General features: G+C 39.3%; 1 protein-coding gene across 2 annotated transcripts; it reads left to right on the top strand.

Annotated features, from left to right (window-relative positions):
* The first annotated feature begins 22,513 nt into the window (after positions 1–22,513).
* Positions 22,514–67,831, top strand: LOC138854934 (nicotinate phosphoribosyltransferase-like). Of its 2 annotated transcripts, XR_011394119.1 has the most exons (4): positions 22,514–22,645; positions 27,734–27,862; positions 37,054–37,176; positions 67,023–67,831. XR_011394119.1 is itself a non-coding variant. In XM_070101065.1 (3 exons), exons 1-3 carry the CDS (start codon positions 22,529–22,531, stop codon positions 67,098–67,100), a joined length of 324 nt encoding a protein of 107 aa, XP_069957166.1. In that variant the 5' UTR covers positions 22,514–22,528; the 3' UTR covers positions 67,101–67,831. The 2 variants fall into 2 exon arrangements, 1 of the variants encoding a protein (XP_069957166.1); XM_070101065.1 differs by lacking the exon at positions 37,054–37,176.
* Positions 67,832–72,089: the final 4,258 nt, after the last annotated feature.

Below are 72,089 nucleotides of genomic sequence, written 5' to 3'. Positions count from 1 at the left end.
AAAATAAGGGTTGGATGTGAAAAAAGTGGGTCATAGTAAGTATGTATGCACCCGGAGAAGAGAGAAGTGAAGAGGAGAGAGAGAGATTTTGGGAGATGTTATGCAAGTGTGTAGGAACTTTTGAGCCAAGTGAGAGAGTAATTATTGTAGGGGACCTAAATACTGAAGTAGGAGAAGTGTATAGAGAGGGTGTGATAGGTAAGTTTGGGGTGCCAGGTGTAAATGATAGTGGGGAGCATTTGATTGAACTTTGTATAGAAAGGGGTTTGGTTATAGTTAACATATATTTTAAGAGAGTATAAATAATTATACAAGATATGATGTAGGGCAAAATAACAGTAGTTTGTTGGACTAGTTTGTTGGGTAGACTTCACGATATACATGTTTATAGAGGGGCCACAGTTCTATCAGATCACTTTTTAGTTGTAGCTACAGTGAGAGTAAAAGGTAGATGGGATACAAGGAGAATGGAAACATCAAGTAAGAGAGAAGTGAGATTTATAAACTAAAGGAGGAGGCAGTTAGGGTAAGATATAAACAACTGTTGGAGGAAAGATGGGCTAGTGAGAGTATAGGCAGTTGGGTAGAAGATGTATGGGGTAAGTTTAAGAATATAGTGTTAGTGTTCAGCAGAAGTTTGTAGTTATAGGAGAGTGGCTGTGGGAGAGGAGAAGAGCAGTTGGTGGAATGATGATGTAAAGAGAGTAGTAAGAGAGAAAAAGTTAACATACGAGAGGTTTTTACAAAAGCAGAAGTGATGTAAGGAGGGAGGAGTATACGGAGAGAAAAATAGAGGTTAAGAGAGTGGTGGAGCAATGTAAAAAGAAAGCAAATGAGAGGGTGAGTGAGATGTTATCAACAGATTTGGTTGAAAATAAGAAAAAGTTTTAGAGTGAGATTAATAAGTTGAGAAAGCCTAGGGAAAGAAGGGGTTTCTTAGGTAAAAATAGGAGAGGAGAGTTATTAAATGGAGAGTTTGAGGTATTGAGAAGATGGAGGGAATATTTTGAGGAATTGTTTAACGTTGATGAAGATAGAGAAGCTATGATTTCGTGTATAGGGCAAGGAAGAATAACATCTTATAGGAGTGAGGAAGAACCAGTTAAGTGAGGGGGAAGTGCATGGGGCAGTGAGTAGAATGAAAGGGGGTAAAGCAGCTGAGATTGATGGGATGAAGATAGAAATGTTAAAAGCAGATGGGGATATAGTTTTGGAGTGGTTAGTGTTATTATTTAATAAATGTATGGAAGAGGGTAAGGTACCTAGGGATTGGCAGAGAGCATGCATAGTTCCTTTGTATAAAGGCAGAGGGGACAGAAAAGAGTGTAAAAATTGTAAAAGAGTAAATCTGTTGAGTTCTAGGTAGTAGGTTGATAGACAGCAACCGCCCAGGGAGGTACTACCGTCCTGCCAAATGAGTGTAAAAAGAAAGCCTGTAATTGTTTAACATGATGGTAGGATTGCTGGTGTCCATTTTTCTATCTCATAAATATGCAAGGTTTCAGGTACGTCTTGCTGCTTCTACTTACACTTAGGTCACACTACACATACATGTACAATCATATATACAGTAAGGCTCCGCTTTACGGTGTTTCACCTTACGGCGTTCCGCTAATACGGCGATGTCAAATTATGATGACCAAAATTTGCTATATGGCAAGCGGTCTTTTAAATACAGCGCCCCCACCCGGTTTGTTTACATTTTCCGTGGCCACATCTATTATGTCAGGATTATTATTATTATTATAATCAAGGGGGAAGCGCTAAACCCGGAGGATTATACAGCGCCTGGGGGGGGATGTGGAAGGCATTCAGGCTTAATTCGGGGAACTGGAGTACAGATCCAATTCCCTAAATCAAGAGCCCCTCACCAACATCAAGGAACCTTCCTTGAGGGGTATTATGTCAGGAAACTTTCCAAAATTTCAAGTGTTTTAAAGTTACTGCACATTTTATATGTACTCTGATAATTATACTTATGTGTACCTGTACCTAAATATACTTACACACTGTGCTGGTGTACAGGTACATATTTATTTTATTTATTTAGAAATTTAGCATACATACAGAGGTACAAAAAAATACAGGTAAGAGCAGCATGCCAAAGCCACTTATATGCATAGCATTACGGGCTGGCTTACAATTAACTTAAGATTAACTAAGCAATGATGAAATCAGTGATAAGACATTATTGTAAACAGATAACTATAAAATACAATTGAGTATTACAAAGACAGGTCATATGGTTGCATGCATTGCTGTTCATTCAGTAGAATGGAGTATCCTGTTAGGTAGTGTATTTAAAAAAAAATAACAAAGTTAGGTTTAACATTTGTGTGATATAATTGCGAGTAACATTTAGGATATTTGGTTTTGAGTGAGTAAGTGAACTTTGAGAAGAGACTTGAATTTATAAACAGGTAGTGTTTCTTTTATATTTACAGGCAATGAATTCCAGATTTTAGGGCCTTTTATGTGCATTGAGTTTTTGCATAGCGTGAGATGGACACGAGGAACATCAAAGAGTGATCTGTGCCTTGTATTATGGTCATGTGTTCTGTTGAGGTTGCCAAGGAGATGTTTGAGGGGAGGGTTAATATCAGAGTTAAGTGTTCTATGTATGTAATAAGTGCAATAATAAGTATGGATGTTTTGTATGGTGAGTAGGTTGAGTGTTTTGAATATTGGTGGAGTGTGCTGCCTGTATTGAGAATTTGTTATCATTCTAACTGCAGCCTTTTGTTGGGTAATTAGTGGTCTGAGATGGTTAGTTGTTGTTGAGCCCCATGCACAAATTCCATAGGTAAGATAGGGGTAAATAAGAGAGTGATAGAGGGCCAGGAGGGCTGACTGTGGAACATAGTACCGTATCTTCGATAGTATGCCTACAGTCTTGGAAATTTTCTTAGAAATTTGTTGTATATTTTTTTTTTTTTTATTATCACACCGGCCGATTCCCACCAAGGCAGGGTGGCCCGAAAAGAAAAACTTTCACCATCATTCACTCCATCACTGTCTTGCCAGAAGGGTGCTTTACACTACAGTTTTTAAACTGCAACATTAACACCCCTCCTTCAGAGTGCAGGCACTGTACTTCCCATCTCCAGGACTCAAGTCCGGCCTGCCGGTTTCCCTGAATCCCTTCATAAATGTTACTTTGCTCACACTCCAACAGCACGTCAAGTATTAAAAACCATTTGTCTCCATTCACTCCTATCAAACACGCTCACGCATGCCTGCTGGAAGTCCAAGCCCCTCGCACACAAAACCTCCTTTACCCCCTCCCTCCAACCCTTCCTAGGCCGACCCCTACCCCGCCTTCCTTCCACTACAGACTGATACACTCTTGAAGTTATTCTGTTTCGCTCCATTCTCTCTACATGTCCGAACCACCTCAACAACCCTTCCTCAGCCCTCTGGACAACAGTTTTGGTAATCCCGCACCTCCTCCTAACTTCCAAACTACGAATTCTCTGCATTATATTCACACCACACATTGCCCTCAGACATGACATCTCCACTGCCTCCAGCCTTCGCCTCGCTGCAACATTCATCACCCATGCTTCACACCCATATAAGAGCGTTGGTAAAACTATACTCTCATACATTCCCCTCTTTGCCTCCAAGGACAAAGTTCTCTGTCTCCACAGACTCCTAAGTGCACCACTCACTCTTTTTCCCTCATCAATTCTATGATTCACCTCATCTTTCATAGACCCATCCGCTGACACGTCCACTCCCAAATATCTGAATACGTTCACCTCCTCCATACTCTCTCCCTCCAATCTGATATTCAATCTTTCATCACCTAATCTTTTTGTTATCCTCATAACCTTACTCTTTCCTGTATTCACCTTTAATTTTCTTCTTTTGCACACCCTACCAAATTCATCCACCAATCTCTGCAGCTTCTCTTCAGAATCTCCCAAGAGCACAGTGTCATCAGCAAAGAGCAGCTGTGACAACTCCCACCCTGTGTGTGATTCTTTATCTTTTAACTCCACGCCTCTTGCCAAGACCCTCGCATTTACTTCTCTTACAACCCCATCTATAAATATATTAAACAACCACGGTGACATCACACATCCTTGTCTAAGGCCTACTTTTACTGGGAAAAAATTTCCCTCTTTTCTACATACTCTAACTTGAGCCTCACTATCCTCGTAAAAACTCTTCACTGCTTTCAGTAACCTACCTCCTACACCATACACTTGCAACATCTGCCACATTGCCCCCCTATCCACCCTGTCATACGCCTTTTCCAAATCCATAAATGCCACAAAGACCTCTTTAGCCTTATCTAAATACTGTTCACTTATATGTTTCACTGTAAACACCTGGTCCACACACCCCCTACCTTTCCTAAAGCCTCCTTGTTCATCTGCTATCCTATTCTCCGTCTTACTCTTAATTCTTTCAATTATAACTCTACCATACACTTTACCAGGTACACTCAACAGACTTATCCCCCTATAATTTTTGCACTCTCTTTTATCCCCTTTGCCTTTATACAAAGGAACTATGCATGCTCTCTGCCAATCCCTAGGTACCTTACCCTCTTCCATACATTTATTAAATAATTGCACCAACCACTCCAAAACTATATCCCCACCTGCTTTTAACATTTCTATCTTTATCCCATCAATCCCGGCTGCCTTACCCCCTTTCATTTTACCTACTGCCTCACGAACTTCCCCCACACTCACAACTGGCTCTTCCTCACTCCTACAAGATGTTATTCCTCCTTGCCCTATACACAAAATCACAGCTTCCCTATCTTCATCAACATTTAACAATTCCTCAAAATATTCCCTCCATCTTCCCAATACCTCTAACTCTCCATTTAATAACTCTCCTCTCCTATTTTTAACTGACAAATCCATTTGTTCTCTAGGCTTCCTTAACTTGTTAATCTCACTCCAAAACTTTTTCTTATTTTCAACAAAATTTGTTGATAACAGCTCACCCACTCTCTCATTTGCTCTCTTTTTACATTGCTTCACCACTCTCTTAACCTCTCTCTTTTTCTCCATATACTCTTCCCTCCTTGCATCACTTCTACTTTGTAAAAACTTCTCATATGCTAACTTTTTCTCCCTTACTACTGTCTTTACATCATCATTCCACCAATCGCTCCTCTTCCCTCCTGCACCCACTTTCCTGTAACCACAAACTTCTGCTGAACACTCTAACACTACATTTTTAAACCTACCCCATTCCTCTTCGACCCCATTGCCTATGCTCTCATTAGCCCATCTATCCTCCAATAGCTGTTTATATCTTACCCTAACTGTGTATATGTGTATGAAATTTGAGTCTATTATCAAGGTGGATTCCTAAGAATTTTCCCTCTGTTAGCTTTGTGATAGGTGATCCGTTTATCATTATGTTAAGAGGTACATCTGTAGCTCTGCTACCAAACTGAATGAAGTAGGTTTTGTCAATGTTTAGTGTAAGTTTGTTAGTCCTCATCCAGGTAGATATTTTCTGTAATTCGGTGTTTACAGTATTGGCTAGCGTGACTGGGCTCGGGTGAGAGAAGACGTATGTGGTGTCATATGCAAAAAGTGTGGGTTTGAGTAATTGCGAAGCATTTGGTAGGTCATTTATGTATAGGAGAAAGAGAAGAGGGCCAAGGACACTTCCCTGTGGGACACCAACTGTAATTGGTTGTGCGGAAGAGCTTGCCCCATTTGCGTATACATATTGGCTTCTGTTGCTGAGGTAAGACTTGAGGTAGTTGAGGGAGTGCCCTCTAATACCATAGTGTGACAATTTTACGTGGAGCAAGTCATGGTCAACTGTATCAAAAGCTTTACGTAAGTCAATGAAGATCCCCAGAGGGACTTCTTTTTTCTCTATTGCAGCGTATATATGTTCTAGCATGTGTATAATAGCATCATTAGTATTTTTATTAGGCCTGAATCCAAATTGGCAGGGGTTGAGAATGTTATGGGAGATGAGGTAGGAGTAGATTCATTTATGAATTAATTTTTCGAAGATTTTTGAGAGAGGGTGTAAATTGGATATTGGCCTATAGTTATTCAACTCTGTTTGGTCACCTCCTTTATGGATCGGGGTGACCCTTGCTATTTTGAGAACTGTAGGGAAGGTGGAGGATTCAATGGATTTGTTAAAGAGTGTTGCAATGATTGGTGATAGTACTTGTGACGCTTTTTTTTATATAAAGGGTGGTAAGGTATTTAAATCTCCTGCCTTGTTTTTCAGTGCATTGATAATAAGGGAGACTTCGTATGGGTTAGTCGGAGCTAGGAACAGTGTGTTCGGGTAGTTGCCAGTGAGGTAGTCATTTGGTGGGGTATCTGAGCTTGAGATATTATTGGCAAGGTTTTGACCTATAGTGGAGAAGAAATCATTGAGTCTGTTTGCTGTTTCTGTTGGTGGGAGTTGGGGTTCATCTGATTTTGCTAATTTTATTTCGCTATGTCGTGATATCTTTTTTGTTCCCAGAATTTCTGATAGGGTCTTCCAGGTCTTTTTTATATCACCTCATAAGTTGGATAATCTGTTCTCATAATACAATTTTTTTGCCCTTCTTATCAGGCTGGTTAGGATTGACGAGTAACGTTTTGTTTGGTCTCTGGTTATGTGACCCATTCTGTACTGTTTTTCATATCGGTGTTTTGTATTTATGGATTTGAGAATGCTGGGTGTTAGCCAGGGACTGTTCAGTCTCTTAGCTGTCATCTGTTTAGTTTTTTTAGGGCAGTGCTTGTTATAAAGGTATTGGGTCTTTTTTAGAAAATCATTAAAACATTCGTCAATATCTGTATAGATTTCTAGCTCAGTGTGCCAGTGCCAACCTCGAGAACAAGATCCAAAACCTTGAAGAGAAGATTACATCGGGAAGTGTTGACACAGAAAATACTCTAAAATCAGCTATAGCCAGTCACACTGAGCAAATAACAACAATAAATATGAAGGTTGAAGAAGCAATCAAGGACTGGAATCAGAACATGCACACTCGACTAAATGAATACCTTGATTTCCAAGACGACAAAACTGAACAAGATAAGTTGTCTGATGCAGTTATAATAAACAGTCCACACATTCCTAGTGACATAACACAAGCACAGTGCAAAGAAACTGCAATCAGGATAATACAGAACCACGTACAAGTCATCGTGCAAAACAATGAAATCAAAGAAACACGTTTGCTAGGAAAACCAGGAAGTAAACACAGTATAATGATCCGACTTCATTCATACGATAAAAGAAAGGACCTAATTAAATCAGCAGTTACAATGAAAAATGGAGTGTACATAAATGAGTGTCTAACAAAAAAACGTCAAAACCTTCTGTTCAGGCTGAGAAAACTTAAACAGGAAAACAAAATACATCAGTGTTTCACGCGAGATGGGAAAATACTAGTAAGGAAAACATCAACAGGACAACAATATACCATCTCAAATGAACACGATTTCTCTACCTTCCTTAGAAAAGCTGACATTTCTGTAACAGATTAGATAAGTGCCCTTAATACATATATACGTGTGGTGCATATAGTGTACCTTATTATTATATTGTGCATTATTATTTTTATTATTTTTCATCACTAGCTAATCCCAACTACCTCCAATACTCTATACTTCTTTCTTACTGCTATTAATTGCTCATAATTTTAAATTACAAGTCAAATCTTACTCCAAATTAATAATAATCATTATTCTTACCTGTCCATTTAATTTTGTTTATCACTACTTGTTTTTTAGTTACTTTTTATTGTGTATGCAATTAGTGTATATTCCAATTACTTTTTTGCAAGTACCAAAACTATCTTTTGCTAGCTAGTACCAACTACCTCATTTTTTTTTACTTTTTATTGTGCAATAAACTGTTCAACTTGTTTAATATTACAAATCAGATCTTACTCCTAAACCAATATTATTTCATAGTGACCATCTGTCCATTTAACTTTGTTTACCATTACTTAATTTTAGTCCCTTATATATTTTTCCTTTATTTTAGCTTTATATAACTACCCTAGTTTATATATTCACAATTGTTAGAATAATCAAGGTGCTATTCTCAGGTGCTAAAGTAGAATAAGTTCACAATTTTGCCATTATATTCCAAAGCTCATTTATTTGATTACCACTTTATTGTTCACCACAACTTATATTAGTCCCTTTTATATTATAATTTTATACTATAATTCTAACTTTAAAGAATTACCTTTATAGTACTACCTACTATCATATTCCCAAGCTCCATTATTTGATCATCACTTTATTTGTATTAGTCCCTTTTATATTGTCTCCTTTATTTTAGCTAAAAAAAAAAAAAAGAAAAAAAAAAAAACTACCTTAGCTCATTATTTTACATTTGTTAAATAATTCAGGTGCTATTTTTTAGCTTAAGACTATTTACTTTGTTTTATACTTAATTCTAACTATAGATTCACTACAAATCTTATGATTACAAGCATTGATCCTGATACCAACCTCTTATTTAATGACTTAAATGAATCAAACAGTTACTGTAATTACTACACTGCAGAACAATCAAAGGCACTTCTCAGTGCCAACAACAACATAACTATCTTTAACTACAATATCAGATCTTTAAGCAAGCATTATGATGACCTCATAGCATTACTAAATTCCTTACATGCCAATATGTCCATCATTACACTAACTGAAACCTGGCTAAAGCCTGATAGTACAGATGTCTATGCCATTCCTGGTTACACAGCCATACACAACTGTAGGCCAGACCAACAAGGAGGTGGCACAGCCATATACTACTCAGACCAACTAGAATGTATCACTAATACTTGCACAAGGGATGAACATGGGGAATATATAATAGCCAAATTCAAATCTAAATACCTACAAAAACCTCTCACATTGATAAACATCTACAGAGTTCCACAGTCAAACATTAGCCAATTTAGTCAAAACCTAGGAAGTATGATAACTGATGCACGCATGAACAAAGATCACTTACTACTCTCAGGTGACTTCAATATAAATCTCCTGCAAGACCAGGACCCACACGTTACTGAATTCACAAACACAATGAGTAACTGTATGTTGCTACCAACAGTAACAAAACCTACAAGAGTTACAGAGACTAGTGCTTCCCTACTTGACCACATCTGGACCAACACCATATCCCCTTTAAAATCAGGCATAATTACAGATAATACCACAGACCACTACCCTACTTTCCTCATAACAACTCTTGGTAAACTACCCGAAGACACTACTAAAGTCACCTTCAGACTTCACAATGAGGCAGCCATTAATAACTTCACAACAGCAGTAGCAAACATTGACTGGCACACTGAGCTAGAAATCTATACAGATATTGACGAATGTATTAATAATTTTCTAAAAAAGACCCAATACCTCTATAACAAGCACTGCCCTAAAAAAACTAAACAGATGACAGCTAAGAGACTGAACAGTCCCTGGCTAACACCCAGCATTCTCAAATCCATAAATACAAAACACCAATATGAAAAACAGTACAGAATGGGTCACATAACCAGAGACCAAACAAAACGTTACTCGTCAATCCTAACCAGCCTGATAAGAAAGGCAAAAAAATTGTATTATGAGAACAGATTATCCAACTTACGAGGTGATATAAAAAAGACCTGGAAAACCCTATCAGAAATTCTGGGAACAAAAAAGATATCACGAAATAGCGCAATAAAATTAGCAAAATCAGATGAACCCCAACTCCCACCAACAGAAACAGCAAACAGACTCAATGATTTCTTCTCCACTATAGGACAAAACCTTGCCAATAAAATCCCAAGCTCAGATACCCCACCAAATGACTACCTCACCGGCAACTACCCGAACACACTGTTCCTAGCTCCGACTAACCCATACGAAGTCTCCCTTATTATCAACGCACTAAAAAACAAGGCAGGAGACTTAAATACCTTACCACCCTTTATATACAAAAAAGTGTCAAAAGTGCTATCACCAATCATTGCAACACTCTTTAACAAATCCATTGAATCCTCCACCTTCCCTACAGTACTCAAAATAGCAAGGGTCACCCCGATCCACAAAGGAGGAGACCAAACAGAGTTGAATAACTATAGGCCAATATCCAACTTACACCCTCTCTCAAAAATCTTCGAAAAATTAATTCATAAACGAATCTACTCCTACCTTATCTCCCAAAACATACTCAACCCCTGCCAATTTGGATTCAGGCCAAATAAAAATACTAATGATGCTATTATACACATGCTAGAACATATATACACTGCAATAGAGAAAAAAGAAGTCCCACTGGGGATCTTCATTGACTTACGTAAAGCTTTTGATACAGTTGACCATGACTTGCTCCACATAAAATTGTCGCACTATGGTATAAGAGGGCACTCCCTCAACTACCTCAAGTCATACCTCAGCAACAGAAGCCAATATGTGTACGCAAATGGGGCAAACTCTTCTGCACAACCAATTACAGTTGGTGTCCCACAGGGAAGTGTCCTTGGCCCTCTTCTCTTTCTCCTATACATAAATGACCTACCAAATGCTTCGCAATTGCTCAAACCCACACTATTTGCAGATGACACTACATACGTCTTCTCCCACCCGAGCCCAGTCACGCTAGCCAATACTGTAAATACCGAATTACAGGAAATATCTACCTGGATGAGGACTAACAAACTTACACTAAACATAGACAAAACCTACTTCATTCAGTTTGGTAACAGAACTACAGATGTCCCTCTTAACATAATGATAAACGGATCACCTATCACAAAGCTAACAGAGGGAAAATTTTTAGGAATCCACCTTGATAGTAGACTCAAATATCATACACATATACAACAAATTTCTAAGAAAATTTCCAAGACTGTAGGCATACTATCGAAGATACGGTACTATGCTCCACAGTCAGCCCTCCTGGCCCTATATCACTCTGTTATTTACCCCTATCTCACCTATAGAATTTGTGCATGGGGCTCAACAACAATTAACCATCTCAGACCACTAATTACCCAAAAAAAGGCTGCAGTTAGAAGGATAACAAATTCTCACTACAGGCAGCACACTCCACCAATATTCAATACACTAAACCTACTCACCATACAAAACATCCATACTTATTACTGCACTTATTACATACATAGAACACTTAACTCTGATATTAACCCTCCCCTCAAACATCTCCTTGCCAACCTCAACAGAACACATGACCATAACACAAGGTATAGATCACTCTTTGATGTTCCGCGTGTCCATCTCACACTATGCAAAAACTCAATGCACATAAAAGGCCCTAAAATCTGGAATTCATTACCTGTAAATATAAAAGAAACACTACCTGTTTATAAATTCAAGTCTCTTCTCAAAGATCACTTACTCACCCAAAACCAAATAAATACTGAATAACTGAACCTTATAAATTGTATATCTTAAATGTTTCTCACAATTATATCACATAAATGTTAAACCTAAAACCCAATCTAACTTTTTTATTTTTTAAATACACCACCTAACAGAATACTCCATACGACTGAATGTACAACAATGTAAAACACTTGTGCTTTATAGTAATCTGTTTACATTAATGTTTTATCACTGATTTCATCATTGCTTAGTTAATCTTAAGTTAATTTTAAGCCAGCCCGTAATGCTATGCATAGTATAAGTGGCTTTGGCATGCTGCTCTTATCTGTATTTTTTTGTACCTCTGTATGTGTGCTCAAATTGTAAATAAATAAATAAATAAATAAATGTTTGTTACTGCTGTTGTGAAGTTATTAATGGCTGCCTCATTGTGAAGTCTAAAGGTGACTTTAGTAGTGTCTTGGGGTATTTTACCAAGAGTTGTTATGAGGAAAGTAGGGTAGTGGTCTGTGGTATTATCTGTAATTATGCCTGATTTTAAAGGGGTTATGGTGTTGGTCCAGATGTGGTCAAGTAGGGAAACACTAGTCTCTGTAACTCTTGTAGGTTTTGTTACTGTTGGTAGCAACATGCAGTTACTCATTGTGTTTGTGAATTCAGTAACGTGTGGGTCCTGGTCTTGCAGGAGATTTATATTGAAGTCACCTGAGAGTAGTAAGTGATCTTTGTTCATGCGTGCATCAGTTATCATACTTCCTAGGTTTTGACTAAATTGGCTAATGTTTGATTGTGGAATTCTGCAGATGTTTATCACTGTGAGAGGTTTTTGTAGGTATTTGGATTTGAATTTAGCTATTATATATTCCCCATGTTCATCCCTTGTGCAAGTATTAGTGATACATTCTAGTTGGTCTGAGTAGTATATAGCTGTGCCACCCCCTTGTTGGTCTGGCCTACAGTTGTGTATGGCTGTGTAACCAGGAATGGCATAGACATCTGTAGTATCAGGCTTTAGCCAGGTTTCAGTTAGTGTAATGATGGACATATTGGCATGCAAGGAATTTAGTAATGCTAGGAGGTCATCATAATGCTTGCTTAAAGATCTGATATTGTAGTTAAAGATAGTTATGTTGTTGTTGGCTCTGAGAAGTGCCTTTGATTGTTCTGCTGTGTAGTAATTACAGTAACTGTTTGAATAATTTAAGTCATTAAATAAGAGGTTGGTATCAGGATCAATGCTTGTAATCATAAGATTTGTAGTGAATCTATAGTTAGAATTAAGTAAAAAATAAAGTAAATATTCTAAAGCTAAAAAAAAAAAAAATAGCACCTGAATTATTTAACAAATGTAAAAAATAATGAGCTAAGGTAGTTTTTAAAGCTAAAATAAAGGAGACAATATAAAAGGGACTAAAATAATTTGTGGTGAACAAATAAAGTGATGATCAAATAATGGAGCTTGGGAATATGATAGTAGGTAGTACTTTAAAGGTAATTCTTTAAAGTTAGAATTATAATATAAGATTATAATATAAAAGGGACTAATATAAGTTGTGGTGAACAATAAAGTGGTAATCAAATAAATGAGCTTTGGAGTATAATGGCAAAATAGTGAACTTATTAACTTTAGCACCTGAGAATAGCACCTTGATTAGTTTAACAATTGCAAATATATGATCAAAGGTAGTTACATAAAGCTAAAATAAAGGACAAAAAATATATAAGGGACTACAATTAAGTAATGGTAAACAAGTTAAATGGACAGATAGTCACTATGAAATAATATTGGTTTAGGAGTAAGATCTGATTTGTAATATTAACCCTTTCAGGGTCCGTCCCGTAGATCTACGGCTTTACGTTCAGGGTCCAAACCGTAGATCTACGCTATGAGCTCAGCTCACTCTGATAAACTGTGAGTGGTACATTTGGGCCTAGATATGAGAGAATACATCTATGTGGTATGTGTGCACCACATAAAACAGATCCTGCAGCACACTGTGTATAATGAGAGAAAAAAACCAAATCATGATTTTTCGATTAAAACAACGACTTTGCAGTGTTTTTTTGTATGTTTTTTATAGTTGTATTTGCGATTTCTTGGTCTCATTTGATAGAATGGAAGACATATTACAGAAATAGAGATGATTTTGATTGGTTTTAGCACTGGAAATGGCTTGAAACTGAGCTCAAAGTAGCGGAAATGTTAAATTTTTGCCGATATTCAAGAGTAAACAAACGACCTCACACATCTAATACACGCCAGCTGGTGGGTCTAATATACATTCACAAATATGGTGGTGATATTTATACAATTATTACAGTATTGCATAACAGTAAATCTTCTATTTTTTGATGTGAATAAAAATTCATTATGTGAATAAAAAATCAAAATGGAATTTATTTGTAAAGCCTCAAAATGTAACTAATGAACAGAGGAAATGTTAGTTTAGTTCCAGGAATACCTACATTGTTTATTCTGGAGCCTATTTTGAAATTGGAATATTTTGAACTTTGTGTTAAATTGGCCAAATTAACAATTTCCGATCACTTTATTTTGTAGTTGAAACAGTTGACTTGGCGATTTCTTGTGCTCAATCGATAGAATAGAAGTAATACTAGTGAAATAGCTAAGAATTTGGTTGATTGGAATAATGTAATTGGCCTAAAATGGGAGTCAAAGTCGGCAAAATCGCCGATTCGTAAATATCGCTGACACATCAAAATTCGCGAGAGCATAATTTCGTCAATTTTCCACCAAATTTCGTACTTTTTGTTTTATTACCTTCACAAAAAGATTCTCTATGATTTCATAAGAAAAAATAACAAATTTTTTTTTTTTGAAAATTCTTGGACACTGGGGCACCACTTCAGATTTGGGCCTTGGACCCTGAAAGGGTTAAATAAGTTGATCAGTTTATTGCACAATAAAAAGTAAAAAAAAATGAGGTAGTTGGTACTAGCTAGCAAAAGATAGTTTTGGTACTTGCAAAAAAGTAATTGGAATATACACTAATTGCACACACAATAAAAAGTGACTAAAAAAACAAGTAGTGGTAAACAAAATTAAATGGACAGGTAAGAACAATGAATAATGGTAATGTCTTGGTTATAATATGATTGTAAGATGGTAGACAGGTACAAAGGATAATATAAAGGTTGGAGTTGAATATACAAACTTGAAAATTTGGCAACAAAATGTTATGGGAAGTATAAAATAATGTTTAATGTACAAAAGTAAAATTGACTGGTAGTAAATATGGTGTTTAATAAAATTTTAGTAAGTAATAATGATTACAAAAAAAGTGAAAAAGTAATGTTTATTTCATTCAATATTGCACTGGTAGTTATACTAGAGGTTATATGGCAGTACAAGGTAATTAAGAGTACTCTAAGATAGTAAATGTGGTTTAAAACAGGTAAAGGTAATCGCTAAGTCTCTCTCTACTCATGATGCCAATACTACGTAATAATAATCACTCTTGGGCACACTAAATGTCTTATTTTACATCAATATAGGCATTTTCATTAATCCATCTATGATATTTTCCTCAATATTATATATGAAACCCATTACGTAGCATATAAACATGATACATCACTCAGAATAAAAATTGATGTAAATATGAGATTTGTTTACAAAGCAGCTGTGTAGGTAGTGTCAGAAGAATTACATTTTCTCTAGTAAAACACTGGGGGGTAACTGTTGAAAAATATTCTTTTCATATGCCTTTACTCTATGTATAGCAATTCACGACCCTTGTGGGTTTAGTGCTTTTTATAATAAATAATAATAATTATTATTATTAATAATAATAATATTATTAATAATATTATTATTATTATTATTATTATTATTATTATTATTATCTTCATTCTAGGTAGTAGGTTGGTAGACAGCAACCGCCTAGGGAGGTACTACCGTCCTGCCAGGTGAGTGTAAAACTGAAGCCTGTAATTGTTTTACACGATGGTAGGATTGCTGGTGTCTTTTTTTTTCTGTCTCATACACATGCAAGATTTCAGGTACGTCTTGCTACTTCTACTTACACTTAGGTCGCACTACACAAACATGTACAAGCATATATATACACACCCCTTTGGGTTTTCTTCTATTTTCTTTCTAGTTCTTGTTCTTGTTTATTTCCTCTTACCTCCATGGAGAAGTGGAACAGAATTCTTCCTCCATAAGCCATGCGTGTTGTAAGAGGCAACTAAAATGCTGGGAGCAAGGGGCTAGTAACCCCTTCTCCTGTATATATTACTAAATGTAAAAGGAGAAACTTTCATTTTTCCTTTTGGGCCACCCCGCCTCGGTGGGATACAGCCAGTGTGTTGAAAGAAGAAGGAAAGATCTTCATTCACTCTAAAAATGGTGTGTTGCTGTTTGTTTATTCTGAACTAACTTGTACAACTTGTACACAATGTAAGAGTATTTGTATTGTGAGGTAATTATTATTAAAATAAAAAAATATTGAGGTAAATGTTTTACAAACTCTTACAAATGGACGTGAATGAACTAAAAGTAGACACACATTAATACGCATTTATTTCGCCTGGCCAAGTGATCGTTCGTCCACTACCTGTTCAGTTTGTGTTCTTACATTGTCTCAACTCTGTATCTCGTTCTCTCTCTCGTTTACTCTTTTGTTAACTGGTTGGCTCTCATTGACGATGGCGTCTAAGGTTAGCTGTAATAAAAAGAGAAGTCATAAGCCTCTTGCTTTAAGTGCCAAGTTAGAGGATGATGGTGTGCCATTTTGATTTTGTTCAATGAACACCCTGCCACTCGCCTCTCACACATTAATATTAATATTTTAAGGTAAGTAATAAGTGTACTCTGTGTGTATCTTACCTTTTATTGTGTTTTTAATGCCTATTTCTATTGCTAACTTAATATAAGTTAGTGTAAACTTGTTGTCTGGCATTTATTGCATATTTTATATGCTCTGATAATAATACTTGTGGAGCCGGGTGGAGGGACAACATTACGTTTTCTCTGTTCAGCCATCAGAGAAAACGTGTATGAATCTGTGTTTGGCCCAGCCACTCCCCCACTCCGCTTTTGTTTACAATTTTTGGCATGAATTATTCATTACTTCTACCTTCGTTTATGATGGCATCTAAAGGTAGTTGTTAGAAATGATTAAATTCAGTGAACAAGGCATGTCGATGTTAATAATATGGCTCTGGGCCACAGTGTAGGTAGCCGGTAGGTGTAGCCCAGGCTACACCTACCAGCTACCTACACTGACTTTATACAAATAAATACTACTCACCTCTCTTCCTATATTAAGACTACACATATTTTAAGGTAAATAATGAGTGTACTGTATGTGTATTTTACCTCTCTGGGATGTTTTAAATATCGTATATTAAGTATGAGACGGGGAGCCAGTGCTACCTACACCTGGGCTACCTGCACCTGACTTCTTACAAAAGTACTACTCACCTCTCTCCCTACATTAAGATTACAAATACTTTAAGATAAGTAATGAATTTACTGTGACTGTATTTTACTTTGTGTGTTTTTAATGCCTGGTTCTATTACTAACTTAATATAATTTAGTGTAAACTTGTTGTTTGGCATTTATATGCATTTATAAATGGAAAAAAATGGAGTTCTGCCTTCCGGCGATGTCTGCATTCCGGTGACAGCCTGGAACCTAACCCGCCGTATAAGTGGGGCCCTACTGTATACTACACACCCCTCTGGGTTTTCTTCTATTTTCTTGCTACTTCTTGTTCTTGTTTATTTCCTCTTACCTCCATGGGGAAGTGGAAGAGAATTCTTCCTCCATAAGCCATGCGTGTTGTAAGAGGAGACTAAAATGCCAGGAGCAAGGGGCTAGTAACCCCTTCTCCTGTATATACATGTATATTGCTAAATGTAAAAGGAGAAACTTTCATTTTTTCTTTTGGGTCACCCAACCTCGGTGGGATACGGCTGGGATGTTGAAAGAAAGAAGAAATCTGTTGAGTATACCTGGTAAAGTGTTATTAGCCACCAGGCCCGGTGGCCTGGTGGCTAAAGCTCCCGCTTCACACACGGAGGGCCCGGGTTCGATTCCCGGCGGGTGGAAACATTTCGACACGTTTCCTTACACCTGTTGTCCTGTTCACCTAGCAGCAAATAGGTACCTGGGTGTTAGTCGACTGGCGTGGGTCGCATCCTGGGGGACAAGATTAAGGACCCCAATGGAAATAAGTTAGACAGTCCTCGATGATGCACTGTCTTTCTTGGGTTATCCTGGGTGGCTAACCCTCCGGGGTTAAAAATCCGAACGAAATCTTATCTTAGCAGGATAGCAGATGAACAAAGAGGCTTTAGAAAGGTAGGGGGTGTGTAGACCAAGTGTTTAGAGTGAAACATATAGGTGAAGAGTATTTAGATAAGGGTAAAGAGGTATTTGTGCCATTTATGGATTTGGAAAAGGCATATGATAGGGTGGATAAAGAGGCAATGTGGCAGATGTTGCAAATGTATGGAATAGGATGTAGGTTGTTGAAAGCGGTGAAAAGTTTTTATGATGATAGTGAGCCTCAGGTTAGAGTATGTAGGTGAGAGGGGGATTATTTCATAGTAAAAGTGGGCCTTAGACAGGGATATGTGATGTCACCGTGGTTGTTCATTATATTTATAGATGGAGTTGTAAGAGAAGTGAATGCTTGGGTGTTGGCAAGAGGTATGGGGTTAAAAGATAAAGAATCTAACACAAAGTGAGTTGTCACAGCTGCTCTTTGCTGATGACACTGTGCTTTTGGGAGATTCTGAAGAGAAGTTGCAGAGGTTGGTTGATGAGCTTGGTAGGGTATGTAAAAGAGAGAAATTAAAAATGAATATAGGAAAGAATAAGGTGATGAAGATAACAAAAAGATTAGGTGATGAAAGATTGGATATCAGATTGGAGGAAGAGAGTATGGAGAAGGTGAATGTGTTCAAATATTTGAGAGTGGACATGTCAGCAGATAGGTCTATGAAGGATTAGGTGACTCATAGAATTGACGAGGGCAAAAAGGTGAGTGGTACACTGAAGTCTGTAGAGACAAAGAATTTATCCATGAAAGCAAAGCAAAGAGGAGACTGTATGACAGTATAGCTATACCAACGCTCTTGTATGGGTGAGGCATGGGTTGTGAATGTTGCAACAAGAAGGCTGGAGGCCGTGGAGATGTCATGTCTGAGGGCAATGTGTGGTGTGAATATAATGCAGAGAATCCATAGTTTGGAGATTAGGAGGAGGTGTGGGATTTCCAAAACTATTATCCAGAGGGCTAAGGAGGGGTTATTGAGATGGTTTGGGCATGTACAGGGGATGGAACAAAATAGAATGACTTAAAGAATGTGTAAATCTGTAGTGGTGGGAAGGCAGGGTAGGGGTCGGCCTAAGGAAGGTTGGAGGGAGGAGGTAAAGGAGGCTTTGTGTGCAAGGGGCTTGGACTTCCAGCAAGCATGCGTGAGAGTGTTAGACAGGAGCGAATGTAGACCAATGGTTTTTAGGACTTGACATGCTGTTGGAGTGCAAGCAAGGTAACATTTATGAAGGGATTCAGGGAAACCAACAGGCCGGACTTGATTCCTGAAAATGGGAAGCACAGTGCCGGCACTCTGAAGGAAGAGTGTTAATGTTGCAGTTTTATAACTGTAGTGTAGGCATGCCTCTGACAAGACAGTGATGGAGTGAATGATGAAAGTTTTTCTTTTTCGGGCCACCCTGCCTTGGTGAGAAACAGCCGATGTGTTAATTAAATAAAAATAAATGTATAATTCTTAAGTAGAATTTAAGCATTAGGATTAGTTTATCAGAAATGCATTGTGTTTTAGTGAGTTTTGTGATTAAGAATGTTTTATTACATGTAAACTACATTGTTTACCTGGAGAGAGTTCCAGGGGTCAATGCCCCCGTGGCCCGGTCTGTGACCAGGCCTCCTGGTGGATCAGAACCTGATCAACCAGGCTGTTACTGCTGGCCTCACGTAATCCACCGTACGAGCCACAGCCCGGCTGGTCAGGTACCGACTTTAGGTGCTTGTCCAGTGCCTGCTTAAAGACAGCCAGGGGCCTATTGGTAATCCCCCTATGTATGCTGGGAGGCAGTTGAACAGTCTCGGGCCCCTGACACTTATTGACTTATTGTATTGTCTCTTAACGTGCTAGTGACACCCCTGCTTTTCATTGGGGGGATGTTGCATCGTCTGCCGAGTCTTTTGCTTTTGTTGTGAGTGATTTTTGTGTGCAAGTTCGATACTAGTCCCTCTAGGATTTTCCAGGTGTATATAATCATGTATCTCTCCCGCCTGCATTCCAGGGAGTACAGGTTCAGGAACTTCAAGCTCTCCCAGTAATTGAGGTGTTTTATCTCCGTTATGCGTGCCATGAAGGTTCTCTGTACATTTTCTAGGTCAGCAATTTCACCTGCCTTGAAAGGTGCTGTTAGTGTGCAGCAATATTCCAGCCTAGATAGAACAAACGACATGAAGAGTGTCATCATGGGCTTGGCATCCCTAGTTTTGAAGGTTCTCATCGTCCATCCTGTCATTTTTCTAGCAGATGAGATTGATACAATGTTATGGTTCTTGAAGGTGAGATCCTCCGACATGATCACTCCCAGGTCTTTGACGTTGGCTTTTCGCTCTTTGTGGCAGGAATTTGTTTCGTACTCTGATGAAGTTTTAATTTCCTCATGTTTACCATATCGGAGTAATTGAAATTTCTCATCGTTGAACTTCATATTGTTTTCTGCAGCCCATTGAAAGATTTGGTTGATGTCCGCCTGGAGCCTTGCAGTGTCTGCAATGGAAGACACTGTCATGCAGATTCGGGTGTCATCTGCAAAGGAAGACACGGTGCTGTGGCTGACATCCTTGTCTATGTCAGATATGAGGATGAGAAACAAGATGGGAGCGAGTACTGTGCCTTGTGGAACAGAGCTTTTCACCGTAGCCGCCTCAGACTTTACTCTGTTGACTACTACTCTTTGTGTTCTGTTTGTGAGGAAATTATAGATCCATCTACCAACTTTTTCTGTTATTCCTTTAGCACGCATTTTGTGCGCTATTATGCCATGGTCACACTTGTCGAAGGCTTTTGCAAAGTCTGTATATGTTACATCTGCATTCTTTTTGTATTCTAGTGCATCTAGGACCTTGTCATAGTGATCCAGTAGCTGAGACAGACAGGAGCGACCTGCTCTAAACCCATGTTGTCCTGGGTTGTGTAATTGATGGGTATCTAGATGGGTGGCGATCTTGCTTCTTAGGACCCTTTCAAAGATTTTTATGATGTGGGATGTTAGTGCTATCGGTCTGTAGTTCTTTGCTATTGCTTTACTGCCCCCTTTGTGGAGTGGGGCTATGTCTATTGTTTTTAGTAACTGTGGGACAACCCCCGTGTCCATGCTCCCTCTCCATAGGGTGGTAAAAGCTCGTGCAGTTCTTGATTAACATGGAGTTCCATGAGTTTGGCCCTGGGGCATAGTGCATGGGCACGTCATTTATCGCCTGTTTGAAGTCATTTGGTGTCAGGATAATGTCAGATAGGTTTGTGTTAACCAAATTCTGTGGCTTTCTCATAAAAAATTCATTTTGATCTTTGACTCTGTCTGGTTAGCGGCTTGCTAAAAACCGAGTCATATTGGGACTTGAGTAGCTCACTCATTTCCTTGCTGTCATCTGTGTAGGACCCATCTTGTTTAAATCATTGTACTGCAGAAAAAGAAATAAAAATTTGAATTCTTCCAGGCCCTGTTGTTGATGAATAAGACATATGCAAGGCACTTAGTTACCTTAATTGCCTAAATATTTGGCAATAAAGGTACTCATGTGTTATTCAACTTGTCGGTATTGTATATCACTGATGTATGATACTGGCCCCTGTCATGGGTGTCCTGTGGCTCAGTTGGTAATGCACTCAGCTCACATACTCAGGGTCCATGGTTCGATCTCTGGTATGGGTGGTAACGGGCACGTTTCCTTACACCTTCTGCCCCTGTTCACCTAACAGTAAGTAGTTATCTGGGTGTTAGTCGACTAATGTGCGTGGCATCCTGGAGGATGGTAGTATACCTTAGATAAGGCTGGACTTTGAAATGAACTGAGGTAGGATAACTTTCTTTTGTTTCGTTTTTTTCAGTGCACCAGCCATCTCCCAACGAGGCAGGTGACTACACCTTTTAGGCTGTAAAATTAACTGTGTAAAAAAAAAAAAAGTTTTTCCATGGAGCCTCTTTTACTTCCACACTGCTTATTACTTCATTGGTTGATTGCTCTAATTTGGTTTCCTTGCTTTACTTCTAACTTGCTCAGTTAGGCAATCCATGGTTGAACTTGTTGTAAACTTTCCCCTGCACTGCTAAAATATTGGAGTTACCCAATGTGTAGTGATGGGTCTCCTGACTGCCTCCTGTGGAAATGTGTGCCACCAGTGGAAACTATTTCCACTTCTGTGAGCCTTAACAGAATTGGGTACACTTTTTTTTTTTCAACAAACCGGCCATATCCCACCAAGGCAGGGTGGCCCAAAAATAAAAAAGAAAGTTTCTCTTTTTAAATTTAGTAATTTATACGGAAAAAGGGGTTACTAGCCCCTTGTTCCCGGCATTTTAGTCGCCTCTTACAACACGCATGGCTTACGGAGGAAGAATTCTGTTCCACTTCCCCATGGAGATAAGAGAAAATAAACAAGAACAAGAACTAGAAAGAAAATAGAAGAAAACACAGAGGGGTATGTATATATATGCTTGTACATGTATGTGTAGTGTGACCTAAGTGTAAGTAGAAGTAGCAAGACATACCTGAAATTTTGCATGTTTATGAGACAGAACAAAGGACACCAGCAATCCTACCATCATGTAAAACAATTACAGGCTTTTGTTTTACACTCACTTGGCAGGATGGTAGTACCTCCCTGGGCGGCTGCTGTCTACCAACCTACTACCTAGAATGGGTACACTTGTGTTGAAATAAAAAAAAATTAATCTAAATTGCGGCATATTGAAAAAGACAAGCTATGATTGCATGACTTAAGGTTTTCTACTTTGCTGTGTATACACATTCAGTTAATTCATGCTCCTTCCTTACAGCCTGACTTCCATATCTTCCAACATTTCTTAGAGGTGACTGGAAAACTACTTGAATAATTGAGTGTACATATGCAATTTTCAGGTCATGCTCTTATAGACTTGATGCATCGAACTTCAGAATCGGCTCCAAAATGTGGCAGCAGAGTCCTCTGTAGACATCCCTTCCAAGAAAGCAAACGAGCATATGTCAGCCCTGCTAAAGTGGAAGCTTTATTTAAAGTGAGTGCTTCTCTTGATTTCAATCAAAATACAATATATCTGAAGCTTTTGTCATAGATGGAGTCTTTAGTTAGGCTTAAGCTTGCCCAAAATGCTCTGCATGATCATGGGCTGTCTGCATGCATTCATGTGTCAACCCATGTATGTATCAACAATGTATCATGTGGAAATTTGAATGCATGGAATATTTTTTTAACAAATCAGTCATTTCCCAAAGAGGCAAGGTGACTTACTGAAGGAATCGTATTTACCTTCACTTAGTTTTGCCAGAGGTTCACAGAAATGTATTGTTGAAAACTAGACATTTTCACTGCTGGGTCTGGCCCTGGCTCTCTTTTGTGATAGCTTTTCCTCTTCCCTACCCAACAGCAGACCCACATTTTTTGGGACCCGAAGCTTGAACTGTTATGTGGGCCCCTTCACAACCCATTCTTATACAGTAGACCTAAAAGTTTTAAGTAATGTGGACTCAAGTCACTTCTGGGGCCCTTCTGGGGCCCTTCTGGGATTAAGGGCTCTGAAGCTGAAGCTTAATAAGTTTCATAGTAGATCTGTCCCTGCCCCTTCCTGTTCTTCACATATCCTCACTTCCCCTTGTTGGTTCTTATTTGTGAGTTGTTCTGCTTCTCTTAGAGTTTTTGAGGAGATTGATTCATGTATGTTTAACATTAGTTGAAAAGACAAGGAATGGTTTCTAGGTAGATGTGGGATTCTCCATTGTTGTTTAATATTTTTGCTTAGTTAATTGTATGTATGTCATCTAATAAAAGTAAAAATGGCAACACACTCCTCACTCACTGAGTGTCCATGGTTCGATCTCAGGCCGGGTGGAAACATTGGGCATGTTTCCTTACACCTGCTGTCCCTGTTCACCTAGCAGTTAAGTAGGTACCTGAGTGTTAGTTGATTGTTGTGGGTTGCATCTTGGGGGACAAGATTGAAGGACCCCAGTGGGTATAAGACAGATAGTCCTTGATGATACACTGTCCTCTTCAAAAAACTAGATTTTGGTGCAACATGCATCAGATGAGTTGACTAAAAAAATTAGATAAACTGGGAAAAGCTTAATATTACACAACATAAAACATGAAAAAAATCAGCTAATGTCTGAAATATTGGTACTACAGGCCTTAGAACTACCAGTAAGTTGGAACAAATTTGGGTACCACATGTCATGTTTAAGTTATTTTGGATATATTTTCATCACTATCTGGTCTCTGGCTATTAACTCTTACACAATAGAGGGAAAACTAGTGATGCTGGAGGTGCTAAGAAAAATTAACATGTGAAAGACTATATATTCTGTTTCATATTGCCTGTAGTCATTATCCAACCTTAAGTAATAATTAATTGCTTGTTTGTTCTCTTTGTAATTCCTAAATTTACTATTTACAAACCCTTCATATCCTTATATATCTTCTTTCAACAAACTGCCCATATTCCACCAAAGCAGGATGGCCCAAAAAGGAAAACAAAAGTTTAGTAATATATACAGGAGAAGGGGTTACTAGCCTTTTGCTCCCGGCATTTTAGTCGCCTCTTACGACACGCATGGCTTACGGAGGAAGAATTTTGTTCCACTTCCCCATGGAGCCTTATATATATATATATTTATAAGCAGTTAGTTATTGCCATTTTAATCTTAAGTTTGCCTGAAATGCTCTCCATAATTATGGACTTTCTGCATGCACAACTATGTCACCTTTCTCTATATAAACATTGTATCATGCTGAAATAAAATTATTATTTTCTTTTTTTCAACAAGCCGGCCATATCCCACTGAAGCTAGGTGACCCAGAAAAGAAAAATACTTTCACCGTCATTCACGTATAATCACTGTCTTTGTAGAGATGCTGAGATATGACAATTTAGCTGTAACTCCAAACAGCCAGTATCCCAAACTTCTCCAGGACTCAAGCTCAGCTAACTGGTTTCCCTGAATCCCTTCACAAAATATTACCCTGCTCACACTTCAACAGCTCGTCAGGTCCCAAAAACCGTTCATCTCCATTCACTCCTATCTAACATATTCTCACATGCCTGATACATGTCCAAGCCCCTCCACCCTTTCCTAGGATGACCCCTATCCCTTCTTCCCTCCACTACAGATTTACACACTGTCCAAGTCATCCTGTTTTGCTCCATCGTCTCTAAATGACCAAGCCACCTCAACAACCCCTCCTCAGCTTTCTGAATAATACTTTGTGACTCCAAATGTCCCCTTAATTTCCACACTACGAATTCTCTGCATAATATTCACATCACACATTGCCCTTAGACACAACATCTCCACTGCCTCCAGCCTCCTCCTTGCTGCAGCATTTACAACCCTTGCTTCACACCCATATAAGAGTGTTGCTACCACTGTACTCTTACATTCCTTTCTTTGCCTCCATGGATAACATTTTTTGTCTCCAAAGATACCTCAGTGCACCACTCATCATGTTTCCTTCATCAGTTCTGTGGTTTACCTTTTCCTTCATTAACCCATGTGCTGACACATCTACTCCCAAATACCTGAACACATTCACTTCTTCCATACTCCCTCCCTCCAATGTGATATCCAATTTTTCTTTACCTAACTTGTTTAATACCCTCATCACCTTATTCTTATCTTTGTTCCCTTTCAACTTTCTTTACACACTCTCCCAAACTCATCCTCTAACCTTTGCACCTTCTCTTTAGAACGTCCCAAAAGAACATTATCATGCTATAATTATTATTTTTCTTCAACGAACTGGCTATATCCCACCTAGGCAGGGCAACCTAAAAAGAAAACCGAAAGTTTCTCATTTTAAATTTAGTAATATATACAGAAGAAGGGGTTACTAGCCACTTGCTCCTGGCATTTTAGTCTCCTCTTATGACACGCATGACTTACGGAGGAAGAGTTCTGTTCCACTTCCCCATGGAGATAAGAGGAGATAAACAAGAACAAGAACTATTAAGAAAAAATAAGAAAACCCAGATAGGTGTGGAATGTTAGTTACCATTTTGTCCTAGGCACATATCGATTAGACACTAGGCCTGTGTGTGTATGTGTGTGTACGTGTACGTACATGCATGTGTAGTGTGACCTCAGTGTAAGTAGAAGTAGCAAGATATACCTGTTATCCTGTGTGTTTATGAGACAGAAAAAAGACACCAGCATTCCTTCCATCATGTGAAACAATTACAGGTTTCTGTTTCACACTCACTTGGCTGAACGGTAGTACCTCCCTGAGTAGTTGCTGTCTTCCACTCTACTATCTATAATTATTATTATTTTTATTATTATTATTATTTATTATTATAACTTTGACATCCCCTGTGTCTGACACACCCTATGAATTCATTACTTCCTGGGTGAAATATGGTGGCAGCACAGATAACACTGTGTAGCACACTTCTTTATGAAGTAATGTGGAGAGTTTCAGTGCAGTTGGTCATTAAGTTGAGGTTACCTGGGGATTTTTTTTTTTGTTGTTGTGTTGTCAGTGCATTGTTGTGACTTTTGTATAACAAATGAAATGTTTCAAATAAAGATCAGAGGGTGTGTAAAATTCTGTTTTAAGCTTAGTTAAATGAAAATGTTTATTTCCTTGCAAAGCTTACAATGTATGGTTTACATATTATAAAATATTAATTACAAAGAAGGCCACTACCATGTCTAGGCATTTTGGGCAGACTAATCCTAATTCTTACTCTGTATTGACACAGGTTATGGAGCAGTACATTTTAATACATCTTGTTGCATACCGATATAAAAGTTAGGAAAACCTCACAAAATGCTTCAGCAAGCATTTGGTGATAAAGCAATGGATCAGACAGTGTTTTGAGTGGTTTTCTCAATTCAAAGCAGGACAAACATCAGTTGAGGATGATGAATGCTCTGGTTGTCCATCAGTGTAAAAAAATGAATGCCAACATTGAAAAAGTGAGAAAGAATATTCAAAAAGGCTGTCAGAGTATCCAGAACATTGTAAGTGCGGTGGGAATTTCTTATAGGTCTTGTCAAAGCATTTTGACTGAAAATCTGAAAATAAGGTGAGTGGCTGACATATGTGCCCTGCTTGCTGACTCAAGATCAGAAAGATAATTGTTTTCTGGCCAGAAACAAAATGACAGTCATCGCCCACCCTCCCAGCTCTCCAGATCTAGCTTCCTGTGTCTTGTTTCTCTTCCCAAAAATAAAAATGGCACTCTAGGGGCAGTATTTTAATGATGTGGAGGAAATTCAAGGACAATCACAGGCCTCGCTAGATGTTAGGAAAAAAAAAGTTCCAGAAATGTTCCAAGCAGTGGCAAATGTACTAGGATCAGTGTATACCCTCTCAAGAAGAGTACTTTAAGGAAGATCATTTCAACTAGATGGTTAGGTAAGCCTATATATGTTTTTGCAGCAGCAGCTCAGGAACTTTTTGATAGCACCTTGTATACTCCACATCTTTTGTAATAACTAGTTATATTTGGAACGGTACATTTAATATTTGTATAAAGGTTTTTAAATACCACTTTTGTAAGCACAGATGTTTGGAACTTTGACATTTGTAGGTAGGGGTCTTTCTGTACATGTTCTTTCTTTCTTTCAAAACACCTGCCGTATCCCACCGAGGCTGGGTGGCCCAAAAGGAAAAACGAAAGTTTCTCCTTTTACATTTAGTAATATATACAGGAGAAGGGGTTACTAGCCCCTTGTTCCTGGCATTTTAGTTGCCTCTTACAACATGCATGGCTTACGGAGGAAGAATTCTGTTCCACTTCCCCATGGAGGTAAGAGGTAATAGACAAGAACAAGAACTAGAAGAAAATAGAAGTAAACCCAGAGGGGTGTGTGTATATATATGCTTTTACATGTATGTGTAGTGTGACCTAAGTGTAAGTAGAAGTAGCAAGACATAACTGTAATCTTGCATATTTATGAGACAGACAAAAGACACCAGCAATCCTACCATCATGTAAAATGATTACAGGCTTTCATTTTACACTCACTTGGCAGGACGGTAGTACCTCCCTGGGCAGTTGCTGTCTACCAACCTACTACCTACATGTTATTTATTTAAATACGTACTTATCAATATATGTAACCCACACGTTATTATATTTCAGCTGTATTGGAAAGATGGTAAAATCCAACAAGATTTGCCAAATCTAGAAGAAATCCGGGACAGAGTGACAGAGTCGCTGCAGACGCTGAGGCAGGACCACAAGCGCAACCTCAACCCTACACCTTATAAAGTATGATGTAGTGCTAGTTCACTAATTTGCTGCCTTTGATTTAGTTATATATTTAAAAAAAAAAAACTGGCTGTCTCCCACCATGGTAGGGTGACCCAAAAATGAAGATACACCTTTCATCAATCACTCTTGCCAGAGGTGCACCGATACTACAGTTCAAAACTGTAAATATCCCCACCCCACCTTCAGAGTGCAGGCACCATACTTCTTATCTCTAAGATTTTAGTCCAGCTAACTGGTTTCCCTGAATTCCTTCATAAATGTTACCTTGCTCACACTCCAACAGCACTTTAGTCATAAATCCCAGTTGCCTCCACTCTTATTTAACATGCTCACATACCCTTGTTGGATGTGCAAGTCCCTCGCACACAAAACTTCCTTTACTCCCTCCCTCCAGCCTTTCCTAGGATGACCTCTTCTTGCCACTACAGGTTTTTATGCCTTCCAAGTCATACTTTTTTTTTTCAAGCCTCTCTAAATGTTCAAACCACCTCAACAACCCTTCCTCAGCTCTGGATAATACTTTTAGTAATCCCACAAATCCTTCTAATTTCCAAGCTATGAATTTTCTGCATAATATTCACACTGCACACTGCCCCTAGACTTGACATCTCCACTGCCTTCAGCCTACTTGCTGCAACATTCACAACCCATGCTTCACACCCATTTAAGATCATTGGTACCACTGTACTCTCATATATTCCTCTTTTTTTGCCTCCATTGATAAAATTCTTTGTCTCCACAGATGCCTCAGTACACCACTCACCTTTTGTTCCTTGTCAATTCTATGGTTCACCTCATCTTTATTAGACCAATCTTGACATGTTCACTCCCAGATATCCGAACATATTCACTTCCTCTATATGCCCTCCCTCTAATCTGATATCCAGTCTCTCATTACCAGATTTTTTGATACCCTCATCACCTTGCTCTTTTCTGTTATTTATATATTTTTAACAAACTGGTTTTATCCCACCAAAGCAGGGTGACCCAAAAAGAAAAACCAAAGTCTTTATTATAACATTTAGTAATTTATACAGGAGAAGGGGTTACTAGCCCCTTGCTTTCAGCATTTTAGTTGCCTCAGAGAACTTTATCTATAGAGGTATAAAGGAGAATATATCAGAGTGTAGTGGTACCAACTGTTGTATGAGTGTGAAGCATGGGTTTTGAATGTTGGAGCAAGGAGGAGGCTTGAGGCTTGGGCAATGAATGGTGTAAATATTATGCTTGGTGATTAGGAGGAAGTGTGAGATTACCAAAATTATTATTCAGAGGGCTGAGGAAGGGTTGTTGAAGTAATTCAGGCATTTAGAGATGATGGATTAGAATGAGATGACTAGGAGGGCTTAAAAATCTGGGGTAGAGGGAAGGAGGGATAGCGGTCTTTCTAGGAAACATTGGAGGAAGGTGGTAAAGGTTTTGAATGCTAGGGGCTTAGACATCCAACAGACTTGTGTGAGTATGTTGGACAAGAGTGAGTGGCGACAAGCAGTTATGATTTAACATGCTGTTGGAGTGTTAGCAACATTGATGAAGAGATGCATGGAAACCGGTTAGCCGGACTTGAGTCCTGGAAGTGGGAAATACGGTGACTACACTGATGGAGGGGGTGGAAATGTTGCAGTTTGGAGCTTGTTCTGACCTGTAATGTCAGCACCCTTCTGAAAAGACGGTGATTGAATGAGTGGCAGTAAAAGTGTTTTCTTCTTTGTCAGATCACCCTACCTCAGTTGGAGATGGCTGGATTGTTAAAAAATATGTAAAATTGGGGCTACTCCTCCCTTCATCATTTCAATCCTAATTACCCTGCACCCTTTCAGGTCTTATGTAAATCTTTCTGGTTTAGTGTTTCCCCATAAATATAATTTAGGTCATGTTGCCTTAGTGGAAAACTTTGTGTTGACAAACTTGAATATATGACATAGAAGACATGAATACTTTGTACATTGCAGTGGTGTACTGTCATGGTGTTTAAGCTATAGGTTATGACAAATTTACATTACACTCACACTTGTGTAACAGATTTAAAATATTTGAGTAAGATTCATTAAGTTCTTTATTGTGCTTATGTATGTGTGTGTTTTTGTGTGTACAATCTGATATGTACACCTGTGTATAAAAGTATTCATGCACCTCATGTTTTGTGTAGATAGTGTACTGGTAATATATGCAATTCCTTTTCAGCAGATCCTTTCTCCTCCTCCTCCTCCTCCTCCTCCTTTCTCATTGTTTTACACATTATTGTTTCTCATTATAAGCAGATAGTGGTTGCTTTATCTATTTCATAAGAAAATCAGCATGTAGAATGATTCAGCATTGTTTGCAGAATATTTTCAATCATATTGCATGAGGTTCTACCTTCAGAAAGGTAGAATAAGACTTAGTAATCTATATGGACATCTGTACTACTGCTCCATGTGGAAGTGGAGAAGAATCCTTCCTCTGTAAGCTATGCGTGTCGTAAGAGGTGACTGAAATGCCGGAGCAAGGAGCTAGTAACCCCTTCTCCTGTATGGATTACTGAATGTAAAAAAGAAAAAAAACTTTTGTTTCTTCTTTTTTTGGGTCACCCTGCCTCGGTGGTAGACGGATGTTGTGTTAAGAAAAGTCTATAATACTGTGCATAGTTTGAAAGAATGAAAATTTCATTCTTCCATAAGGGCCCTGGGAAACCACTTGGAACACAACCTACACTTAGGCAATGACATATGCAAAACAGTTAAGACATTTGTTAGGAAGCATTTTTGGTCCCAGGATTGAAACTGAAGTGTTTTGCACATGTCATTACCCCAACTTGTCAGTATTATATACACTACCTAGTTTTTACAAGCTACTCTTTTAAGAAATACTGCAATCACATCTCTCTTAACCCCAGTCATTTGTCTCATACTTTTGCTCATGGTACAGCCTCCCTCCACCTGTGTACTTGTGCCACTCACTTGTAGTAGACTCTGCCTTCTACCAACCTTTATAGAGCTCTGATTACTAATTTGCAACCAAGGCTGGCAGTAGGGAAGTGGAGGAATTGGTATGCCCCCAGGGTCCTTGTGCAAAAATGGCATTTTCATCCTTTAAAACTACGTAATCTGCAGTGAGACCATGGTTACCTATTTGATACTGTATTATTGACATTCAGGACACAGGAGGCAGCTGTTAAATGGAGGCTGGAATTTAGAGGGGTAGGTCATTTAGACTGTAGTCCAGTCAATATGAAGCGTGATTCCAACCAGGCTGCTGAATTGTTCATATAATAATAATAATAATAATAATAATATTAATAATAATATATGCACCTGGGGAAGAGAGAAGTATAGAGAAGAGAGAGAGATTTTGGGAAATGTTGAGTGAATGCGTGGGGAGTTTTGAACCAAGTGTGAGACTACTTGTGGTTGGGGATTTTAATGCTAAAGTGGGTAAAAATGTTGTGGAGGGAGTAGTAGGTAAATTTGGGGTCCCAGCAGTAAATGAAAATGGGAAGCCTTTAATTGAGCTATGTGTAGAAAGAGGTTTGGTAATAAGTAATACATATTTTATGAAAAAAGAGGATAAATAAATATACGAGGTATGATATAGCATGTAATGAAAGTAGTTTGTTAGATTATGTATTGGTGGATAAAAGGTTGATGGGTAGGCTCCAGGATGTACATGTTTATAGAGGGGCAACTGATATATCGGATCATTATTTAGTTGTAGCTACAGTTAGAGTAAGAGGTAGATGGGATAAGAGGAAAATGGCAACAACAAGTAAGAGGGAGGTGTAAGTGTATAAACTAAGGGAGGAGGAAGTTCGGGTGAAATATAAGCAACTATTGGCAGAAAGGTGGGCTGGTGCAAGTATGAGTAGTGGGGAGTTTGAAGAGGGTTGGAATAGTTTTAAAAATGCAGTATTCGAATGTGGGGCAGAAGTTTGTGGTTATAGGAAGGTGGGTGCAGGAGGAAGGAGTGATTGGTGGAATGATGAAGTAAAGGGTGTGATAAAAGAGAAAAAGGTAGCTTATGAGAGGTATTTACAAAGCATAAGTGTTATAAGAAGAGTAGAGTTTATGGAGAGTAAAAGAAAGGTGAAGAGAGTGGTGAGAGAGTGTAAAAGGAAAGCAGATGATAGTGGGAGAGGCACTGTCAAGAAATTTTAATGAAAATAAGAAAAAATTTTGGAGTGAGTTAAACAAGAAAGCCTAGGGAACGAATGGATTTGTCAGTTAAAAACAGAGTAGGGGAGTTAGTAGATGGGGAGATGGAGGTATTGGGTAGATGGCGAGAATACTTTGAGGAATTTTTAAATGTTGACGAAGAAAGGGAGGCGGTAATTTCATGCACTGGCCAGGAAGGTATACCATCTTTTAGGAGTGAAGAAGAGCAGGATGTGAGTGTGGGGGGAACTGACGGGATCATGACGGAAATGTTAAAAGCAGGGGGGGACAGTGTTGGAGTGGTTGGTATTTTTGTTTAATAAATGTATGAAAGAGGGGAAGGTACCTAGGGATTGGCGGAGAGCGTGTATAGTCCCTTTATATAAAGGGAAGGGGGACAAAAGAGATTGTAAAAATTATAGAGGAATAAGTTTACTGAGTATACCAGGAGAAGTGTACGATAGGGTTATTATTGAAAGAATTAGAGGTAAGACAGAATGTAGAGTTGCGGATGAGCAAGGAGGCTTCAGAGTGGGTAGGGGATGTGTAGATCAAGTGTTTACATTGAATCATATATGTGAGCAGTATTTAGATAAAGGTAGGGAAGTTTTTATTGCATTTATGGATTTAGAAAAGGCATACGATAGAGTGGATAGGGAAGCAATGTGGCAGATGTTGCAAGTATATGGAATAGGTGGTAAGTTACTAAATGCTGTAAAGAGTTTTTAGGAGGATAGTGAGGCTCAGGTTAGGGTGTGTAGAAGAGAGGGAGACTACTTCCCAGTAAAAGTAGGTCTTAGACAGGGATATGTAATGTCACCATGGTTGTTTAATATATTTATAGATGGGGTTGTAAAAGAAGTAAATGCTAGGGTGTTCAGGAGAAGGGTGGGATTAAATTATGGGGAATTAAATACAAAATGGGAAGTGACAATTACTTTTTGCTGATGATACCGTGCTTATGGGAGATTCTAAAGAAAAATTTGGGAGTGTGTGTAAAGGTAGAAAGTTGAAAGTGAACATAGAAAAGAGTAAGGTGATGAGAGTATCAAATGATTTAGATAAAGAAAAATTGGATTTCAAATTGGGGAGGAGGAGTATGGAAGAAGTGAATGTTTTCAGATACGTATTTGCGAGGGTAGGCGGGGTAGGGGTCGGCCTAGGAAAGGTTGGAGGGAGGGGGTAAAGGAGGTTTTGTGTGCAAGGGGCTTGGACTTCCAGCAGGCATGCGTGAGCGTGTTTGATAGGAGTGAATGGAGACAAATGGTTTTTAATACTTGACGTGCTGTTGGAGTGTGAGCAAAGTAACATTTATGAAGGGATTCAGGGAAACCGGCAGGCCGGACTTGAGTCCTGGAGATGGGAAGTACAGTGCCTGCACTCTGAAGGAGGGGTGTTAATGTTGCAGTTTAAAAACTGTAGTGTAAAGCACCTTTCTGGCAAGACAGTGATGGAGTGAATGATGGTGAAAGTTTTTCTTTTTCGGGCCACCCTGCCTTGGTGGGAATCGGCCAGTGTGATGATAATAAAAAAAAAAATTGCGAGTTGACGTGTCAGTGGATGGATTTATGAAGGATGAGGTTAATCATGGAATTGATGAGCAAAAAAGGTGAGTGGTGCGTTGAGGTATATGTGGAGGCAAAAGATGTTATCTATGGAGCCAAAGAAGGGAATGTATGAAAGTATAGTAGTACCAACACTCTTATATGGGTGTGAAGCTTGGGTTGTAAATGCTGCAGTGAGGAGGCGGTTGGAGGCAGTGGAGATGTACTGTCTAAGGGCAATGTGTGGTGCAAATATTATGCAGAAAATTCAGAGTGTGGAAATTAGGAGAAGGTGTGGAGTTTATAAAAGTATTAGCCAGAGGGCTGAAGAGGGTTTGTTGATGTGGTTTGGTCATTTAGAGAGAATGACATGGAGAGCGTATAAATCTGTAGGGGAAGGAAGGCGGGGTAGGGGTCATCCTCGAAAGGGTTGGAGGGAGGGGGTAAAGGAGGTTTTGTGGGCGAGAGGCTTGGACTTCCAACAAGCGTGCGTGAGCATGTTAGAAAGGAGTGAATGGAGACGAATGGTATTTAGGACCTGACGAGCTGTTGGAGTGTGTGCAGTGTAATATTTAGTGAAGGGATTCAGGGAAACCGGTTATTTTATATAGCCCGACTTGAGTTCTGGAAATGGGAAGTACAATGCCTGCACTTTAAAGGAAGGGTTTGGGATATTGGCAGTTTGGAGGGATATGCTGTGTATCTTTATACGTATATACTTCTAAACTCTAGGTAGTAGGTTGGTAAACAGCAACCTCCCAGGAAGGTACTACCGTTCTGCCAAGTGAGTGTACAACGAAAACCTGTAATTGTTTTACATGATGGTAGGATTGCTGGTGTCTTTTGTCTGTCTCATAAACATGCAAGATTTCAGGTATGTCTTGTTACTTCTACTTGCACTTAGGTCACACTACACATACATGTACAAGCATATATATACACACCCCTCTGGGTATTCTTCTATTTTCTTTCTAGCTCTAGTTCTTGTTCTTGTTTATTTCCTCTTATCTCCATGGGGAAGTGGAACAGAATTCTTCCTCCGTAAGCCATGCGTGTTGTAAGAGGTGACTAAAATGCCAGGAGCAAGGGGCTAGTAACCCCTTCTCCCGTATAAATTACTAAATTTAAAAGAGAAACTTTAGTTTTTCTTTTTGGGCCACCCTGCCTTGGTGGGATACGGCCAGTGTGTTGAAAGAAGAAAGACTTCTAAACTCTAGATATTAGGTTGGTAAACAGCAACCGCCCAGGGAGGTACTACCGTCCTGTCAAGTGAGTGTAAAACGAAATCCTGTAATTGTTTTACATGATGGTAGGATTGCTGGTGCTCTTTTTTCTGTCTCATAAACATGCAAGATTTCAGGTACGTCTTGCTACTTCTACTTACACTTAGGTCACACTACACATACATGTACAAGCATATATATACACACACACACACCTCTCTGGGTTTTCTTCTATTTTCTTACTAGTTCTTGTTCTTGTTTATTTCCTCTTATCTCCATGGGGAAATGGAACAGAATTCTTCCTCCATAAGCCATGCATGTCCTAAGAGGCAACTAAAATGCCAGGAGCAAGGGGCTAGTAACCCCTTCTCCTGTATATATTACTAAATGTAAAAGGAGAAACTTTCGTTTTCCTTTTTGGCCACCTCGCCTCGGTGGGATGCGGCCGATGTGTTGAAAGAAAGAAGACTTCTAAACTGTTGTATTCTGAGCACCGCTGCAAAAACAGTGATTGTGTGAGTGAGGTGAAAGTGTTGAATGATGAAAGTATTTTCTTTTTTGGGGATTTTCTTTCTTTTTGGATCACCCTGCCTTGGTGGGAGAAGGCCGACTTGTTAAGAAAAAAAAATAAGAATGAATATTATTTCTTTTCTGCAGTATACATGTATAGGTAATGTAGTTTACATGTAATAAAATAATGTTAGGCACAAAAGAAAGCCACTAGCATGGGGTACATTTTGGGCAGGCTAATCTTCATGAGACTACTTAATAATAATACGTTTATTTACTACAAGTACATGTACATGGTATACAGCCCTAGCTGACATCAATGACATACTACTATATAGAAAGCTGCTTGTTATGCAGAGCATTTTGGGCAAATTAGGTCAGCTTTGTCTAGGATGTGACCCACATCAGTTGACTAACACCCAGGTACCCATTTTACTGATGGGTGAACATAGACGACCAGTGTAAAGAAACATTCCCAATGTTTCTACCCTCACTGGGAATTGAACCCAGACCCTCACTGTGTGAAGCAAGAGCTTTAGCCACCAGGCCGCAGGGTACCGGGTTAATATCCCAATAAAGGTCATCCTTGGATGACCTGTGATCAAATAAGGAACTATTCTTCACAAAGTACTCATGGGAAACCACCCTTGTGAGCTAGACAAACAGGGCCTGGCCAGGATTGATTGAGACAGGTTACATCATGATCATATAGATGGGCTTAATAGAGCAAACAACCAGCCTTGCCAGAATTCTAGCAGAGCACAAAATCCATCACATATCCAGACTAAGGGTGCAGTTTCCATGAGCTCAAGAAGTGAGATGCCAGGAGAAAAGATACCCAAAAGAGAAAGGTCAGCTAGGTGTTATTGATTCAGCTTGATGTTAACTAGTGATAAGAGTACTGCGAAGGTCATTGTATGGCTCTGACTGTGATGAAAGCTGCAGAGTGCAAAAGTGTAAGATAGATCTTACTGGATCTAAGAGAGGCAAGGGCAGGTTTTGGTGTGAAGGAATGTACATTTTGTTCTGTGGCCTGGTCACAGACCGGGCCATGGGGGCATTGACCCCCAAAACCCTCTGCAGGTATACTCCAAGTATACCTGCAGAAATGAAATTGAATTAGGGAATGTTTCTTGCAAAAAAAAATCATAAAACATGAAGAACATGTGTTTAAGTAGCTCTTATAATATTACGGAACAGTATTTTGAAATGCATGTGAAGAATTGTGATTTTATTTTTTCTTGTTTGACATGCTTTAAATTCATTAATTGTTTATAATTTACTGTGTGTTGTTATGTCGATAAAAGATAATATTGATACATGTCGTGGATATTAGATTTATGTCAGTAATATATATATTTAATGAATTGAATGCTATTTTGTGTTTAGACTGAAAACTTGCATGAAAGCCATGCATTTCTGACAAGTAATGATTTACATTTAAATATTATATTACATTAACCATGAAAAAAATTTATACTTTAAAACACTTGATTTCCTGCTCGCAGAATGGACTACTCTATAGACCATCGCAAAAATATGTAAAGAAAGTTTTGGTAAGAGAAATATCCAGCTTAGAAATAGAGGAGTCTGGAGCATGTCTCTCCATAGCTAATACTGCACCTTACAATACTGCCACTGTACTCTATGTAGCTTTGCTTTAGTTATTCTTATTTGGTCTTGATAGTCATGCTTTCATGGAAATTATTTGTATAAATGTCTAGGCAGCCTTTGTGTTGCTACAGTTAAAAGGAATTCTAAAGGTTTCTGTGATGCTTCAGAAATGCATGGACTGTCATGAGACTGGGACATATGACATGGCCAGAATGTGATAGTCTTAGACTGATGCTCCTCACAGCTGTGTGATGGTGAGCTTGGAGACCCTTAGTGTACTGCATATGGATGTAAGCTGCCAGTGCTTTTTTTATATAAAAATATTTTCATCCATTAAGCATTTTATAATGTGTGTGCGAGTGTAATTTATAGAATATGATGTTAAAAAGACTTACTCTGCTATCCTTCGAAACAGTATTAGAGCATTTCTTTTTTTTTAATTATTGAAATTTTTATTTAATCTGGTTATTCCATGCTTTCCTCACTTACAGTGTTTTGAAAAAAAAAAAAAGTCAAAATACCATGGCTAGAACAATTCACAAATAGATAAATAAGTCACTTGTGCAACATTTGGGTAGTTTTATATTTCAGAAGTTTCTTATTTATCAACTTGTCAGTTTTCTAAACCATTTATTAAAACACAACTAACCCACAATTTGGAGAAGAAACTTTTGTCAACATTTTGATCCCTCCAGGACCATCACTTGTGACTTTATGATGATCCAGGATGAACTGAAATGTTGTCTAAAGTTCCTCTTGAATTATGAAATAATTGTAAATTACAGACTTATGTTTACTTACAAAGTAATCCTTATCCTTTCCACACAGCATAGTATTTTTACCATCACTACTGTCGGGACATTTGTAATAGATGCAAAGACTCAATTTTTTCAAATTCAAATTGATTAATAACAGGGTAGGGTAACTGCTTCTGCTACTTGACTTTGAAGTGTGATATTTCATGAATCATGAATGGTATAAATGTTTATAATGAAAGGTTTTGTAAAAAAATCAAAATATTTTATGCCTCAATGCACGTTCAGTGGAGTACAGCATTGTTCATTTTTTGTTGCATCTTTCTGTCCATTTTATTTGTTGGTGGTAGTATCAAAGAATTAATGTATAGCATTGAAATTTTTTAAGGTTACAGTGCTGGATTACTTGGTATTGTTAATATTTTTTCCAGGCTGTCTTAAGAATTTTTATTAGGTATTGCTGGCAAGGGGATACCCTGTTAGGCAGGAGTGTTTTTTGGCAGCTTTGATAAGATTTGTTCAGATTTTTAACCTGGAGGGTTAGCCACTAAGGATAACCCAAGAAAGTCAATGCATCATTGGAGACTGTCTTATTTCCACTGGAGTCCTTCAATCTTGTCCCCCAGGATGCAATCCACACCAGTCGACTAACACCCAGGTACCTACTTACTGCTAGATGAACAGGAACAGCAGGTGTAAGGAAACATGCCCAGCATTTCTACCCATGCCAGGGATTAAACCACTGACACTGTGTATGAGTCAAGAGTGTTGCCATCTGAGGAGTGTTTTTGGTAGCTTTGTTTCCAGATTTTTTTTTTTCCCAAGACTTTGGTCGTCTCCCACTGAGTAAGGGTGACCCAAAAAAACAAAAACACTTTCACCATCATTCAACACTTCCACTACTTGTCCTCAGATGGTTTTATGAGAGATGAGGTGATTCATAGAATTGATGAAGGGAAAAGGATGAGTGGTGCATTGAGGCATCTGTGGAGACAGAAATTTATCCGTGGAGGCAAGAAAAGGGAATGTACCAGAGTATAGTGGTGCCAACACTGTTGTGTGGGTGTGAACCATAGATTTTGAATGTTGCATCATAGAGGAGGTTGGAGGCAGTGCAGGTGTCATGTTTGACTGCAATCAGTGGTGTGAATATTATGCTGGAATTCGGAGTTTGGAGATTAGGAGATGTGGAGTTACCAAAAGTATTTATTCAGGGGGTTGAGGAGGAGTTGTTGATGTGGTTTCAACATTTCGATAAGCTGGAGAAAAATAGGATGACTAAAAGGTATATAAATCTGGTGTGGATGGAAGAAGGGGTTGGAGTCTTCCTAGGGAAGGTTGGCAAGATGAGGGTAAAGGTCTTGAGTGTAAGGCACTTGGGCATCCAACAGGCTTGTGTGAGTGTATTAGATACGAGTGAGTAGAGGCAAGTGCTTTTTATGATTTGACATGCTGTTGGAGTGGTAGTAAGGTAACATTTATTCTGAAATTCAAGGAGGCTAGTTAGCTGGACTTGAGTCATAGAGGTGAAAAGTACAGCGCCTGCAATCTGGAGGAGGGGTGAGCATGTAGTGGTTTGGAGGATCATCTGAACTGTGATGCCAGTGCCCATCTGGCAAGACAGGGATTGATTGATTGACAGTGAAAGTTTTCTTCTTTGCCAAGTCACCCTGCCTTGGTGGGAAATGGCTGGAGTGTTAAAACAAAAAGTGTATTGCATGCATTTTTAAATGCAAACCTGCCATTTATTGATTGTTTTGCCCACATAGTGATCTTTATGAAGACTTTGTGGGCAAAGATTTTGTATTACTGCACGTGTGTCTCAGCTAAGGTTATTTTTTATAAAGCCCCAGCCGTCTCCTACCGAGGCAGGGTGACATAAAATTTTTTTTTTTTTTTTTTACATTAAGCTAAGAATTACTGTATAAAAAATCAAAACAGTATTTCATGCAGGAGGGTGTGGGTCAATATCTGGATGAAAGGATACAAATGCATACACTTAGGATATCATTATTGGATAATAGAACATTTTTATAAGATAAATTTCGATCCTGGGACCTTGGTCACATAACCAGTAAAGATGTCATAAGTTTATGCACCTGTGTTCGTTCATCCATACTGCCAAGATTATTATAATTTCTGCATCCAAGTCAGTATCTGATACACTCATCATGTATTTTTTTTTATCAAACCTGGTTACAGGAGGGCCCTGCTTATACAGCAGGTTAGATTCTGGGCTACTGCTCTGAAGGAAAAATCACTGTAAAGTGAATCATAGGCTTTTTTTCACTTTCAAATGCATATAAAAGCCTGATAACATGTGTACACTATAATATATTAAGTGAACAATAGAGCTAGATCTAAAAAATGCATATACAGTACACACATTAACATTACAGTGGAACCTCAAAAATTGAACGTATCACATATCGAACGTTTCGAAAATAGGACCATTTTTTTCAGACGAACTGTGTCCCTATTATCGAACATGCCCCTATTTTCAGACCGCCGGGTACAGGACCTGTCTGCAACACGCTCTGTCCGTGTCCCTGCGCAGGCGCCGTGAGCAGTCTAGCTTTGTTTATGCTTGAGTGAACACTAACCTGCGCTCTCATTCACGCATTTTACGATTATTTCGTTGTGTTTAGTGTTGTGGGACTGTGAAATAAGCTGCCATGGGCCCAAAGAAACTTGCTAGTGGTACCCCTGTGGTAAAGAAAGTGAGAAACACCATAGATGTGAAGAAGGAAATAATACAGAAGTATGAGAGTGGTGTGAGACCTGCTGAGCTTGCCAGGATGTGTGGGAAAAATAAGTCGACCATCGGTTCTATCCTACCGAAGAAAGAACAAATCAAGGAAGCTGATGTTGCAAAAGGTGTTAATATAGGGAGTGGATGAGGTGCCTTCTTCAAAGATTAAGGAGATTTGTGCCAAGTGGAATGATGTCCAAATGTTTGTGCAGAAGTACCACCCTGAGCAAGCTGAAACAAGCCATCTTTGCAACAAGTTCAGTGACAGAACCATGTCCCATTTTAGGAAAATGTTAAAGAGGCGCCAGAAACTGTGGACAGTTATTTTGTGAGACAGGGGTCCAGTGACTCTCAAGCTGGTCCTAGTGGCATTAAAAGACAGAGAAGGGAAATAACCCCAGAGAGGGCTTTACCTGAAGTCCTCATGGAGGGGTTTTCTCCTTCCAAACACTAACCCCAACTCCCTCTCTCCTCCTCCCTATCTTCCAGATGCCATCACCAATCTTCAATAAAGGTAAGTAAAAATGTTATTTTATATGTATTACTATACATAATTAAAAACTATAGTATTTGTTGTATGTAAAACTGTAATTAATCTCTATAAAATGTATTTTTTGTGTGAATATTTTTGGGTTTTTGGAACAGATTAATTGTATTTCCATTATTTCTTATGGGAAATATTGCTTCGAATTTTAGACTTTTCAAATTTAGAACTAGCTCCTGGAACAGATTAAGTTCGATTTTTGAGGTTCCACTGCACTTAAAATATTTTCATCCTTAGCTTATAGTGAGTAATATATTTATTGTAGGAAGTCCAAATAAATGAAGAAAGGGTATAAATGAAATGCCATAAAGTGAAGCATTGTAAAGTGGGGTGCACCTGTATACCCAAATTGTATTGCTAACCAGCTCTACATGACAGTTTACAGGGATAGATCAAAAACTGTTTACCTAATGCTCACTCAGGATGATTTTTCCTGTCATGTTCCATCACCCAGGATGGTTTTCCTGCCATACTCCATCACTCAGGATGGTTTTCCTATCATACTTCATCACCCAGGATGGCTTTCCTGTCATACTCCATCACCCAGGATGATTTTCCTGTCATATTCCATCACCCAGGATGGTTTTCCTGCCATACTGTGAACAGGTTTATTGGTAATGCTGCAAGCAGGGTGTCAATTATAAACGTCTTCCCGAGGCTTCTTACTTTATTTGTAAAGTCGTGGTGGGTACACAGGCTTGTGTGTTGTGCCCATGGCCCAGGAGGGCTATCGCATGAGAGAGAACTAATAGGCCTCCTGTCTTGCTGCTTGGCTGCTGTGTGAGTGAGAGAGTGTGGGCCCAGCATCCCACTGACCTGGAGCAGGCCCAGAGGGCAGCACCTGAGTGGCGTGAAATATGAACTAAGCTGCCAGACATCATAGGCTGTCTATGCAGACAGTACAGTCTGTCTACATACGCTCGGCCACCTACCTCGCGTCGTCCCAACGCAACAATACTGGTGGTAAAAAAACTCGGTCTCTCTCTCGTAGGAACAGGGCACAGAATACAAAATAAAAAAAACATGTATATACGTATGGACACGGAAAAAAAACTTCCTACAGGGAGGGAAGAAAAAAACATGTGGGGTGTGCTAAACATCGTGGTCTTAGGCAGTGAGTGTCGATGGGCATCACTGCACGCCTTCCTGCGTCTGGACAGATACTGCAACACAGGAGACACCGCTGTGGCTGAGCTGTGACGTAACAGGGTACGGTCTCCTCTGGAACGGTGAAGCAGTCATCGTAGGAGTCGCTGCAGGTTTCACTCAACCTGGGGCACGACATGCTGGTGCCGTTGAGTGAGGCATCGTCAAAACTCGGCAACTGGGCAGGACTTCTGGCAAGCGACTTAGGAGGACACTTCTCGACTGGGCGAAACCTCTGGGAGTCGTAACATCATACACCAGACTGCAGTGAGTGAGCTACCAGTCAAAGTGACATCATCTTCGTGCAGGCTGCTCACTGAAGCTTGTGACACGAGGCTGACAGCGCCTGCCGACAGGTCTAACTGCGGCTTGACGAGTGTCATTCTCTCGGCAGTTGGAGTTATAGCAGAGGTTAGTCTAAGCATCCCCAGACTTGTTTCTCTACATATAACTGCACTCTGAAGGTCTGGAGGTGAAGTGAAACAAATCTCGATGGGAATCGTAGCAGGTACGATTCTGCAGAACATCACGAGCGACGAGCATAAGAGCTTTCTGTACAAAGGGGCTCGGGCTCAGAGCTGACTGATATCAGCTGTCAAACGCGCTGGTCACACCGGGTGACTTAGCACAGTGGTGCTACTCAGGTCTGGCTCAGACCAAACTGGACACACGGAACACTTTACACACACCCGCGGTACATGTGGTACAATATGGCTTAACTAGCAAATGATGCTTTTCTGTGCACAAAACTGACACTAAGCTATGCAGTAACATTAACATGTGAGAACACTGACTGAGAGGAATTAACCCTTTGAGGGTCGACAGGCCCTCTCAGAAACTCGTTCTCAGGATTGGCCAAATTTAAAAAAAAAAAATTATTTTTTCTTATGAAAAGATAGAGAATCTTTTCCCGATCATAATGACACCAAAATTATGAGATTTGATGGAAAACTTACGGAATTATGCTCTCGCGAAGTTAGCGGTCTCGGCGATGTTTACGCATCGGCGATTTTGCCCAATTTGAGCCCCATTTTTGGCCAATTCCTCTGTACTAGTCGACAAACAACATGAATATTTCGCTAGAACTACATTTTTTCTATTGAATGAGTGCAAGAAACCACCCATTTACCATTTTCAACTATCCAATACAGTGGTCAGAATTTAGCAATTTTGCCAATTTCACACAAATTTCAAAAAATGCCAATTTCCGAATAGTGTCCAGAACAAACAAGAAATACATTCCTGGCACTAAAATGACATTTCTTCTGCTCATTAGTCACGTCTCAAGGCCCCTCTTACATTCTTTTGCTTTCCACTTTGAATTTTTATTCTCACGAAAAATAGAAGATTTACTGTTATGCAGACTATCTCACCAGTTGACGTGTATTGGACGCTTGGCATGATTTGTTTACTTTTGAACTTTGGTAAAAATCGAACATTTCTGCTACTTTGAGCTCAATTTCAAGGTACTTTTCATTGTAAAACCAGTAAAAATCATCTCAATTTCTGTGATATGCATTCCATTCTATAAAATGAGACCAAGAAAACTAGAATACAACAATAAATACCATACGAAAATACAGTGCAAAGACGCTGTTTTGTGCCAAAAAAAACGTGAGTTTTTTTTCTCATTATGCACTGTGTGCTGCAGGATTTTTTTTATCCTGTGCACACTGACCACATAGACCCATTCTTTCATATGGAGGCCTACCAGCCTCTTCCCGCGAGATTTGACGGCGCTAGAATTTATGCGTACTAGTACGTCAAAAAACCCTACGCGTAAGACGTACTAGTACGACCAAAACCCTCAAAGGGTTAATTAACACACGACATACATCTTCTCTCAATCTTCTCGACAATACTGAAATAATTACTAGAAACACTCGATGTGACATCATGTGATGTCAGGCGTGACGTCGCGAGGTGACATCAGCACTGTGACATCAGCAGACATCTCGAGGTGACATCAAGCAGACATCGTGACGTCATGAAGTCAGGCAGCATTGTCGGTGACGTCAATGTGATGCGGGCAGCAGACCACAGCATGTGGCCTGGGACATCTGGCTTGGTAACCCACGTGACATCGCCCACACCCCATGTGGCGTTGTATGTGGCATGCTGATCCACATGGCTTGCTGATCCACGTGGCTTGCTGATCCACGTGGCTTGCTGATCCACGTGGCTTGCTGATCCACATGGATTGCTGATCCACGTGGCTTGCTGATCCACATGGATTGCTGATCCACGTGGCTTGCTGATCCGCATAGCTTGCTGATCCATGTAGCTTGCTGATCCACATGGCTTGCTGATCCACGTGGCTTGCTAATCCACGTGGCATGCTGATCTACGTGGCTTGCTGATCTACGTGGCATGCTGATCCACATGGCTTGTTGATCCTTGTGGCTTGCTGATCCACATGGCTTGCTGATCCATGTGGTTTGCTGATCTATGTGGCATGCTGATCCACGTAGCTTCGAGTGGCCTCGGGCACTCGGATACACAGCTCTGGCGACCATTTCACATGGAAAACAGCAGAAAACACAGCAGAGGGAGTGAGTACATAGTGGTGGAGTGTGGTGGTAGGCTGGTGAGGTGTGAGTAGGGCGAGCGTGGGTGAGGCGAGGAAATGGCCACTTCCTCTCCCTCCTACAAACACGTGGAGAAACTCACACTGGACGCAGAAATCACCATAAAACTCACCTCTGGCTTGCTGAAACAGCTGTGCTGAGCTGAACAACAACAGCAACTTACAAGTGACACTGAACACGTAACTTGAGAAACAGCGTGGGACGCTGGGGTGTGGGGTCACTGGGACGCCACTTACAATTCTCGAAGAAATTCAGCAAATTTCGGCTGGATCCTGCTTGTACCTGTGTCTGGATGCTCAAACGTACAGACAAGACATCAGGATAACTCGTTGAGAGACGGATGCTTTTTGTATAGGGTGATAAAGTGAAGATGACTTCATACCTCTTCCTTCCTCTCTCCGGGCAAACACAGCTGCTGCAACCACCACTTCCCACCAATGTTTAACCCTTTGACTGTTTCAGGCCCCTTTCTGAAACTGTCATTCTATGTCGCTCAATTTTTAAAAAAAAAAAATTATATTTTCTTATGAAATGATAGAGAATCTTTTCCCGATGGTAATGACACCAAAAGTTCGAAATTTGGTCGAAAACTCATGGAATTATGCTCCCGCGAAGTTAGCGGTCTCGGCGACATAGGCGTATAAGCGATTTCGCTGACTTTGAGCCCTATTTTCAGCCAATTCCATTGTTCCAGTTGACCAAAATCATAGCTATTCCTTTAGAACTCCATTTTATCTATCAGCTGAGTACAAGAAACCTCCCATTTACTAATTTGGACTAGCCAATATGGTGGTCGGAAATTGGCAATTTGGCCAATTTCACGCAAACTAAAAAAGATGCCAATTTCAAAATAGGGTCCAGAATAAACAAGGTAGACATTCGTGGCACTAAAATAACATATGCTCTGTTCATTAGTCACATCTCTAGGCCCCTCTTATATTATTATTGCTTTCTATTTTGATTTTTTATTCGTACAAAAAAATACAAAATTTACTGTTATGCAGACTACTGCATTATTGTAAAAATGGTATAAATAATATCAGTGCACTAGTGAAAGAATATTAGACTCCCCAGTTGACGTGTATTGGACATGTGGTGTGATTTATTTACTCCTGAACATTGGTAAAAATCGAACATTTCCGCTACTTTGAGCTCAGTTTCAAGGTCGTTTTCATCGTCAAAGTAATGAAAATCATCTCTATTTCTGTAATATGCTTTCCATTTTATCACCTAAGACCATGAAAACGCGAATACAATGATAAATACTATACGAAAATACACCTCAAAGTCGGCGTTTTATTCCAAAAAAGCGATCAGAGTTTTTTCTCATTATGCAATGTGTGCTGCAGGATTTTTTTTATGTGGTGCACACTGACCACACAGACTCATTCTCTCACATGTGGGCCTACCAGCTTTCCCCCGCTTGATTTGAAGCCGCTAGAATTATTGAGTATATATACGTCAGAAACATTGGCTCGTAAGACGTATTTATACGTCGAAAACAGTCAAAGGGTTAATGAGATTATTGGTGTAGCTGGTAGCGGGGAGTAGTTGATATGTCTTCGGAGGCTCCTTTACTTTATTGTAATGTCGTGGTGGGTACATAGGCTTGTGTGTTGTGCCCATGGCCCAGGAGGGCCATCCCAATGAGAGGAGAGAGTTAGTAGGCCTTGTGTCTTCCTGCTAGGCTGCTGTGAGAGTGAGAGTGTGTGGGACCAGCTTCCCACTGACCTGGAGCAGGCCCAGAGGGCAGCACCTGAGTGGCGCAAAATATGAACTAAGCTAGCAGACAGCATAAGCTCTCTGTGCAGACAGTACAGGCTGTCTACAATACTCCATCACCCAGGATGGTTTTCCTGTCATACTCCATCACCCAGGATGATTTTCTTGTCATATTCCATCACCCAGGATGGTTTTCCTGTCATACTCCATCACCCAGGATGGTTTTCCTGCCATACTCCATCACCCAGGATGGGTTTCCTGTCATACTCCACTGAGGATAGTTTTCCTGTTATACTCCATCACCCAGGATGGTTTTCCTGTCATACTCCATCACCCAGGATGGTTTTCCTGCCATACTCCATCACCCAGGATGGTTTTCCTGCCATACTCCATCACCCAGGATGGCTTTCCTGCCATACTCCATCACCCAGGATGGTTTTCCTGCCATACTCCATCACCCAGGATGGTTTTCCTGTCATACTCCACTGAGGATAGTTTTCCTGCTATACTCCATCACCCAGGATGGTTTTCCTGTCATACCCATCACCCAGGATGGCTTTCCTGTCATACTCCATCACCCAGGATGGTTTTCCTGCCATATTCCATCACCCAGGATGGTTTTTCTGCCATACTCCATCACCCAGGATGGTTTTCCTGCTGTACTCCATCACCCAGGATAGGTTTCCTGTCATACTCCATGACCAGGGATATTTTTCCTGCCATACTCCATCACCCAGGATAGTTTTCCTGCCATACTCCATCACCCAGGATGGTTTTCCTGCCATACTCCATCACCCAGGATGGTTTTCCTGCCATACTCCATCACCCAGGATGGTTTTCCTGCCATACTCCATCACCCAGGATGGTTTTCCTGTCATACTCCACTGAGGATAGTTTTCCTGCTATACTCCATCACCCAGGATGGTTTTCCTGTCATACCCATCACCCAGGATGGTTTTCCTGCCATACTCCATCACCCAGGATGGCTTTCCTGTCATACTCCATCACCCAGGATGGTTTTCCTGCCATATTCCATCACCCAGGATGGTTTTCCTGCCATACTCCATCACCCAGGATGGTTTTCCTGCCATACTCCATCACCCAGGATGGCTTTCCTGTCATACTCCATCACCCAGGATGGCTTTCCTGCCATATTCCATCACCCAGGATGGTTTTTCTGCCATACTCCATCACCCAGGATGGTTTTCCTGCCATACTCCATCACCCAGGATGGCTTTCCTGTCATACTCCATCACCCAGGATGGTTTTCCTGCCATATTCCATCACCCAAGATGGTTTTCCTGCTGTACTTCATCACCCAGGATGGGTTTCCTGTCATACTCCATGACTGGGGATATTTTTCCTGCCATACTCCACCACCCAGGATGGTTTTTCTGCAACGCAACCCCTGGTGGTAGTAGTGCCACTACACTACCGTTATTCAAAGATTATAATTTATAGTTTTCATTTTGGAAGAATTCACAGTAAAACACCTGATTGCAAATATTAAAAATGCAGTGGACCCCCGAGTTTCGTGATTAATTCGTTCCAGAGAACCTGCTGAAAGTCGAAATTGCCGAATGGCGAAACCATTTTCCCCATAAGAAATAATGGAAATAAAATTAATCCATTCCAGACACCCAAAAATATTAAAATAAAATATTTTTTTTTCAAATTAAATAAAGATTTACATACTGTAAACAATGAGAAATCAAGTACATGCATATAAAAAACAATAATAACATTACACTTACCTTTACTGAAGACTTCTGGATGGATGGAATACGGGAGGAGGGGATAGGAGGAAGGTGTACACTACTGTTTGGAAGGAGAATCTCTTTCCATTAGGACTTCAGGTATGAAGTCCTTATCTGGGGTTACTTCCCTTCTTTGTTTTTTAAAGACACTGGCACTGGGAACAACTTGAGTCACTGGAACCCTGTTGCACAAAATATCTGTCCAGAAAGCTCTGTTTCTGGCGTTTCTTTAAGATTTGTCTGAAGTGGGACACAACACTGTCATTGTACATGTTGCCAGTATGGCCTGCAACAGCTTTGTTAGGGTGAAGTTCATCTTAAATGTTTGCACTTCAGCCCACTTTGCACAAATGTCCTTAATCTGCTTTTCAGTAATCCACACCAACAATAACCTCTCCACTTCTTCGAGGGTTTGTGATCTTCTTTTTGTCAGCATATCTACCCCTTTTGCAACAACAGCACACTTTATTTCCTTTCCTTTCGCCACGATCGAATTGATGGTTGAATGGGGTTTGCCATACATCCTGGCAAGCTCTGTAACACGCACTCCACTCTCATATTTTTCAATGATTTCCTTCTTGAATTCTATCGTGTTCCTCACTTTCTTTACCAAAGGGCTTGCACTAGCTTTCCTTGGGCCCATGGTGACTTATTTAGCAGTTGCAATCACAAAAAGAAATGGATTATTATGTGTGAACCCGCAGGGTGATGGTCACGTTTTGGTAAACAATGGCACACTGAGCATGAATGGCGTGGGAGACTGGCTTTGTGTGCGAGGTGACAGGTGGACGGGTACCACACGGTCACCGAATCACGAGTCTAATCACGAACCACGAGGCCAAATTTTGCCGAAAAAAATTGCCGAGTCGGATTTCACGAAGGTCGATGCTGCCGAAACTCGAGGGTCCACTGTATAATACAGTGAAAACAGGAAATAAAACCTGAGTGCTCTCATGTGCTTACACACAAATCTTCAGATATCTGAAGAAGTGTGTGTAAGCACATGAAAGTGCTCAATTTTTATTTCCTATTATCACTGTGGTATTTTTTCATAGTATTTATTCATTAAAAATATGCTGATAAATGTGCTAACCATAATTGTAATTTTACATATGGTGGGTTGTGTTGGTACATATTACATAATAATGAGGGGAAGAATGTGTGGTGATCTGTGTATTTCTTTAAGGACAGTGATCTGTACATGAGTGAGATGGTATCCCCTTGGACTATTTAAATTACAGTGAACCCTCCCTTTTCGTCAATCTTCGTTATCGCTGATTTCTGTTTTCGCCAACTTTTTTCGTTAAAATATTGGTTCCATTCTCATCGATTTCCTCCATTTTCGTTGATATGGAACCTGTTCAGTGCCCAGCGTGCAGACAAAGCTGCGTCCCACACACATTCTCAGGCAGTGTTGCGTTGCTTCTCGGTGAGTGAACATATCCTGCCAGGTCATATGAAACATTTCATAATAATCCTTTGTTTTTGGCACTTGTTTATTGTGTGTGACTGCTAAATAAACCACCATGGGCCCAAAGAAAGCTCCTAGTGCCAGTCCTTTGGTAAAGAAAGTGAGGAACACGATAGAATTAAAGAAAGAAATCGTAGCAAAGTACCACGGTGGAGGAGGAAGAGAGACAGGAGAATGTGCCTTCAGTGATTCTACAATACAGTGGACCCTCGACCAATGATGGCAACGAATAACATTAAATCTGACTAGTGATACATTTTAACGCAAAAATTTTGCCTTGACTAGGGCTAAAAAACTCGACCGACGCGATTCGTTCCGTTTGAGACGCGTCCACTTGTGGCCTGAGCATGCCTCACTTGTCCCGTGGGTGCCAGTGTTTACAAGCCAGCCAGCCACCGCGGTCCCATCCAAACATACAATCGGAACATTTCATATTATCACAGCGTTTGTAGTGATTGCACCTGCAAAATAAGTAAAACACATATGCAACAGTTAGGTATCTTTATTTCGAAACGTTTCGCCTACACAGTAGGCTTCTTCAGTCGAGTACATAAAAGTTGATAGAAGCAGAAGATACTTGAAGACGATGTAATCAGTCCATCACCTCTACTAGTGAGAACGGCTGGATTTGAGAGGGAACTGTCCTCCCAACATCTGAGTTCTTACCTCTCCTAGTGACCTACGTCTCACCTCTTGGCGCTATATAACGCTCGATCCTGTCACTTCATCTCTATATTGTTTCATACCATGGAACAATGCTCTTCTCCAGACTGAGGGACTGACCACCTCAAAACTTTAAGGGTGATGGACTGATTACATCGTCTTCAAGTATCTTCTGCTTCTATCAACTTTTATGTACTCGACTGAAGAAGCCTACTGTGTAGGCAAAACGTTTCGAAATAAAGATACCTAACTGTTGCATATGTGTCTTACCTAACAACCTGTCGGTATTTTATACCATTTTAATGTTCAACCTGCAAAATAAGTCGCCATGGGCCCCAAGAAAGCTTTTAGTGCCAACCCTACAGAAAAAAGGGTGAGAATTACTATGGATATGAAGAAAGAGATCATTGCTAAGTATGAAAGTGGAGTGCATGTCTCCGAGCTGGCCAGGTTGTACACAAAACCCCAATCAACCATTGCTACTATTGTGGCCAAGAAAAATGGCAATCAAGGAAGCTGTTCTTGCCAAAGATGCAACTATGTTTTCAAAACTGAGATCACAAGTGATAGAAGATGTTGAGAGACTGTTATTGGTGTGGATAAACGAAAAATAGATAGCAGGAGATAGCATCTCTCAAGAGGTCATATGTGAAAAGACTAGGAAGTTGCATGACAATTTAATTAGAAAAATGCCTGCAACTTGTGGTGATGTGAGTGAATTTAAGGCCAGCAAAGGTTGGTTTGAGAGATTTAAGAATTGTAGTGGCATACATAGTGTGATAAGGCATGGTGAGGCTGCCAGTTCGGACCAAAAAGCAGCTGAAAAATATGTGCAGGAATTCAAGGAGTACATAGACAATGAAGAATTGAAACCTGAACAAGTGTTTAATTGTGACGAAACAGGCCTGTTTTGGAAGAAAATGCCAAGCAGGACCTACATTACTCAGGAGGAAAAGGCACTCCCAGGATATAAGCCTATGAAAGACAGGCTTACTCTGTTGATGTGTTCCAATGCTAGTGGTGATTGCAAAGTGAAGCCTTTATTGGTGTATCACTCTGAAACTCCCAGAGTGTTCAGGAAAAACAATGTCCTCAAGGCTAATTTGTGTGTGCTGTGGAGGGCAAACAGTAAGGCATGGGTCACTAGGGACTTTTTCTATGACTGGTTACACCAAGCATTTGCCCCCACTGTGAAAAATTACCTCCTGGAAAATAAATTGGACCTTAAGTGCCTCCTGGTATTAGACAATACTCCTGGTCATCCTTCAGACGTGGCAGAGCGACTTTCTGGGGACATGAGCTTCATTAAGGTCAAGTTTTTGCCTCCTAATACCACTCCTCTCCTGCAGCCCATGGACCAGCAGGTCATTGCAAACTTCAAAAAACTGTACACAAAAGCTATGTTTGAAAGGTGCTTTGTAGTGACCTCAGAAACTCAATTGACTCTAAGAGAGTTTTGGAGAGATCACTTTAGCATCCTCAATTGTGTAAACATTATAGGTAAGGCTTGGGAGGGAGTGACTAAGAGGACCTTGAACTCTGCTTGGAAGAAACTATGGCCAGAATGTGTAGACAAAAGGGATTTTGAAGGATTTGAGGCTAACCCTGAGAATCCTATGCCAGTTGAGGAATCCGTTGTGGCGTTGGGGAAGTCCTTGGGGTTGGAGGTTAGTGGGGAGGATGTGGAAGAGTTGGTGGAGGAGGACAGTGAAGAACTAACCACTTGTGAGCTGCAAGATCATCTTCAACAGCAAGAGGCCAGACCTGAGGAAACTGCTCTGGAGGAGGGGATAGAGAAATTGAAGAAGTTGTGTACTTCAAAGATTAAGGAAATGTGTGCAATGTGGCTTAAAGTGCAAACCTTTTTTGATGAAAATCACCCTCATACAGCTATTGCAAGCCGTGCTGGTGACTATTACACTGACAATGTTGTGAAACACTTCAGGAATGTCATAAAGGAACGGGAGGTACAGGCCTCTATGGACAGATATGTTGTGCGACAGAAGTCCAGTGACTCTCAAGCTGGTCCTAGTGGCATTAAAAGAAGAAGGGAAGTAACCCTGGAAAAGAACTTGACACCTCAAGTCCTAATGGAAGGGGATTCCCCTTCTAAACACTAACACCATCCACACTCTCCCCTCCTCCCATCTCATCAATCATCACCAGATCTTCAATAAAGGCAAGTGTCATGTAATTGTACATGTCTTCTTCAGTTTGTGTGTATTAAAATTAATATTTCACTTGGTAAACAATTTTTTTTTCAATACTTTGGGGTATCAGGAATGGATTAATTTGATTTCCATTATTTCTTATGGGGAAAATTAACTCGACTTACGATAATTTCAACTAACGATGAGCTCTCAGGAACGGATTAATATTGTTGGTCGAGGGTCCACCATATGTTTGATACTAAAGCAACATGAGTCGATAAAGGCTGTAGCATCAGCCAGCAATAAAGTGTAGCATTAACAGTGTAGCAAGTAAGTTAAGCGATTAATCGATGGAAAAGGAACAGCACGAACCTAACTCCTCCAGTGTTGTTGGAGTTATATAGGGCTACTGAGAACACTGCCGTCTCTGCTGCTGCCTTCACCACCACTATGTATGGCTTATGCTCTCAAAGCCCTTATACACTCAACAACAACAACACAATGCCTTTCAAGACGTACATAATGACATATTTTATTCATTCTAGAGTATATGTCGTGTTGCTGTGTTATTAATATTGTTTATTATGTTAGATAAATTATGATAAATAAGCCATGGAGTTAATATTAGTGTTGTACTGAAGCATATTGTCCTGCCTCCAATAATAAACTTGCCTCCCTCTCCCCTCCTCCCAGTCTGTCATACACCAACATGAGTTTTTAATAAAGGTAAGTGTAATGTTAAATGTTCATTTATACATTTTATTAGTGCTTTATATTTATTTGTCATTCTTTTCTGCATGTAACTATATTTAAGCTAAAATTTTTTTTTGTTAATGCTTCAGTTAAGCTTAATTTTAAATTTAAATATAGGGAACACTTAGCTGATAAAAGACAGCAAATCGTCTACACAGCCGCCCCTGCAGACGAGGTCTTGAATTGTTGTCATGATCATCTCTCAACAGGCTGTAAATGAATTATAATTTGTAAGATTATAAATTACCCCTAGGGGGTGTTATGTCAGCATATTTCATTCACTGATGGCTGACAAACTTACTTCTGTGGACTCAAAAGTCCGCCCCTTACTGCCGACTATAGGTTAATTACAAACTCCTTGCGACTCAAGAACTGCACAGTCCCCCGTACTACAAGAAATTTGTAACCTACCTTGCTCATGTAGCGTGAACTATGGTGTTCTTCACACCTTCGACAGATATCGGTGACTTGATAGAAGCTGAAGTGTCCTTGGATGTCCACGTCTTCCATAGTCTAGGAAAACGCACACTGGTACACTATGTTCCACAAGATTTGTCTTTATTGTTCACAATCTTATCACTAAAGAAGCTGATCACACTTCTCTTAAGTGTTTATTGTGTTTTACCTGGAGAGATACCTGGAGAGAGTTTCGGGGGTCAACGCCCCCGCGGCCCGGTCTGTGACACTTTGTTCACACTAATGCACAGATCGTTCTTTGTTGGTTATCCTGGCGTCAGTGTCACTCTCAGTAGAGTCAGAAGTAATCTGAAGACGCCACAGCGCCCCACGCTATCACTGCCCCCAGCAGAAAGGAAAAGCTGACATAGTACCTTTGCTTCCTTGCCACTTCCTCCATGAGGCAAAGCAGAATGTTTGATTCTTGCTGTCTTAAACATAGACAACAATGTCCACTATCTTTACTATGGTAATAAAGTGGGAGCAGGATTTTCCTTAATTGTCCTGCTAAGGTAAGAGATGAACTGTCTCTTATTAAAATACACTCTGCAACACTGGACTGCAAGGAGCCGCGGTCGCTTGACCCCGTCGCATACTCGTACTGCATCTGCGATCAATTACTCACTGTAGCAGTAAACAAGACGCTTGCCCCTTCTGAGAGGGCTGGGCCCCTCAGGGCTGAAAGGGGCTGAAGGGGGCTGATACCCCCCTCCTGGAGAAAATTTCTCCACACTGGGGGGCGGCGGAGGTTCGCTGCAGGTGAAATTCATCACTTAACATTAATTTGATTTTCTCACTCGCCACCACTGCTGCTTGTCTTTTCTGAACAGCTTTAGTCTGTGTGGTTTCTGGAGAATCACTAATTTTGTTTTCAACACTGTGTAATTCTAACGGTACTAGTTTATTTATTGTCCGCTTATTCACTACACCTTTGCTTAAAACATCAACTGTCCTGATGATTCCATTTGCATCAGGATATATGGTCACAATTTTTCCAAGTGGCCATTGGGACCTCGGACCATCATTGTCGATAATCACTATGTCACCAGGTCTTAAGGACTTACGATTTTCAGGAACACCAGCTCCATAGAAGTGTTCTCTCAATGAGGTGAGATAGTCTTCTCGCCAAATTTTCTCCCAACGTTCAATCACTTTATTAAGGTGTTTGAATTTACGTCTGAGTTGCTCAGGTTCGAAATAAGTAGGATCCTCTATGATTTCTTTATCATTCATGGGAGGAACAGGTTCGAGCCTTCTGCCATGGAGTAAATGAGATGGACTTAACACTTCTAAATTGTCCAGATCATTGGTAACATAAGTTAGAGGTCTGTTGTTGACTCTATTTTCTATTTCAGTCACAACTGTACGAAATTCTTCTAAGTCTATTCTCTGACGATGAAGAGTCTTCCTTAAACAACGTTTTACAATGCCGATCATTCTTTCATAAAATCTGCTGTGCCATGGAGATTTAGGAGGAATGTATCTCCAGCGACAACTGCGTTGATTCAGCATCTGTTGTACTTCTGGTTGATCAAAGATCTTGCTTATATAAGCAGCACCAGCAACAAAGTTCGTTGCATTATCTGAAATCATCAGTCTGAGACACGCACTTCTGGCTGCAAACCTTCTGAATAATTTGATAAAGGTTTCAGCAGACATGTCAGTGGCTACTTCTAGATGTACTGCTCTAGTCGTAGCACAAGTGAACAAACAGATGTTCACCTTGATGGGAACATTGTCAACTGTTTTGGTTAAAATTATTGGTCCAGTGTAATCTACACCTGTCACCTCAAATGGAGTGATATGACAAACTCTTTCAGAGGGATATGGAGGTGGACCTGGATACTGACATACTCGCATATCATAGTGACGACAAGTAATACAGTCCCTTATTTGTTTTTTCACACTTTGTCAACCTTGAGGTATCCAGTAGGATTGTCGTATATGACAAAGTGTGTCAGCTACCCCACCATGTAACACGTTACTGTGGGCGTTTTGCACAATCAGTTTTGTTAGCCAATGATTCTTGGGGATCAATATTGGATGTATGGCTTCTTTAGGTAGTGAACAGAAGAAATGTTAGTTTAGTGCCAGGAATGCCTGCATTGTTTATTCTGGACCCTATTTTGAAATTGAAATATTTTGAACTTTGCATTAAATTGGCCAAATTACCAATTTTTGATAACTTTATTTTGTAGTTGAAACAGTTGACTTGGCAATTTCTTGTGCTCAATCGATAGAATAGACGTAATACTAGTGAAATAACTAAGAATTTGGTCGACTGGAATAATGTAATTAGCCTAAAATGGGAGTCAAAGTCGGCAAATTCGCCAATGCGTAAATATCGCTGACACATCAAAATTCGCGAGAGCATAATTTCATCAATTTTCCATCAAATTTTGTACTTTTTGTATTATTACCTTCAGAAAAAAATTCTCTACCATTTCATAAGAAAAAATAACAATTATTTTTTGAAAATTCTTGTACCCTGGTGCACACTTTGAAATTTGGCCTCAGGACCCTGAAAGGGTTAAACACGAAAACCGAGGGTCCACTGTAAATTAAAAGTCCAAATTTAATAATGTTTAAACAAAATTGAAAGCCCTAACTATGTTTAAACATAATTAACCCTTTCAAAGTCCAGACCCACGATTTGAAACTTGTCCACAGAGTCCAAGAATTTAAAAAAAAAAAAAATTATTTTTGCTCATGAAATGGTAGTGAATCTTTTTCTGAAGGTAATAAAACAAAAAGTACAAAATTTGTTGGAAAAATAGATGAAATTATTTTATTACACATTCTGCTGTGTCAACGATGTTTATGCAGTGGTGATTTTGCCATTTTGACTCCTGTTTTAGGCCAATCACATCGTTCCAGTTGACCAAATTCTTAGCTATTTTGCTAGTATGCCTTCCATTTTATCAAATGAGCACAAGAAACAACCCAGTCATCTATTTCAACTGTCCAATAAAGTGATCAGAAATCAGTAATTTGGCTAATTTCATATAAATTTTAAAATATGCCAGTTTCAAAACAGGGTACAGAATAAACAATTCAGGCATTCATAGCACTAAAATAACACTTCCTCTATTTATTCACTATGTTTTCAGGCTTTACAAATGAATCCCATTTTTAATTTTTTTCACACAAAAAAATAGAAGATTTACTGATATGCATTATTATAATAATTGTATAAATAATGTCAGTGCATTCTTTCTTTCTTTCTTTCAACACACCGGCCGTATCCCACCGAGGCGGGGTGGCCCAAAAGGAAAAACGAAAGTTTCTCCTTTCAAATTTAGTAATGTATACAGGAGAAGAGGTTACTAGCCCCTTGCTCCATGCATTTTAGTTGCCTCTTACAACACGCATGGCTTACGGAGGAAGAATTCTGTCCACTTCCCCATGGAGATAAGAGGAAATAAACAAGAACAAGAACTAGAAAGAAAATAGAAGAAAACCCAGAGGGGTATGTATATATACGCTTGTACATGTATGTGTAGTGTGACCTAAGTGTAAGTAGAAGTAGCAGGACGTACCTGAAATCTTGCATGCTCATGAGACAGAAAAAAGGACACCAGCAATCCTACCATCATGTAAAACAATTACAGGCTTTCGTTTTACACTCACTTGGCAGGACGGTAGTACCTCACTGACCTACTACATAGGTCAGTGCATTCATGAACACACATTAAACCCACCAGTGGATGTGTATTAGATGACTTATGTGATTTGTGTACTCTGTAATATTGGCAAAAATGAAATATTTCTGCTACTTTGAGCTCAATTTCAAGCGATATTTCAACTACCTAGGTAGTAGGTTGGTAGACAGCAACCGCCCAGGGAGGTACTACCGTCCTGCCAAGTGAGTGTAAAACGAAAGCCTGTAATTGTTTTACATGATGGTAGGATTGCTGGTGTCCTTTTTTCTGTCTCATGAACATGCAAGTTTTCAGGTACGTCTTGCTACTTCTACTTACACTTAGGTCCCACTACACATACATGTACAAGCACATATATACACACCCCTCTGGGTTTTCTTCTATTTTCTTTCTAGTTCTTATTCTTGTTTATTTCCTCTTATCTCCATGGGGAAGTGGAACAGAATTCTTCCTCCGTAAGCCATGCGTGTTGTAAGAGGCGACTAAAATGCCGGGAGCAAGGGGCTAGTAACCTCTTCTCCTGTATATATTACTAAATGTAAAAGGAGAAACTTTCGTTTTTCCTTTTGGGCCACCCCGCCTCGGTGGGATACGGCCGGTGTGTTGAAAGAAAGAAAGATTTCAACTACCCAATAAAGTGGTCAGAAATTGGTAGTTTGGCCGATTTCACACAAATTTCAACAGATGCCAATTTCAAAACAGGATCCAGAATAAACAATGCAGACATTCCTGGCACTAAAATAACATTTTCTCTGTTCATTAGTCATGGCTACAGGCCCCTCTTATATTACTCTTGCTTTTCATTTGGAATTTTTATTCACAAAAAATAGAAGATTTACTGTTATGCAGACTACTGTATTATTGTAATAATTGTATAAATAATATCAAGCCATTCTTGACTACGTATTGTGTTGGCAGGCGGACAGGTATTGGACGGTGACGTCATTTGTTTACTCTTGAGCTTCGCTAAAGAATAGAACATTTTCGCTACTGTACTTTTCATCATGAAAGCAATCAAAATCATATCTATTTCTGTAATATATCTTTCATTCTATCAAATGAGACCGAAAAAATGAGAATATAACCATAACAACCATACAAAAATATACCGCTAAGCGGCCGCTAATGGCTGAGAAGTGAACTCCGCTATTTATAGTCTGATTTCTTTCATTTTTGGTGTATGTGAAGCAATATCTTTCCATCATACATTGCCCAAGTTTGAATAAGATAACCCAACAAACAACTGAGAAAATAATATAATAATAATATAATAATAATATCTTTATTTACTACATGTACATGTACAAGGTATACAGGCCTAGCTGACATCAGTGACATACTACTGTATAGGAAGCCGCTTGTTATGCTGAGTATTTCAAGCAGATTAGGTCAGTGTCCCAGGATATCACCCACACTAGTCGGCTAACACCCAGGTACACATTTACTGATGTGTAAACATAGACAACAGGTGTAAAGAAACACGCCTAATGTTTCTACCCTGGCTGGGAATCGAATATTTACCAAAAATCATATATGGCTAACCCAAGCCAGGTACTAAAAATAAGCCATGTTGACTTTTTTTGGGTTATCCTAGATTCTATACACATATGCTGCTATGTGTGATAATCTATATAGGGAAAATAACTTTTTTGTTTTAGGTTTATGGTGCAGTACAAATGTATATCACAGTTAGCCCTGTGCTACACTCTGTTTTCTCTAATATAAGCCCCAAGACAGGGATAGGAGAATGGTATTTGTATACCATCCTCTTCATACCTCCGTCGAACTGCTCGGTGTTATGACAAATATTATTCATTCTGGAGGAGACCACACAGACTTGAATAACTATAGGCCAATATCCAACTACACCCCCTCTCTAAATTCTTTGAAAAATTAATCCATAAGCGTATCTATTCCTACCTCATCTCCCACAACATACTCAACCCCTGTCAATTTGAGTTCAGGCCTAATAAAAATACTAATGATGCTATTATCCACATGCTAGAACATATTTATACAGCAATAGAGAAAAAAGAAGTCCCACTGGGGATCTTCATTGACTTGCGTAAAGCTTTCGATACAGTTGACCACGACTTGCTCCACATAAAATTGTCGCACTATGGTATAAGAGGGCACTCCCTCAACTACCTAAAGTCATACCTCAGCAACAGAAGCCAATATGTGTACACAAATGGGGCAAACTCTTCAGCACAGCCAACTACAATTGATGTCCCACAGGGAAGTGTCCTAGGCCCTCTTCTCTTTCTCATATACATAAATGACCTACCAAATGCATCGCAACTACTCAAACCCACACTATTTGCAGATGACACTACATACGTCTACTCCCACCTGAGCCCAGTCATGCTAGCCAATACTGTAAATACTGAATTACAGAAAATATCAACCTGGATGAGGACCAACAAACTTACTCTAAACGTTGACAAAACCTACTACATTCAGTTTGGTAACAGAGCTGCAGATGTGTCTCTTTACATAATGATAAATGGATCACCTATCACAAAACTCAGAGGGAAAATTCCTACGAATCCACCTTGATAATAGACTCAAATTTCAAACACATACACAACAAATTTCCCCAAAAATTTCCAAGACCGTAGGCATACTATCGAAGATACGGTACTATGTTCCACAGTCAGCCCTCCTGGCCCTTTATCACTCGCTTATTTACCCCTATCTCACCTATGGAATTTGTGCATGGGGCACAACAACAATAAACCATCTCAGACCATTAATTACCCAACAAAAGGCTGCAGTCAGAATGATAACAAATTCCCACTACAGACAGCACACTCAACCAATATTCAAAACTCTAAACCTACTCACAATACAAAACATCCATACTTATTACTGCACCTACTACATACATAGAACACTTAACTTTGACATAAACCCTCCCCTCAAACATCTCCTTACCAACCTCAACAGAACACATGACCATAACACAAGGCACAGATCACACCTTGATGTTCCTCGTGTTCATCGCACGCTATGCAAAAACTAAGTGCACATAAAAGGCCCTAAAATCTGGAATTCATTACCTGTGAATATAAAAGAAACACTGTCTGTTTATAAATTCAAGTCTCTTCTCAAAAATCACTTACTCACCCACAACTAAATAAATACTGAATAATTGTATTTCATAAATTGTATCTCATATATGTACATGTATCTCATTATTGTATCTCATAAATGTCAACCTGTGACCCAATCAAACTTTGTTACTATTTAACTTCATTACCTAACATAATACTCCATTCTACTGATTACACAGCAACACAGTAAATGACCTTATGACCTGTCTTTGTAATACTCATTTGTACTAAATTGTTATCTGTTTTACAATAATTTTTGTACCACTGAATATATCATTGCTTAGTTAATCTTAAGTTAATTTTAAGCCTGCCCATAATGCTCTGCATTCAAGTGGCTTTGGCATGCTGCACTTTACTGTATTCTTTTGTACTTCACTGTATCATGTTCAAATTAATAAATAAATAAATAAATTGTGATAGGCAAATAAGCTGTAGTGTTGATATTAGCGTAATAATAAAGCATATTCTCCTGCTTCGTGAGACTGAGCTCATGGCAACCGACAGTGGCTTCAAAGCCACCTTATCTTTAATGGATAATGTACTGTGTAGGTGCTTTACATAATGAGAAGCATTTCTTTTATTCATTGGAACCATGGCTAGGGCTAAAAGTAAGCACGTTAAAACAATAAATGGAGAAAAAGAAATTGGAATGACTTATGCAGCAAGTAGCACCAACAAACAGTACCAGCAGGTTGGTGTGGCAACCCTGGAAATTTGAAATTATGCTAGACAAAATTAGTGCCGAATAACTGAAGGAACCAAATAACTGATTGCCGGATTTGTGATGGCGGACCTGTAACACCAAAAGTATGAAATTTGACGATCTCTCAGGATTATGGAGGTGCAAAGTTAGTGGTTCTTTCAGGTATACAGAAGTAAGATTAAGGAGAAGATAGGCCCACTTAAGAGTAATTCTGGTCAGATCACTGACAGGCTATGTGTGAAATTTTCAATACTTACTTCCTCTCAGTTTTTACCCAGGAAAATACATGTACTAGCAAAATTCCTGAAATAATAGATTATGTAGAACAGGACAATAATAAACTATGCACGATTGCGGTAACTAGTGACATGGTCCTCAGACAAATAGAGAAACTAAAACCTAACAAATCCCCAGGCCCTGATGAACTGTTTGCAAGGGTGTTAAAGGAATGTAAAGAGGAACTTAGCATACCTTCGGCTAATCCTTTTAACATATCACTACAAACTGGCATAGTACCTGATAAGTGGAAAATGGCAAATGTAATACCTATTTACAAGGCAGGTGACAGGTCCTTGGCTTCGAACTATAGACCAATAAGCCTTACCTCCATTGTGGGAAAGTTTATGGAATCAATAATTGCCGAAGCAATTCGTAGCCATCTTGATAGGCATAGATTGATTAATGAATCTCAACACGGTTTTACAAAGGGGCGTTCTTGACTTAGTAATTTACTAACTTTTGACTCACGAAATCGTAATGACACGATTGCAAACAAACCATACCCCAGCCGGGATTGAACCCGCGGTCATAGAGTCTCAAAACTCCAGCCCGTCGCGTTAGCCACTAGACCAGCTAGCCACAATAAGATTCGTCCAACTAGGTATATTTCTACACCATAGAAAGGTTAGCACAGGCACCACTGTGACCACAAATGCTAGCTGGTCTAGTGGCTAACGCGACGGGCTGGAGTTTTGAGACTCTATGACCTCGGGTTCAATCCCGGCCAGGGTATGGTTTGTTTGCAATCGTGTCATTACGATTTCGTGAGTCATGTTGACGGCAGTGAAGGGACTTCAGCTAGAGTTCGTCACGGCCACGCTAGCTGGAGATTCGTCTGTAAAAACTTGCATTTGTGGTCACAGTGGTGCCTGTGGTAACCTTCCTATGGTGTAGAAATATACCTAGTTGGACGAATCTTATTGTGGCTAGCTGGTCTAGTGGCTAACACGACAGGCTGGAGTTTTGAGACTCTATGACCGCGGGTTCAATCCTGGCCGGGGTATGGTTTGGTTTACTTAATTTTATCACTAAGGTGTTTGAGGAGGTAGATCATGGTAATGAATATGACATTGTGTATATGGACTTCAGTAAGGCTTTCGATAAAGTTCCACATCAGAGGCTATTGAGGAAACTTAAGGCACACAGAATAGGAGGAGAAATTTTTTCCTGGGTAGAGGCATGGCTGACAAATAGGCAGCAGAGAGTTTGCATAAATGGGGAGAAATCAGAATGGGGGCACGTCACAAGCGGGGTTCCGCAGGGGTCTGTGTTGGGCCCGTTGTTATTCACAGTTTACATAAATGACATAGATGAGGGAATAAATAGCGACAAAAGCAAATTTGCTGATGACACCAAAATAGGCCATCCAATTCATTCTAATGAGGACACTAGAGCACTCCAAGATGATTTGAATAGACTGATGCAATGGTCGGAGAAGTGGCAGAAGCAGTTTAATATAGACAAATGCAAAGTTCTAAGTGTTGGACAGGAAAATAACCATGCAACATATAAACTAAATAATGTAGATCTTAATACTACTGATTGCAAAAAGGATTTAGGAGTTCTGGTTAGCAGTAATCTAACACCAAGACAACAGTGCATTAGTGTTCACAATAAAGCTAACAGAATCCTTGGCTTCATGAGCCTGCCCGTAATGCTAAGCATACAAGTGGCTTTGGCATGCTGTTCTTACCTGTATTTTTTTGTACCTCTGTATGAATGTTCAAATTATTAAATAAATAAATAAATAAATAAAAGTACAAATAATAGAAGTCCTCAGATTGTTCTTCAACTCTATATATATCCTTGGTTAGGCCTCATTTAGATTATGCTGCTCAGTTCTGGTCACCGTATTACAGAATGGATATAAATGCTCTGGAAAACGTACAGAGGAGGATGACAAAGTTGATCCCATGTATCAGAAATCTTCCCTATGAGGATAGACTGAGGGCCCTGAATCTGCATTCTCTCGAAAGGCGTAGAATTAGGGGGGATATGATCGAGGTGTATAAATGGAAAACAGGAATAAATAATGGGGATGTAAGTAGTGTGCTGAAAATTTCCAGCCAAGACAGGACTCGCAGCAATGGTTTCAAGCTGGAAAATTTCAGATTCAGGAAGGATATAGGAAAGCATTGGTTTGGTAATAGAGTTGTGGATGAGTGGAACAAATTCTCGAGTACAGTTATAGAGGCTAAAACACAGTGTAGTTTTAAAAATAGGTTAGATAAATACATGAGTGGGTGTAGATGAGTGTGAGTTGGACCTGACTACCTTGTGCTACTAGGTCTGATGCTGTGCTCTTTCCTTAAGTGGAAGTGACCAGACTTGGTGGGTCATTGGGCTAATCCGGGGAAGGGGGGGGACATGGACCTGCTCCGCATGGGACAGTAGGCCTGTTGCAGTGTTCCTTCTTTCTTATGTTCTTATGTTTTGGTGCAGTTTAGCCACCGGCAATTTTTCCCACTTTGAGTCCTATTTTAGGCTAATTCCATTGTTTCAGTTTACCAGATTCTTAGCAATCTTATTAGTATGCAGTCCATGCTATTGACTGAGCACAAGAAACTGCCCATTCAACTATTCCAACTATCCTATAAAGTGATCAGAATTCAGTAATTGGGCCAGTTTCACACAATTAAAAAATACCTATTTAAAAATAGTCCATAATAAACAATGTAGACATTCCTGGCACTAAAACAATATTTCCTCTATTCATTTGTCACATCCCCAGGCCTCTCGTATATTATACTTGCTTTCCGTTTTTTATTCTTATTCGCACAATTATAGAAGATTTACTCTATTTCATAGATAATAAAATATAACCAGGAGAGATTGTTTATGGTTTACAGTGTCATAATAATTGAATCAGACCTATTAAAAATCCATAAAACAGACTGAAGGTTGTAGGGATGCCTTACCCATCCTCTGAAATATTGGCAAAAATCGAATATTTCTGTTTCTTTGAGCTCAATTTCAAACTACTTTCATTCTGGAAACCAATCAAAATCATCTCTATTTCAGTAGAATGTCATCCATTCTATCAGATAATACCAAGAAACAGCCAATAAAACCATAAAAACCATCCAAGAAGACACTGCAAATTTACTATTTCAAACCATACACACTGTCACAGTTTTGTTTTTCCCATCATACACCGCATGGGGCAGATTTTTTTTTTATATGGTGCACATTTACCGCACAGATCCATTCTCTCATATTTCTGCCAAAATTTACCACTTACAGCTTATCTGCGTGAACTGAGTTTATGGCCTAGAACTACATCAGGGCCCCTGGCTTCAGTTACATAATCTATATGACAGACAGTAAAAGTGTTAAATTGGGTAAGAGGAAGTGCTACAATTTACAGATGCAGTGCAAAAATATAATAAACTATGGCTCCAATTTAACCCGTAAACGGTCCAAACGTATATATACGTTTTTTCAACATTTGAAAGTATGTAAAAACAGTAGATCTTTTTGTTTTTCTACATTTGAAAATGTGTAAATAAAAATGATCTACTTTTTTGTTATATTTGAAAATATGTAAAAAACTTAGATCTACTTTTGTAGCACTACACATGTGAATGTAGATCTGCTTGGACCGTTTAAGTGTTAAGAATATGTATTTTCACAGCTTACATTTACATTTTTATTTCAGGACTTGAAGCATACCAAAATGAAGAAATTTTGAAATATTCATATGGAAGAGTAAATGTTATTGACCATTATACATAAAATAAAATACAAAATTGTAAAATGAATACTCACCAATGACTAGCAGATGTCCTTTTCCAAGGAACACATACTTGAATATACGTATATAACATGTAGAGCAGTATCTGGCATAATAAATGTTACAATGAAGGCTAGCAAGATTACAAATTGCCACATTACAGTGGACCCCCGGTTTACGATATTATTTCATTCCAGAAGTATGTTCAGGTGCCAGTACTGACCGAATTTGTTCCCATAAGGAATATTGTGAATTAGATTAGTCCATTTCAAACCCCCAAACATACACATACAAACGCACTTACATAAATACACTTACATAATTGGTCGCATTGGGAGCTGATCGTAAACCAGGGCTCCACTGTATTGTGTTGCGTGTACTCACCTATTTGTGATTGCAGGGGTTGATTTGCAGCTCCTGGCCCCACCTCTTGTGGTGTCATTGTGCTTGAAACAACACTATTTTGCTGAACACAGTCTTTCACTTGTTATTTTGGTTTTCATCATATAGTGCTAGAATAATGACATAATGCAATATTACGATTCTAACACTGGCTATCACCCACCAAATTAGGGTGACAAAAATAAAAAGTGATACATATTCAAAACCACTCATTCAGTGAATGTCTATTTTTTTTTTTCTGGGTCTATCTTGGTGGAAGATAGCCAGTGTGTTAAAAAAATGAGTCGGTTAAAGTATTAAGCAAAAATTCATGGCAAATATGGAAGATAACAAACATTTGGTTAATACTGAGGTACCCCTTTACCAAGGGCAAGTCTCTGTAAATATGGTCACCATTCTAGTTAGTGGTGAGGCTTGTTGGAGCTTAACCTGATTGAGTGTGAGGAAACTGCTTGTTAGGAAGAAATTAGTGATTTAAACTTTTTTTTTTTGTGATTTAGGTATGACTATGGATATGGTGCTAATATAGCTGCACACATTTCCCAAAATGCTGATTAAGGTGTGTTGAAAGTTGTATGAAAGGTCAAATGTCACTGGGCATTTGAAAATACCTCAGCTTTATTGCTAGTACATTCTCTTTTGAAAAATGCTCTCCCACACCATGACATACTTCTCTAATGCTGGTACAGTATAACCTTACCTGACTGGTGCCTTCCCACACCATGACATACTTCTTCTCTAGTGCTTATACATTACAACCTTACCTGACTGGTGCCTTCCCACACCATGACATACTTCTTCTCTAGTGCTTATACATTACAACCTTACCTGACTGGTGCCTTCCCACACCATGACATACTTCTTCTCTAGTGCTTATACATTACAACTTTACCTGACTGGTGCCTTCCCACACCATGACATGATTCTTCTCTAATGCTTGCACATTACAACCTTGCCTGACTGGTGCCTTACCACACCATGACATGATTCTTCTCTAATGCTGGTATATTACAGCCTTACCTGACTGGTGCCTTCCCACACCATGACATGATTCTTCTCTAATGCTGGTACATTGCAACCTTACCTGACTGGTGCCTTCCCACACCATGACATACTTCTTCTCTAATGCTGGTACATTGCAACCTTACCTGACTGATGTCTTCCCACACCATGACAATGGGAAACAAAGTAGAGATGGTCACAACTTTTGTACATCTGGACTAATGTGACAACTCATCCCCATGTGCAAATAGATGTACAGCATTTATTCTCTGGTTTATTAGCAGCTTTAATTTGCATTTTTAACTCCATAAATTATTTTTGTAGCTAAAAATATGTTTAAATATTATGCTTGCTGTTTAATGTCTAATTAAATGTTGTAATAATATCTTAATTTGATTATTATTCTGACTTATCAACATGAAGAATTTTTGTATTAATTTTATAATCTTTACAATTTACAGTATGTGTTATTTTCTTTCTAGGTTGGAGTTACAGACGAATTGTACAACTTCTTACACGATCTCTGGCTCCAGAATGCGCCCATTGGTGAGCTCTTTTAGTATCGTTCCATGTGGTGATTGCAGTACTGAGGAGACGGTGCGCTGCCGCTGCACCACCACATGTAATTAGGTACTCATACTAAACATCACCTATGTTGACCAGGTAAAACAGTGATCATCCATATATCTCCAGGTAACTTTTAAAGTTTTTTCTTTCTTCTGTTTGCTTTTAAAAACATGGAAATGAATGCCTTAGGTGTGTCACAATTGTAACTTGACCAGGTTACTGATTCAAGTTTATGGTAAATGCAAGAACATATAAGGCAGAATCGTACGTTTGTATAATTTTTTTCTAATCTTTTGTATTCTGTTTGTATTTAATTAAAGTATGCAGCAAATAAAATATGTGCCTGGAGATGTGGTGTTAGAGGGTGATGTTTAATGAAGAGTAACACCCGCATTGTTTTTTTATGAAGAACAGCAAGTACGGGAGAGTACAGTATTTGAATTACATTTCCAAAAAAAAAAATTATTTTTTTAAATGAAGTTAGAATTTTATGAATGCCATGAGGAAGAACAACCATGAAGAATAAACAGTTATATTGCATTTTCATTTATAATCTTTGAAAAATGTTTTGTTACAAATTAATTTTGTTTGCTCAGGCTTCATGTACTGTGTTGTTTGATCAGGCTTCATGTACTGTGTTGTTTGGTCAGGCTTCATGTACTGTGTTGTTTGGTCAGACTTCATGTACTGTGTTGTTCGGTCAGACTTCATATACTGTGTTGTTTGGTCACTTCATACTGTGTTGTTTGGTCAGGCTTCATGTACTGTGTTGTTTGATCAGACTTCATGTACTGTGTTGTTTGGTCAGGCTTCATGTACTGTGTTGTTTGGTCAGGCTTCATGTACTGTGTTGTTTGGTCAGGCTTCATGTACTGTGTTGTTTGGTCAGACTTCATGTACTGTGTTGTTTGGTCAGACTTCATGTACTGTGTTGTTTGGTCAGACTTCATGTACTGTGTTGTTTGGTCAGACTTCATGTACTGCATTAAGACTACCTATGTGGGATAGGAGTGAGGTTAATGGGTATAAGTCGCTTGTTGTACACTATTGTAAGTACTCACAATCTTAGAGTGGCTGTAACAAGGAAAAGTTTTGACATTATCACAAAGATGTACAAATTAGTTGGTACATTTTCTTCCATGAATTATAAGGTTGCATAATGATATTTTCTAAATTATAAAATGTAAATAGTTTTAAGGATCTAACTATTGTATAGTACTTAAAATTTACTAGTCCGGTATTAATATAAATTGTTCTAAAATGATTAGTAGATAGTCACAGACCCAATGAAATATGATTACTCATAACTTCCTTCAGAAAACTCAAGACTATATACAACCCTTTACCATCCTAAATTTGTACATTGGTATTCATTAGTCAGTAATATAGCTGTGGCATATTCATTAGTAGGTTACATTGCTGAGACATATTAGTTAGTTACATTGAGACGTAAACTAGCATTATGTTGCATAAAACACAAGATATTTCTGGAAATTTCACTGCTTACTATTGAAGAAGTATCCAGGTTGTAATTTGCTCTTTTGTTTTGAAAGATTTGTACACCATCTGTAATTTGTGTAGATTCACATTTCTTGTAATTGAAAGGTTTAAAATTTTAGTAAATGGCTGTGAAGTACAGTAATTAAAACAAGTTGCAAACCAAAATCCATTTTAGTTTTATGATATATAAAATTCATTCATTATCTCTTGTATATTGAAAATATCAAATTTGAAAAAACACAACCATGTACCATATTTCTATTACATATTTATGCATATGTTTTTAAAATCATGTATATGTGATCATATCAGTGCACCACGCAGAAACAGGCGGGTATATACAGAGAAAGATCACAGTCAGCAGGATTCAAACCCACTACAGCTTCATTTGGGAATCTTATCAGTCTTTCTGTAGTGGGTTTGAATCCTGCTGACTGTGATCTCTCTCTGTTTGTGATCATATGTGTATTTATTTTATTTACCAATTTGTGATTGTCCTCAGTTTAGCAGGTACTGTCAGTATCTTGCTGGAAGGTGAGCAGTGTTCAATAAGGCTGTTTCTCACATTGTTTCTCTTCCTCCTGAGTAATATAAAACTATTTTAGACACTTATTGTTTGTTTCTTAGGAGCATTGCCTAACTACCTTTTATTTATAATATTGTGCAGTAATTTTATACTGTTTTGTCAGTGTAAATACAATGTGGCTGGAAGCTTGGGTAAGCTTCTTGGTGTTCAATGCATTGCCTGCTACATTTTAACGAATAGTGAATAATATATTAAGATTATTATTATTATTATTTTTTTTTTATTAACACACTTGCCAATTCCCACCAAGGCAGGGTGGCCCGAAAAAGAAAAACTTTCACCATCATTCACTCCATCACTGTCTTGCCAGAAGGGTGTTTTACACTACAGTTTTTAAACTGCAACATTAACACCCCTCCTTCAGAGTACAGGCACTGTACTTCCCATCTCCAGGACTCGAGTCCGGCCTGCCGGTTTCCCTGAATCCCTTCACAAATGTTACTTTGCTCACACTCCAACAGCACGTCAAGTATTAAAAACCATTTGTCTCCATTCACTCCTATCAAACACGCTCACGCATGCCCGCTGAAAGTCCAAGCCCCTCGCACACAAAACCTCCTTTACCCCCTCCCTCCAACCTTTCCTAGGCCGACCCCTACCCCGCCTTCCTTCCGCTACAGACTGATACACTCTTGAAGTCATTCTGTTTCGCTCCATTCTCTCTGCATGTCCGAACCACCTCAACAACCCTTCCTCAGCCCTCTGGACAACAGTTTTGGCAATCCCGCACCTCCTCCTAACCTCCACACTACGAATTCTCTGCATTATATTCACACCACACATTGCCCTCAGACATGACATCTGCACAGCCTCCAGCCTTCTCCTCGCTGCAACATTCATCACCCATGCTTCACACCCATACAGGACCATTGGTAAAACTATACTCTCATACATTCCCCTCTTTGCATCCAAGGACAAAGTTCTTTGTCTCCACAGACTCCTAAGTGCACCACTCACCCTTTTTCCCTCATCAATTCTATGATTCACCTCATCTTTCATAGATCCATCCGCTGACACGTCCACTCCCAAATATCTGAATACATTCACCTCCTCCATACTCTCTCCCTACAGTCTGATATCCAATCTTTCATAATAAGATTAATAATAATAAAATAATATAACAGTAATAATATATATATCTTTCTTTCTTTCAACACACCGGCCGTATCCCACCGAGGCGGGGTGGCCCAAAAGAAAAAACCAAAGTTTCTCCTTTTACATTTAGTAATATATACAGGAGAAGGGGTTACTAGCCCCTTGCTCCCAGCATTTCAGTTGCCTCTTACAACACGCATGAATATTTCGTATTATTACAGTGTTTTCGGTGCTGTTTCTGGAAAATAAGTGACCATGGGCCCCAAGAAAGCTTCTAGTGCCAACCCTGTGGTAAAAAGGGTGAGAATTAGTATGGAAATTAAGAAAGATTTTGAAGGGTTTGGGGCTTACGGAGGAAGAATTCTGTTCCACTTCCCCATGGAGCCTACTTCAAAGATTAAGGAAATGTGTGCACAGTGGGTTGAACTGCAAACCTTTATAGATGAAAATCACCCTGACACAGCTGTTGCAAGCCGTGCTGGTGACTATTTCAATGACAATGTTGTGGCCCATTTTAGACAAATCGTAAAGGAACGGGAGGTACAGAGCTCTATGGACAGATTTGTTGTGCGACAGAGGTCCAGTGACTCTCAAGCTGGTCCTAGTGGCATTAAAAGAAGAAGGGAAGTAACCCCGGAAAAGGACTTGCTACCTCAAGTCGTAATGGAAGGGGATTCCCCTTCTAAACAGTAAGAAGATAATGCTCTCCCCTCCTCCCATCCCATCAATCATCACCAGATCTTCAATAAAAGTAAGTGTCATGTAATTGTGCATGCCTTTTTCAGTTTGTGTGTATTAAAATTAACATTTCATGTGGTAAAAAAAAAATTTTTTCATACTTTTGGGCGTCTTGCACGGATTAATTTTATTTCCATTATTTCTTATGGGGAAAATTCATTCGCATAACGATTATTTCGCATAACAATTATCCCTCTTGCACGGATTAAAATCGTTAACCGGGGGTCCACTGTATATTTGCATATATGCATATATACATACATATATATATATATATATATATATATATATATATATATATATATATATATATATATATATATATATATATATATATATATATATATATATATATATATATATATATTATATATATATATATATATATATATATATATATATATATATATATATATATATATATATATATATATATATATATATATATATATATATATATATATATATATATATATATATATATATATATATATATATATATATTTGCATATATACATATATGCATACACATATACTTACATATATGCATATACATACATACCACAATTAGGTGAGCTATTAGGCGAGTGCATTCTCCCCCACACATACCCCCACACATACCCCCCACACATACCCCCCACACATACCCCCACACACACACACATGACAAAGCTCAGGAAGCAGAGAGAGAGAGGATCCAGTAGCAATCAGTGAAGAGGCAGGGCCAGGAGCTGAGTCTCGACCCCTGCAACCACAATTAGGTGAGCAATTAGGTGAGTACACACACACACTGGAGTATGCAGCACCAGTCTGGAACCCACACCTGGTCAAGCACGTCAGGAAGTTAGAGAAAGTACAAAGGTTTGCAACAAGGCTAGTTCCAGAGCTCAGGGGAATGTCGTACGAGGAAAGGTTGAGGGAAATCGGACTGACGACACTGGAGGACAGAAGGGTCAGGGGAGACATGGTAACGACATACAAGATACTGCGGGGAATAGACAGGGTGGACAGACAGGATGTTCCAGAGAGGGGACGCAGAGACAAGGGGTCACAATTGGAAGCT

This window comes from Cherax quadricarinatus, chromosome 75, assembly GCF_038502225.1.
Source record: "Cherax quadricarinatus isolate ZL_2023a chromosome 75, ASM3850222v1, whole genome shotgun sequence".
NCBI lineage: Eukaryota > Metazoa > Arthropoda > Malacostraca > Decapoda > Parastacidae > Cherax > Cherax quadricarinatus.
Note: the sequence above shows the minus strand (reverse complement) of the source record. Positions and strands in the feature narration are given on the sequence as shown.

What these genes read in the sequence shown, in the direction of transcription:
- LOC138854934 (XM_070101065.1), top strand. Translation starts at nt 22,529, where the DNA reads ATGCATCGAACTTCAGAATCGGCTCCAAAATGTGGCAGCAGAGTCCTC. An exon ending in AAGTGGAAGCTTTATTTAAA is followed by an intron (nt 22,646 to 27,733) that starts GTGAGTGCTTCT and finishes ATTATATTTCAG; the next exon opens with CTGTATTGGAAAGATGGTAA. An exon ending in TCAACCCTACACCTTATAAA is followed by an intron (nt 27,863 to 67,022) that starts GTATGATGTAGT and finishes TTTTCTTTCTAG; the next exon opens with GTTGGAGTTACAGACGAATT.